Consider the following 72,089-nt stretch of genomic DNA (forward strand, 5'->3'; position numbering starts at 1 on the left):
AGACCACCACATTATTAATAGTTTTTGCAAAGCAGTTACTCACTTCCTGTGGAACACTAGTGTTCAGAGCAACACAGTTTGGTGAACTACACTCTAAAGAGCAGTTTGGGGCCTTAGCACTCTTATAGGGATCATATCTTCTTCTGTAGGCGATGGAATTACGGTCCCTTCAATGGTTTTCATTTGACAGCCTCTGACTTGTTTCTTTTTGGACGCAAATTACAGTATTGCCTATGAACACACACAGAAATAAAAGTGAAGATATTATCTGTACAGTTAGAGGGAGTGGCAGGAATGGGTTGAGCTGTGAGTGCTCCATACTCTTCAAAATTTTCATTTAATGAAACATCAAAAACAATTTTACAATTAATTTCCACAATTTTAAAAATGGCGCATTAAAAATGTTCAAAAGCAGATAACAAACCCCCAATTATACCCACAAAATGTTGAAACAACTTGAATAATAAAATTACAGAAGGCTGTCCACCAAATTAAGTATAATAGACAAATATTTTAAAATGCATAAAAGACTCAAAATACAATGTTGCATCTAAGCCAGATCACCACATACAATCTTGGTATAATGATGAAAATTTTACATGAAAGCTTGCTCTAAATAATGGCACACAAATCTGCTCTTGCCAATATGACAGTTATAACTTACCGGCAAATATCACCACACATAACCAATATCGAAGCAATTTGGAAATGTGAAAAATTACCAAACACTTTCACAAATTCTCAAAATAATTTGGACTATGCACTCAGAACAGATTTATGGCGACAACATTAACCACAAAAGGCAAGGCTTCAAACAAAATCACTGCAAGAGGAAGCCAGATTGAGACACAAGCTCTCGAGCAGAAAATGTGCCACAGTTTGTTTCGATTATAAGCGATCACATCACCAGGCAACAGGTACAATGTAGACTAAATTTCTTTTATTTCTGACTATGATCACAAATTTTACCTCCTTGGACTTCCAGTTCATTCAGTGATGATTTTCCTCAGATCTGCAGCAAAACATGGGAAATAACACAAATACAACTAGTGGATTGTCTGCATCTTAAAACAATAAAACATGTCGTAATGAAAGATTACTGCCATACATGTGAAAAATATGTACTTTAAATATGATGGGGCATAACTGTTTTAAAACATGTTGTAATACAGGGTGATTATAAATGAATATTGGGGTTTTAACACTTTATAATATTTATTACATTAAACTTATAGTTATAAATGATATGTCAAATGAAAGAGCAACTCAAACAGTTTTACCAAGAACCTTATAAATGTTCAATGTGAGCACTGGCGTAGCGAAGTACATGATTGGTTGAACTTCACTGTACCCAAGCACTGGAGAGGCCACTAGGGGCCCAATGAAAAAGGCTTGTTTTGCATGGCCTCCATGTTCACCCGACCTAACGCCATGCGATTTTTTCCTTTGGGGCTTCATCAAGGATGGCGTGTATGTGCCTCCACTACCAACAGACCTCCCCAAATTAAGAAACTGAATTGAAGTAGCTGTTGCAACAATCACTGAAGACACACTTATAAATGTTTGGGAAGAACCTGGCTATAGACTTGACGCGTGCTGTGTGACAAATGGTGCTCACTTTGAACATTTATAAGGTTCTTGGTAAAACTGTTTGAGCTGCTCTTTCTTTTTACATATCATTTATAACTGTAAGTTTAATACAATAAATATATAAAGTGTTAAAACCCCAATATTCATTTATAAACACCCTGTATAATGAAGCAGTGGCAGCACCATCAAAAGGTGCTTAGTATGATTGCACCTATTTGAAATGTGGTATGTACTAGGCCACAGTGTTGTTAACAGTGCTACTCTTCATAAGAAATTGCTGTACTGTAGCCACGAAATGTTTGCGTCGTAAGCTCGTTAGATGCCACTAGTGTAGGTGTACACATATTTGTCAATTATATGATTTTATTATACGGTATAAAGAAAAGAATACAACAGGTAAAGTTTGCAGAGGGCTTACCCCATGTGTAAATTATTACAGAGATAAAATTCAATAAATTATAAACATGATTGAAGTAAAATTTAAATTAAAAAAAAATATGCTTAAGCAACAATAATTCTGGCAAAGTCTTGTGGTGAATTTAGATAAAAATATAATGAAATATATCTAAAAACAAAGATGATGTGTCTTATCAAACGAAAGCACTGGCAGGTCGACAGACACACAAACAAACACAAACATACACACAAAATTCAAGCTTTTGCAACCAACGGTTGCTTCGTCAGGAAAGAGGGAAGGAGAGGGAAAGATGAAAGGAAGTGGGTTTTAAGGGAGAGGGTAAGGAGTCATTCCAATCCCGGGAGTGGAAAGACTTACCTTAGGGGAAAAAAAGGATGGGTATACACTCGCACACACACACATATCCATCCACACATATACAGACACAATAACATACACAAGAACAAGCTTTTGGAGCCAACAGGATAATACAAAAATGATAAAATAAATAGGGAAAAAAGCCAAATGGATGAAACAACAGACTGTAGCAAGTAATCGATGCCCATTGCTGACACAGTCACCAGAAATAGTCAGTGGAATTTAACCACCAGAGACCCTCTCATGACTCGTTTTATGTTGTTTAAGGTGCAGACAATTGACTAACTGTATTTGTGTTTTTCCCCATGTTTTACTGCAGATCTGAAGACGGTCGTTGCTGAACAAAACTGGTAGTCTAAGGACTCACTAATTTTGTGATCATAGACAGAAATGGCTAAGCAGGGATGGCTAGAGGACAAATGTAAGGATGTAGAGGCTTGTCTCACTAGGGGTAAGATAGATACTGCCTACAGGAAAATTAAAGAGACCTTTGGAGAGAAGAGAACCACTTGTATGAATATCAAGAGCTCAGATGGCAACCTAGTTCTAAGCAAAGAGGGGAAGGCAGAAAGGTGGAAGGAGTATATAGAGGGTTTATACAAGGGCGATGTACTTGAGGACAATATTATGGAAATGGAAGAGGATGTAGATGAAGATGAAATGGGAGATAAGATACTGCGTGAAGAGTTTGACAGAGCGCTGAAAGACCTGAGTCGAAACAAGGCCCCGGGGGTAGACAACATTCCATTAGAACTACTGATGGCCTTGGGAGAGCCAGTCATGACAAAACTCTACCATCTGGTGAGCAAAATGTATGAGACAGGCGAAATACCCACAGACTTCAAGAAGAATATAATAATTCCAATCCCAAAGAAAGCAGGTGTTGACAGATGTGAAAATTACCGAACTATCAGTTTAATAAGTCACAGCTGCAAAATACTAACGTGAATTCTTTACAGACGAATGGAAAAACTGGTAGAAGCGGACCTCGGGGAAGATCAGTTTGGATTCCGTAGAAATGTTGGAACACGGGAGGCAATACTAACCTTACGACTTATCTTAGAAGAAAGATTAAGAAAAGGCAAACCTACGTTTCTAGCATTTGTAGACTTAGAGAAAGCTTTTGACAACGTTAACTGGAATACTCTCTTTCAAATTCTGAAGGCGGCAGGGGTAAAATACAGGGAGCGAAAGGCTATTTACAATTTGTACAGAAACCAGATGGCAGTTATAAGAGTCGAGGGGCATGAAAGGGAAGCAGTGGTTGGGAAAGGAGTGAGACAGGGTTGTAGCCTCTCCCCGATGTTATTCAATCTGGTATATTGAGCAAGCAGTAAAGGAAACAAAAGAAAAATTCGGAGTAGGTATTAAAATTCATGGAGAAGAAGTAAAAACTTTGGGGTTCGCCGATGACATTGTAATTCTGTCAGAGACAGCAAATGACTTGGAAGAGCAGTTGAACGGAATGGACAGTGTCTTGAAAGGAGGATATAAGATGAACATCAACAAAAGCAAAACGAGGATAATGGAATGTAGTCAAATTAAATCGGGTGATGCTGAGGGGATTAGATTAGGAAATGAGACACTTAAAGTAGTAAAGGAGTTTTGCTATTTAGGGAGTAAAATAACTGATGATGGTCGAAGTAGAGAGGATATAAAATGTAGACTGGCAATGGCAAGGAAATCGTTTCTGAAGAAGAGAAATTTGTTAACATCGAGTATAGATTTAAGTGTCAGGAAGTCGTTTCTGAAAGTATTTGTATGGAGTGTAGCCATGTATGGAAGTGAAACATGGACGATAACCAGTTTGGACAAGAAGAGAATAGAAGCTTTCGAAATGTGGTGCTACAGAAGAATGCTGAAGATAAGGTGGGTAGATCACGTAACTAATGAGGAGGTATTGAATAGGATTGGGGAGAAGAGAAGTTTGTGGCACAACTTGACTAGAAGAAGGGATCGGTTGGTAGGACATGTTTTGAGGCATCAAGGGATCACAAATTTAGCATTGGAGGGCAGCGTGGAGGGTAAAAATCATAGAGGGAGACCAAGAGATGAATACACTAAACAGATTCAGAAGGATGTAGGTTGCAGTAGGTACTGGGAGATGAAGAAGCTTGCACAGGATAGAGTAGCATGGAGAGCTGCATCAAACCAGTCTCAGGACTGAAGACCACAACAACAACAACAGACAGAAATAAAAGAAATTTATTCTACACTCTTTGGATCACTGTTCCATTTGTGACCATGTCACTGCACTGAATAAACAACACACAGTACTGATGAACAGTGATAATTTTATAACAGGACAGCATGCACTCAATAATCATTAGTTGCTCAAGCACTAAGTGGAACTGTATGTACACAGAAATAAATCTGATCTCTAGCACGAGCTCACTACCGATCATATCAGGGAGATAATTAACAGCAACTTGAGCTCAATGTGTCACCCCAAGCTGTGCCTTCCAGGAACAGACAGGGCAGACAGCTCTACAACAAAAAGAGCTGTAGCTCCACTGCTCAGCTAGCACACACTCTCCACTGGCCACTGAGAGTGTACAGTGGCTACCCGCATGTTTCGCCAAACTCGTGCTACTAGATGGTGCTTCCTTATAATTTGTCTGCCATTTCTATGAAATTATAAAAGAGAAAGGAAGCTATGGCAAGAGTGATAAATTTAAAAAATTAACAATTTATTCATAATTTATAATGAAAATAGAAATAACTGATTTACTGCCTGTATCTACAAAATATCCCTTCATCTCCTTACATCCCTCAGAAGTGGAAAACTTAACACAAAAAACAGAGTTCTCAAATCTGAGTTTTCACCCCTTACCACTGACTGTTCGTATGCCCAAATAGTAGGGTGATCCTTGATTACAATTTATTTTTCAACAGAGATTTAAAAAATTAGAATCAGTTGGAGAATACTGATGGATCTTTTCATAATGTTCAAACCCCCATTACTTTTTGAGAAACGCGGTGAATGGACTACATTTTCTTTTATTTACCTATTTTATCTGATATTCTGATTCTACAAATCTCGAAACATATAATGCAAAAGTCTGATGGAATGGTAGAGTTTTTCAACCTCTGTGCGACGTCTCCATTTATCGCTAGAAAATAATAGCAATAAAAAACTAAAAATCGGTTGTTTGAAAAACTGGCTATGTTGAGCAGTTTTAACAGTTGTGCATTAAACTGGAGACGAAAAAAACCCACGTAACTGAAAACCAGTCATTTCAGCGATAACTGCCATCCCTTTTTCACAGGCACGCGTCCGAGTCCATCCGACCTGCTCGGTCAGCGGTGCCTCTGGGTTCCTCGTGAGGTGCCACAACCTCCATCACAGCGGTCTGCGGCTTCCCTGCTCAGCTCTAGATGGTGCTGGTGACACCTCGTGCCTGTTGCCACTGCACTCGTGTTACAGTGCCGGTGCTGCCACCTCATCAGTTGTGGGGCCTTTGAACTCACTGCAAACGGTTATGTCTACAGATAGCACACTACAAAGTCTGTGAGAAAAGTAGTGAGACTGGTATTTTTATCTACCAAAGTTTTCATTTTTTCAAACAACAATATTGTCTCCTTAAAGGTAGATCCCCTCTGCAGCTATACATCAGTGGAGCCACTGTTCCAGTATCGGTAGCTGTGCAGAAAGAGTTCAGCTGGTATGGCCTTTGACATTCGGTCACATTCTTCTGAATGTTCTCTGGAGTCACAAAATGAATCCTTTTAAGACATTCTTCAACTCAGAAAAAAAGTCATAAGGCCTCAGATCAGATGAACAGGAGGGCTGTGGAATAACAAGAACACCTTTTGAGGTCAGAAATTCGATGATGTAAGTGGCCGTGTGACGTGGGGCATTGTAGTGATGCAGCATCCACTTGTCTGCAATGTCTTTTCTCACTCCATTCGGTCTTTTCCAGAGCCTCTCGATGGCAACACTTTTTCAAACACTTGGCTGACAGTTTGTCCTAGACGAACAAATTCTTTATACCCCTACTGTCAAAAAAGCAAATCAGCACTTTTTTGATCTTCAGTTTGCTCATTCGACCTTTTCTGTTCGAAGAGACGTCTCAGTGTGCCACTCCTCACTTTCCTGCTTTGTCTCAGAATTGTACTCAAAAATCCATGTTTCGTCAGCTGTGGTCATTGGCAGTCGTCTCTAGAAGATCAATGCGTATGTTTCTTCGATTGTCCTTCTGCCAGTTGTGAGGTTTCGCAGCATCATTTTAGCACAAACCTTTCCTATGTGCAAGTCTTCGGTCAAAATTTGATGTGTGGTGAAAGTGTTTAAGTTTAACAGGTACCCATCATCCTTATTGTTAAACATTGGTCTGATCTCAAAGGAGCATACACGTGTTGGACATTTTTCATAGGTTTTTGAAGCTGAAGACATCCTCGAGAGAGGTTCACCATCGACATGTTCTCACCCTTTCAAAAATGATTTGTGCCGGCAAACACCCGTGCTCCTGATAAGGAATGTTCCCCGAAGCCTCGTCTCGACTTCTCAAAGGCCGCGCTGGTGGATTCCCCAAGTTTAGTGCAAAACTTGACAGTATGATGTAGCTCTACATTCTGCTGTTCCATTTTTGGAACACATAACAAAAACACAACTCCATTGATGACACTCTCAAAAATCACGTGATGGCTGTAAGGAGCTGAAATTCGGCCTGAGCATCTAGAAGGGATGAACACACCGGACTACATAAGTAGAATAACATAGCGTTGCCACATTGTGTTGCCAGTCTCATTACTTTCCTCACTCACCTCGTATCCCAGCTTTTGGAACCAATACTTTCTTCCTCAGAGGAGAAAGAGGGTTAGAGCGGGAAGGATGAAAATGGAGTGCAATGGGCTCAGAGCCATCTGCAGTGAGGGCAAGGGTAAGCACTGGTCACATCCTGGGGCTTGAGTTTGCTGGCCTCCCTTTCTAACCTTCCCACTGTATCCCTCTACACTTCCTGAGGACATTCCTAAAGGTAGGGTAATGTCTTCACTTTTACTTCAGTGCCTGCCTATCAGCAGTACTGAACATTTCATCTGTTGAAGAAAGTTCTGGTTAGCAATTCTGTCTCATATTTATTAGTTTTCTGTTACAGGGAGAAGACAATGGTCTTAATATGATTTACTAAAAAATTAAAAAATTAATGTAAAATACTTTTTATGCTTAGATTATAATTCTTGGTATCCTGTTTGGCAAGATAATGATTGTCAGTTGTTTTCTACAACCACCTTCAGATTGTTCAAAAAGCAAAAAACAAGTGCACGTGCATTGAAAAACATGATTAACTACAGTCATGCAGTGAAATATATTCATACTTTGGGCCAACAAGGTTATGACAGTATGTAGTTTACAACTTCTTTACCACTTAGCCAGGTCGTAAACCATAATCTCGCAAGATGTTGTCTATGAGTTACATTTGGAATGTCTTGTGAGACAAGTTGGACTTGTGACATTTTGCTTTTAACCTTCAACTTGTGCACATTTTATGCAGATGACTATTTTATAAGCTATGTTGCATTATTCCTTTGTAGGCCAGGCTATGGAACAGCTGACAGTACTTGTACCATTGCATATACTGTTCTCACTAGAATACCTTCTGTGAAATTGCAAATAAAGTTTTACTAATTCTACTGGCAATTTTCTTTCTTTATATCTTCATCTTGCAGGATTATGGTTTAAAACCTGGTTCCCTCACAAAGAACTTTTTAACTACATTCTGTCATAATCTTGTTGGCCCACAATACGGATGCACAATTCCAGTTAATGATGTCCTACAGTGCACATGCACCGCTATTTTACAGTCTGAATGATCTGAGGATGATTGAAGTAAACAACTGAAACTAGTCATCATGATGTAATTGTATAATGAAAATTGTGGTCTAGGCATAAAAAAGTATTTTGCATTAAAATTTTTTTATATTTTAATAAGTTTTCTATAATTTCCTGAAATACATGAATCACTGCAATACAGCACATAGCTTATGCATCTATTCTCATTGTCCAGCGTAAGCTGAAACTAAACAAAAACCATAACCTTCTGCCAGTTTACTGTATCCTACATCTACATCTCTTTCTACACTTTGCAAACCACTGTGAAGAGCATGGCAGAGGGTACATCCCATTGTATCACTTAATAGGGCTTTCTCCCATTTGATACACATTTGGAGTGCAGGAGGAATGATTGTTTAAATGCCTCCGCGTATGCAGTAATTAATCTAATCTCGTCCTCACGATAGCTACAGGAGCAATACATATAGGGTTGTAGTATATTCCTAGAGCCATCATTTAAGGTGAGTTCTTGTAACTTTGATAATAGATTTTCTCAGGATAATTTACATATATTTTCAATAGGCTTCCAGTTCAGTTCCTTCAATGCATCTGTGACGTTCTCCCACAGACCAAACAAATCTGTAACCATTCATGCTGCCCTTCTCTGTATACATTCAATATCTCATGTTAATCCTATTCAGTACAGGTCCCACACACTCAAGCAATATTCTAGAACTGGTCGCACGAGTAATTTGTATGCAATATGCTTTGTAGACTGATTGCACTTCCCAGTATTCTTCCAATAAAGTGAAGTCTACCACCTGCTGAACTGACAACTGAGCCTATTTGATCATTACATTTCATATCCCTACAAAGTGTTACACCCAGGAGTGGTACATGTTGACCAATTCCAGCTGTTACTGACTGACACTATTTTCATACTACACTCTGTTTTCTCATTGTGTGAAGTGAACAATTTTACATTCCTGAATATTTGAAGCAAGTTGCCAATTTCTGCACCATTTTGAAATCGCTTCAAGATCTGACTGAATACTTGAGCAGCTAGTTTCACACAGTACTTCATTATACATAACTGCATCATCTACAAGAAGTCTGACATTAATATTAATGATGTCTGCAAAGTCATTAATATATGACGTGAACAGCAAGGGTCTCAACACACTTCCCTGGGGCACATCTGAAGCTACTTCTTTCTACATCTGTCAATGATTCTCCATCTGAGGTAACATGCTGCAGCCTCCCTACAAAAAAAAGTTTCATTTCCATCACAAATTTCACTTGATTTCCATACAGTTGTACTGTCGGTCATAAATTTAGGTGTGGTATTGAGTCAAATGCTTTTCAGAAACTAATAATACAGAGTCCATCTGGCTATATTGGCACAAGGTTTTCAGTATGCTGTGTTAGAAATGAGAGTTTAACACAATCGATGTTTTCAGAAGCTGTGCTGACCGGCATGCAGCAAGTCATTCTGTTCGAGATAACTCATTAGTTTCAGCTCGGCACATATTGTAAGATTCTACAACAAACTGATGTCAAGAATAATGGACAACAGTTTTATGTATCATTTCTGCTATCCTCCTTGTAGATGGGCGTCATCTGTACTTTCTTGAAGCTACTATGCACATTTTTTTTGTTGAAGGGATCTATGGAAGATTATAGCTGAAATAGGGAATAACTCATGTTAAGTCCCATAGTGCTCAGAGAGGGAATAACTCAGCTGCAAATTCAGTATACAATCTGTTGCGAGTTCCATCATTACCTGGAGCTTTGTTCAGTTTTCACTGTTTTAGCTGTTTCCTGATGCTACATCTACTTTGCTCACCTTTCAATGGTATGAGAATTGATTTGGGCCAATACCCTTGGGTTTTCCTTTGTAAAGGCACATTTGAAAATGAAGTTAAGCATTTCTGATTTGTTTTAGTACCCACAATTTTAGTTCCGGTCTCATTGGTAACTCACTCAACACTAACTTCGGTGCCACTAACAGCCTTCTCATTCAGTATTTCTTTGGATTTAATGGAATGTCCACAAAACTATTTGTGCAAAACAATCAGTATTAAACTGTAAATAATTAGGCTTACTGTCCAAAGTAATCCTCAAATAATTTCTTCTCACTATGTTATTATACAAGGTCATTGAGGAATGTGAAGCAGCAGCTCTGAGGTTGGAAAACTGACAATAGCTGGAAGAGTGATGTTCATTTGATCAGATCATTGTGTCTCATAGGTACTGCCATGAAAGATAACATTTGGGAATGTGGAACGAGTTGAGGTATATGTTAACACAACACTAGCAAATCGTGGACATTTAATGAGTATGCAACACTGACAATACAGTACCACTTAATGGTATTCGAGTCTGTGGCAGATAAATTTAATTGAGTAAATAAAAAAGAAAGTTGTCAGTTTGAAAAAAGCTGTGGTGCCGCCTCAGTTTTGCTAAATGAATGCTATTTATGTCCTACTAGTTAGGCTTAATACTTACTATACTAATTATCATTCTATTTTTTGAAGAGAATACTCCACCTGTTTGCTGAGTTCTGCTCGCAGTACATTGCCACTTGTTATGCTGCTCTATAATGAACAATGTAGCTATCAGAACTGTTAGTTCCTCAACAGATTTCAGATATGTTGCAGAAAGAGTGGATAATGGGGCAAGTTTTTATTTTTTAATTGGTGGAGATTCCCAGTTTCTTGCTTTCTGTTGTCTGGGAGCCTGATGCGTAACTCATCATGATAGAACATAACTCTGTTCTGGTATGAGGACGAGGAGGCAAAGTCAATATGAAAATTATTTTTGTTTCCTGTACTGTGAGTGTGTATAGCACAGTTCAGTTGAAACTGATTTTTATGAGATGTGGCTATAAAATAACGGGACTATTGCTGTAAAATATTTTATTTGAAAAACTTTCATATTTAGTTACCTCACTGTCAATGTACTTCCCTCCTCTATTCCTAGAATCCTCTGTGCAAATTTTCCACTGATGGAAACAGTGCCGCAATTCTTCCTATGTGAACTTGATATCTCTGTTTAAACGACTTCAATTGCCACCGCCTTTTTGTTGGCACAATAAACACTCCCTAATGTCAGTGAGAGGGGGAATAGAAGGAGGAGAGGGGGCGGGGGGCGGGGGTTAAAATGGAAATAGAGAGTGGGAAGGAGGAGATTGACAGAAAGAGGGGGCAGAGTAGGAGGTGGGGGGAAGGAGGAAATGAGCAGGAGGAGGTGGGTGAAAGAGAGAGGGAGGGGTGGAGGAGGAGGAGGAGGAGGAGATAGACAGAGATAGGGGGAAAAGGAGAGTTTCCATAGACATTTAGCAACTGCAAAGCATTGCCAGATTCACTAGTAATATAAACAGGAAACATTGTTTCCAAACATTCAGACAGACGTGGGGTATGTATATTTTTAAACAATAATATACAAATTTTCTGTCAAAACTAACTACAAGAAAGGAAATGCTATGCTCTGAAAATGTGCAGTTTCATTTTCTTTCTCACTCTCAGTGTGACCTACAATAATAGGGCATTAAAACCATCAGACAAACTGTTTCTCCCACGTATATTATGTCTGCTTGTACATAATTTTAAACAAAAATTGTATACACAATAATGTATTGTTTTGTTTCCTTCATCAGAGTTGGTTTCAACATAGAACATGAAAATTGTATTTATGGCTTATCAGCTAATGATTACAATACAGCTGGAGAATCTGAACAGTCCAAAACTTGGTAATCCTATCTGTCTGCAGGCTAAAACTATGCAACAGCTGGAGAGGAGTATCTCATGCCCTGTATACAATGATCCTAGTCAATTTATACATTCATTTCAAGCAGTTTATCAATTTATCCATTCATTTTAAGCAATTTCAGTTCCCAGCCATAGTTTTGTTTGCAATAACAATGTAAATATGGCTCAAGGTCAAAGAGAGGGTGGAAGAAGAGGCATACAGAGAATGTGGGGACACAGGAGATGGATGGGGAGAAGGGGGACAATGTGATATTAATTTCATACTCTTTCCTTTTTATCTGTTTGTACGAAGAACTTTCAAATTATTTTTATCTAACTGTTTTCACACAGATGGAAATACCACAGATGTTAAGTCCCATAGTGCTCAGAGCCATTAGCCACAGATGGAAGGACAAGGCCTTTGCCTCGATAAGGAAAAATTTTAAGTCCCACAAAGTTACATGAAAAAAAAAAGGACGCATAACGAACAAATTATCCGTATGGGACAGAAATTGGTAGGTGTTATCTACATTTAAAGACAAAAAAATGATTAAAGTTTCAGAAAAATTGCACGATTTGTTAAAGAGAAAGATTTTCACAAAGTGAGCAAGTCAATAACACATTGGTTCACCTCTGGCCCTTATGCAAGCAGTTATTCGGCTTGACACTGATTGACAGAGTTACTGTATGTCCTACTGAGGGGCGTCGTGCCAAATTCTGCCCAACTGGCGCATTACATCATCAAATTCCAGAGCTAGTTGGAGGGCCCTGTCCATAATTCTCCTCACGTTCTCAGTTGAGGAGAGATCCGGTGACCTTGCCGGCCAAGGTCGGATGTTGCAAGTACGAAGGCAAGCAGTAGAAACTCTCGCCGTGTATGGGTGGGAATTATCTTGCTGAAATGTTAGCCCAGGAAGGGATGTCACGAAGAGCAACAAAACGGGCCACAGAATCGTCGACGTACCGCAGTGCCAGAAGAATGCCCCGGATGACAGTCAAAGGGGTCCTGCTATGAAACGAAATGGCGCTCCAGACCATCAGACCTCACTGTCGGGCCGTATGTCGGGCGACAATCAGGTTGGTATCCCACTGCGGTGCTGAGCGTACATTTCAGTAAGATAATCCCCGGCTGCACACGGCGAGAGTTTCTACTGCTTGTCTTCATGCTTGCCAAACCCTATCTCGGCCAGCGAGGTCGCCAGATCTCAGCCCAACTGAAAACGTATGGGGCATTGTGGGTACGGCCCTCCAACCAGCTTGGGATTTTGACGATGTAACGCGCCAATTGGGCAGGATTTGGCACAATGTCCATCAGCAGCACATGCAACTACTCTGTCAATCAATGTCAAGCTGCTAGCATAAGGACCAGAGGTGAGCCAACGCGTTACTGACGTGATCAGTTTGTGAAGCTCTTTTTCTTGAATAAATCGTCCAATTTTTCTGAAACTGAAACCATTTTTTGTCTGTACATGTAGATCACATCTACTAATTTCTGTCCCATATGCATATATGTTTCATGGTGCGTCGTTTTTTATTTTTTGGCTGAATGTTTTCACATGGACGTCTCTGGTTCGGAAGGAAACTGAAGCCAGATTCTGTGCCACCAGCCTTTCATTTTCCACTGGATTTAGCACGTAAAATAAGTGGAAGCCACCAATTCGGAGAAAAACGCAATAAAATTCTACGTAACAAACTGAAGAATAAGGTACATTTAATTTGCGCTGTTATCGACATGTGACTGAAATTAAATTCAGTTTATATGAAAATCGGATGAAGAGGGAATTGCGATACTAAAACCCGACTTTGACCTGTGACTATATAGTGAATATGCGACAACGTCGTAAACAACACGCAAGATATTGACAGCAGAGTCATGGAGCAGCACATAAACAGAGACGTCAAGGAATTTTTTCTTTTCTTTTAACACTTCCTCCAAAAGAAAAAATCATGAAATTATTGCTTTGTTTTTATGCCAAGAAAATTGTCAAGACTGCCAGTTGTTATTTCGAATTCATGTTGTAAAACATCCGTAAAAACAGCAATTTCTTTCTTGTTACTGCCGACAATCAGGCCATCATCAACGTAGATTGCCACATAAAGGCTATTTCATTTTGTCTACGATAAAATAGGCATGGGTCTGCATCACTGTTTGAAAAACCAGCTTTAATTACTTGAGGAACATCAAATTCACTATACGAAACAAAATACTGTTTGTTGGGAGTGATATGATTTGTAGCGCCACTGTCGCAATACCATTTATTTGGGAAAACAAAATGTGAAAATGTGTGCGTACGGTCAAGGAACAGTTTACATCCAAATCCGACGAAACAATAAATGGTACAATGCTAGAATGGACAATGTTTTATACGTCCCTGATGCAAGTGCTAATCTGTTCTCTGTGAGAGCCATTGCCTGCAGAGGCTACAGTACTAATTTTAGTTATAATAATGTCTGTGTTCGAAAACAAGTCAGTGGCAATATTTTTATGACAGGTTATGTGAAAAATGGACTTTATGTGTTGAACATGCGTGTTGTTAGAAATGCAAAAATGAATCGTATGAGCTTGATGACTTCATCCGAAACATTGCAAGTGTACCATGAAAGGTTTGGTCATCAGAATAAACAACATGTGAAGAATATTTTAAAAGGAATGAACATTAATGTGGAAGATGCCAAGAGTGAATTTTGTGACGGCTGTGCGGTTGGAAAGATGCATAGGCTGCCATTCAAAGCACGAACAATACGCGCTACCAGTACTGGTGAATTAATCCACGCGGATGTAAATGGACCAATGAGCACGAAATCTTTTGGAGGCAAGCATTATTATGTATGTTTCAAAGACGATTTTAGTAAATTTCGTCGAATTTTCTTTTTAAGACACAAAAGTGAAGTGTGTACTGTGCTTAAGCAGTTTTTAAATGAAGGACGAACTAATGGACATGTTGTCAAACAATTTAGATGTGATGGTGGCAAAGAATTTAACAATAAGAATGTCAGTGAACTGCTTGCAGACAGGGGAATAGAGCTACTGATTCCTCCTCCTTACACTCCTGAACAAAATGGTGTGGCTGAACGGTAAAATAGGACCATTGTTGAAGCTGCCCGGTCAATGCTAAATCCGAGTAAATTACCTAAAGGGTTGTGGGCAGAGGCATGTAACACAGCAGTCTACCTAATAAATCGTACTGGAAAATCTTCAGTTGAAAATAAAACCCCTTATGAACTATGGTTTAATCGACCAGTAGGACGACTTGATCATCTCAGAATTTTTGGTACAGGCTGCTATGTTCACATTAACAAACAATTCCGTTCCAAGTTTGATGATAAGGCAGTTTTTGGACGACTTGTTGGATATGTTAATGACAAAGATGGGTTCAGAGTTTGGATTCCATCTAAAAGAAAAGTGGTGTTGAGTCACCATGTAAAATTTAAGCCAGAAATTGTTTGTGATTTACATAGTGATCATGTTGAATTTGAAGTCCCTCGGGAAGAATTTAATGATCCGAATTCATCTAAAGATGACCAATGTAAATCTCCTAGGCTGTACACTTCAGGAGGAAGCCAAACTCAAGAAAAAATTGGCACTCTCGATTCTAGAGAAAGTCAAGAGTCGAGTGAATCTGAAGAAAATAAAGAATTAACAGAATTTCTAAAAGCAGAAGCTGCTGAATCTTCTAATGAAGAGAAACAGAAGAAATTCTGCAAAGATTTCGAATGGCAGAATGCAATACAATCTCAACTCCTATTGGACGTGAGGACAATAATCAAAACGAAGAAGTTTCGTCATCTGTACCCTACCGTGAAGCAATTGGTTGTCTCATGTACCTTTCAACAGTAACTCGTCCAGACATCACTTTTGCAGTCAATAAAGCTGCTCGAGCTATGGAGAAACCAACCACTGAAGACTGGAATAGAGTAAAGCGCATTTTCCGGTATTTGAAAGGGACCTTAAATTTTGGAATTGTATATAATAAAAAAGAAGAGTTAATGATTTACGCTGATGTAGATTTCGCAGGTGATAACCGGACAAGGCGCTCAACAACTGGAATTCTTGCAAAGTACTCAGGTGGTGCAGTGTCATGGACAAGTCAGTTGCAGAAAGTAGTGGCCACATCCACAACCGAGGCGGAAATAATTGCAACTAGTGAAGGAGCAAAAGAGTTAGTTTGGTTACGTCGTCTGCCATCAGAATTAGTGGAAATGTCGGGGCAGCCTCCAGTTCTTTACATTGACAATGCTAGTGCATTGAAGTTGGCAAAAAATCCAGAATATCATCGACGTTCTAAACATATAGAGGTCCGACATTTCTATGTTCGTGAAAGATATCTGAACGGTGAGATTTTCTTGGAACACATTGATGGACACAATCAGTTGGCAGATATTTTGACGAAACCTCTTGAACGAGTTCGATTTAATTTTCTATGTTCAGAAATTGGCATGCAAGAGACAAAGCAATAATTTCATGATTTTTTCTTTTGGAGGAAGTGTTAAAAGAAAAGAAAAAATTCCTTGACGTCTCTATTTATGTGCTGCTCCATGACTCTGCTGTCAATGTCTTTATTCTTGGCTTGTATGTAAATTCTGTGTATTTTCTTACAGTAAATGTGCTTTTTTTCGTATCCAGGGTGTAATTACAAAGTTAATAAAATGTTTTCTTGCCTTTAAATTATATTTTTCATCAAAAATAAACCAACGATAATATGACAACAAACTACGCTACAAAATGCAGCTCAAACTGCGCACCAAATGACGTCACAGCGGCTATTATGATTACTGTTATGTTGCACCGCAAATTCTTCTTGAACTGAGGATCAATAAGAAGCACCGTGACTAAGGTTGTGGAATAAGAACTGCTATTTTCCAAGACACCATTACGAAGATGGGCGGCATAAATTAGACAGCCGCAGTACTCGCAAATATTCCTACCTTCTTTTCTGTCAGACACCATTCAGTCATTGCTGCGCAATTACGACTTCTTTCTCACTAAATATCCACCACTTCTTTTGGTGTTCCTTCGCTTTTACTGCCCCTTATAGTTTACTATCAATCTTTATGTCGTTATCCGTCAATTACGCACGAATTCGATTATCTCCTTAAGGTTTTAATGTTGGGTATAGCAAGGACTTCACTGACATTGGTTGCGGGATTTTATTCTTGATGACGAATGCTACGAAGTTGTTCCTTGCCTCATTATCTTTTCTGCACTGAAATAATATACGGTTTGTATCTCCCCGAGTAGTATCGTCACAATGACAGGCTGGTGTGTGGTTTATATGTAGTCGCTATAAATGCTCTAGGAATTTCCCACAATTGAGCATTACTTTACGTACGTGGTTATTGCTAGTCGGGCTCCATAAACGTTCTGAAATCGAGGTCGCTTCGGAATTCGTGGTCGTATTTGCGCGTTGCGGGATTTTATTCTTGATGCCGTATGCGAAGAACTTGTTCCTTGTCTCATTATCTTTTCTGCACTGTAATAACATATGATTTGTATCTCCCTGAGTAGTATCATCACAATGACGGGCTGGTGTTTGGTTTAAATGCAGTCGCTATAAATCCTCTAGGAATGTCGCACGATTGAGCATTACTCAATGCGGTTGTTGCTAGTCGGGCTCAATAAACGTTCGGAATTCGTGGTTGTATTTGCGCATAGTCCTGTAATTTGGTCCATTCTTCCTGCCAGGATTCGAATGCCCGTTTTCGAATAAGTTGTCCATATTCTGTATAGGGAAGCTTGCTCGTAGCGTGCTTTGCTAGTTGACCCGCGTTTTTATTGCCTCTGTGTTCGACACGGCAGAGATAAAGGGAGTGAGCGGTCCACGAATATCTGTGGTCTAAGAGCAACGGTGACAGTTGAATACAGAGATTCGGCTTATCCTTTGGCGTATACGTTCCCTGGACTCGGACCGAGTAGAAAAGAACGGGAAAAGAAAGGACGATGTCGGCTACTGGAGCCGTTTGTCTGGTGGTGGCGGTGTGCGCAATGTACGCTACGGCCGAAGAGGTGGACCCCAGCCTGGAGTGGTCGCCGACCCGCGTGCTGCGCGGGGGCGGAGGCCGCAGCGAGCGCGCCGTGCTGGGACTGCTGGCCGGCGGGGGCGTGCCGGACAGCGAGCTGCAGCTGGAGGCGGAGGCGGGGGCGGAGGGGGAGGCGCGCGTCGCCAAGCGGCAGGCGGCCGGCCTGGACTGGCAGCTGCTGGCCGAGGAGGGCGGCGGCGAGGCCAGGACCCGCGTCAAGCGCGCCCAGGTCAGTCGCGGCGTACCTTCTAGATTAGATTAGTTTTTCGTTCCATAGATCGGTGGATGTGGAACATGTCAATTTTTTTATATAAAAAGCTGAAATAACAATACTAATAGTATGAATATATATACAATACATCATTTGTTTCTATTAAAAAGTTCATCAATGGAGTAGGATAGTATGAAATATATATATATATATATATATATATATATATATATATATATATATATATATATATATATAATTTGTTTCTATTAAAAAATTCGTCAATGGAGTAGGCCACTAGTAAGTCTTTTAGGCTCCTTTTAAACTGATCTTTATTTGTTACTAAATTTTTTATGTTTGCTGGCAAATTATTGAAGATGAGGGTTCCTGAGTAGTGGACCTCTTTTTGAACTAAAGTAAGCGCTTTTAAGTCCTTGTGCAGATCATTTTTGTTCCTGGTATTGTATGTATGAACTGAGCTGTTTGTTGGAAAAAGAGATATATTATTTAGGACAAATTTCATTAAGGAGTGAATATACTGAGAGGCAGTAGTTAGTATACCCAGTTCTTTGAAGAGGTTTCTACAGGACGTCCGTGAATTTACTCCACAAATAATACTTATTACACGCTTTTGGACTCTGAAAACTTTTGTTTGACTTGAAGAGCTACCCCAAAATATTATACTATATGACATTACGGAATGAAAGAAGGCAAAGTATGCAAGCTTTTTCATTTTCATGTCGCCTATGTCTGCTAACACTCGAATTGCAAATACAGATTTGTTAAGTCGTTTCTGCAGTTCTGTGGTGTGCTCCTCTCAACTGAATTTATTATCAAGTTGTAATCCCAGGAATTTAAGACTGTCAACCTCTTCTATCTGCTCTTCTTCATACTTTATGCATATGCTGGGTGGAAACCTCTTACAGGCTCTGAATTGCATATAGTGAGTCTTTTCGAAGTTTAATGTCAGTGAGTTGGCTTTAAACCATTTATTAATATCCATGAAAATATCATTATCAGATCTTTCTAGAACTACACTCGACATACTATTTATTGCAATACTTGTGTCATCTGCAAACAAAACGAACTCTGCTTCTGACAATGCAACTGATGAGAGATCATTAATGTACACAAGAAAAAGCAATGGCCCTAAGATGGATCCTTGTGGGACACCCCATGTAATTTCTCCCCATTCTGATGATGACTGATGATTTAATTCACTAGTCCCTTGCACAGACACCCTTTGTTTCCTGTTACCGAGGTATGCCGTGAACCATTTTGCAGCACTGCCCGTGACACCATAGAATTCTAACTATTTAAAAGGATGTTGCGGTTCACACAATCGAATGCCTTTGACAAATCACAGAAAATACCTGCTGCTTGTAACATCGTGTCGTGTCCTGCACTACTCGACAAGTCGTTGGAAGTCCCCTGCAGAAATACTGAGCAGTGCTACCTTTACAGCCGACCATAATTGCGAAAGTGTGCACGCACTGGCTCCTCCATTATGTCTCATAAATGTTCTACGGTATTCATCCTAGGCGGCCTGGGTGATCAAATCGTCCAGAATGTTCTTCAAACCAATCGTGAACAATTGGGGCTGGTGACACGGCACTTTGTCATTCATAATCGTTGTTGGTCTCCAAGTAGCCGAACATTAACATTTCTAGTTAATGACTAGCTCAGCTGGACCAGAGGACCCAGTCCGTACCGTGTAAACACAGCCCACATCATTATGGAGCCACCACCAGCTTGCACAGTGCCTCGTCGACAACTTACATCCGTGCTTTCGTGGTGTCTGCGCCACACTCGAACCCCACCATCAGCTCTCACCGACTGAAATCGGAACTCAGCTGACCAGGCTACGTTTTCCAGTTGTCCTGGCGGCCGACCACTGTGGTCGGAGCCCAGGAGAGGCGCTGCAGGCGGTGTCGTGTTGTTAGCAAAGGCCCTCGCGCCGGTCGCCTGTTGCCGTAGCCCGTTAACCTTCATGTGCTCGCGCTAGAAATAGTCACGCGAGCGCTCGCGCGGGCGGTCGGCAGACCCCCCGAGAGTTTTCATCGATCTCTTGAGGTTTTCCCCTTTTAAAGGTCATATTTCCATAAAATATCGACATAGGATATCTCACACAATATTGCAAACACATTTGTAATCAAAATTATTTATTTAACAAAAAATATACAATGGAATACAAAAAGGAAGCCAAATACCCAAATGAAGTATAAGAACATTTTTTTTTAATTGTAATATTTTGGGACTATATAATGTAATACTTAAGACTAGAATTATTCACTGTCTTAACTCGTCACAAGAAAAGCTAATTTTGCTTTGAAGAAAGAATTTTTGATTGAAAACGTCACAAACATTTCTGTCAGATGAAAAATGCTGATCAGTCTGTATCCATTTCATTTCAGTTTTGAGGCTGACAATTATTGCACGTAACTGTCGTGGTTGAATGTCGTAGAGAGACGTTTCTTCCACATTCACCGCATTCTCGCTTTTATATTCTTTTTTGAGCCATACAAATAACATATTCCTCTCCTTGTAGGGGTTGATACAGCTGGATAAACTACGTCACTCTCTCTGTAATTTTCCAAAAATACTAACAATTCTTTTGGTAAATGCTTCAATTTAGCTCTTTCTTTCAGGTTTTCGCTCATCAGTTCCAAAGATAACGCATGTAAGAATTGTCTTCTCGTTTTTTCTTTCATATTACCTGTGTTGAAATAAAAAATGCGTAATGAATAGCCGGCCGCGGTGGTCTCGCGGTTAAGGCGCTCAGTCCGGAACCGCGCGACTGCTACGGTCGCAGGTTCGAATCCTGCCTCGGGCATGGATGTGTGTGATGTCCTTAGGTTAGTTAGGTTTAAGTAGTTCTAAGTTCTAGGGGACTGATGACCACAGAAGTTAAGTCCGATAGTGCTCAGAGCCATTTGAACCATTGAGCGTAACGAATTTATTGCTGCCAAGTCAAGTAAGCGGAAAAATATACATGCAGGCCGCCTTTGTGTTCTTCTTGATGTTGAAATTCTGGAGCACATGCACATTCACTAGAGAATTGGAAGAGTCTATAAAATTTAGGAATTATAGGGGAATTACAAAAAGAAATACTTACATTCCGAAGTAGACGAGTAGAACAAAGTCTCGTAAGCGCTCGCAAGGCGGTAAACTGACCCCCGAACGTGTTCGGACCTATTTCAACTTGTCCTGAGAGGCAGAGAGGTGCGACTTGGACCAACTTTGAGCAGCATCTGTCGGAAAAAGTTGCAACTAGAGAATACATGTCCCTCCCGCCGCCTCGTTACCTTTGAGTAAGTATGGCGCGAAATTGCAAAAAGGCGGTCACTTCACCGCCCGCGCGAGCGCGTGAAGGTTAAAGCTAAATTTTGCCTCACTGTCCTAACAGATACTTTCATCGTACGTCCCACATTCATTTCTGCGGTTATTTCAGCCAGAGTTCCTTGTCTTTTAGCCAATGACAAATCTACGAAATGGAACGTCTTATAGGTCTCCTGGTACCATTCCGCGTTCAAAGTCTGTTAATTCCCGTCGTGGGCGCATAATCGCGTCGCAAACCTTTTCACGTGGATCGGTTCAATACAAATTACCGCACCGCCAGTGCACCTTGTGTACGCGATATTATCGCCATCTGATTACGTGCATTTCGCTACGACATGACTTTTGTCACCTCATTGTATAACACACACGTATTACTGCCTTATTTCTGGTTTATTCATCCATTTAAACAAAACTCTTTGCGGCCATGACCGTGTACGGTTAAATTTTACTTGCGGCATCAGCTGCGTTTTCTGCTGATGCTGGCTTTTTCTACTAGCCAGAATTCGTTCAAAATTATAGGATATACTCACTGGGGTATTGTGCTTATTTTAACACAAGGATTTTCTTAGTTTTTAAATCTCAGAGAAATTAGAGCCTTACGTACATAGAAAAGTGTGGATAGTTTCCTTATGTCCACTTTTTACAAAAATAATTATAATCTTAAAGCCGCGCGGGATTAGCCGAGCGGTCTAAGGCGCTGTAGTCATGGCCTGTGCGGCTGGTCCCGGCGGAGGTTCGAATCCTCCCTCGGGCATGGGTGTGTGTGTTTGTCCTTAGGATAATTTAGGTTAAGTAGTGTGTAAGCTTAGGGACTGATGACATTAGCAGTTAAGTCCCATAAGATTTCACACACATTTTTTTATAATCTTAAAACTGACCAATACTTTTAGAAATCCATTGCTTGAAGTAGTTAGAAATGTAAGTAATTTTTTTTCAAATTTTTATTCCCAATAGTCTTGATAAAAAGCGCCTGTTACATGACTAAATTTCCCACCCTCTCCGGAGCCCCTTATCGATGCTGTGTGCTGTTGTTGACAGTTCCTTTCCCTTGGCCGTAACCAGTCGGTTGGTAGTACAAAGCAGCCAGTGAGAATTGCTGAATCTAATGATTTGTTTCGCCGCAATATATGAATTGATAACTTTTGTTTTCGACATGGGTAGCACGAGAGAGCCAATTATTGATCTGGCTGTTATGGATTATAAGTTGATTACAGTTTTCGTATTCATTTCTTGTTTGTATGTTTCTAGGCCCGGAATGTGACAAGATTTCTGGGGATGTTGTGTCATATTACAGTATTATAGTTTGGTTGTGAGTAAGCGATGCCAATGAATCTGACAACAGGAAAACTGATTGTGGTGACGGACTGGTCTGTAGCGTGGCCCAGTGTTGGTTCCGAAAACTTTGTCTTGCATTTTACAAAAGTCCCAGTTTCCAAGATTGTGGTTACGCAGATTCCTCAGAGCACAATTTCCATTTTAAGGAACATTCTATTTCATATGACGTTCTTTACAGCATATTCCATTATGCCGCCACATAATTTCTTGTACTCCGTACGACGTTTGTTAAACTCAGTTTTCTCAAAAAAATGGTTCAAATGGCTCTGAGCACTATGGGACTCAACTTCTGAGGTCATTAGTCCCCTAGAACTTAGAACTAGTTAAACCTAACTAACCTAAGGACATCACAAACATCCATGCCCGAGGCAGGATTCGAACCTGCGACCGTAGCGGTCTTGCGGTTCCAGACTGCAGCGCCTTTAACCGCACGGCCACTTCGGCCGGCTCAGTTTTCTCATTTCTGCCGCCACCCTGTCCGATACTTTACAGAGTGGCAGTGTTTCTCTACTGGTCATAGACTGGTCACGCGTCAGCTTCGCGTAACCAGTGCGATGGTACTTTCAGGTAACCAAATAGAGGTGAAATTTAAACAATTCCGTTCTTCGTTATTGTCATTAAAATTTGACGGTATTTTTTTGTTGCGACCTAATGGCATAGCTTCAATTGCTGCGAGTGAAATGAGCTGCAATTAAATTTACGGTCTTGATTGTCACGAATTTTTGATTGTTTCCCCGAGTACGTCACGAATTTCAATGTTGTGTTTAGGTTCGAATGGGGCAGTTTGGATGTAAAGTTGGCGAAGACAACGAATGTGAAAGCCAAAAGACATAGTTGTGGTGGCAGATTGCTATGTAGCATAGCGCAAGGTCTCGGTTAGGTTGACATGTGAAAGTTTGTGAGTTGGTTATGTCATCGAATGTGAAAGCTAAAATACCAGGTTCTGGTGAGAGACTGATCTGTGCCTTAAGCTCGACGCCAATATTATGTTGGAATGTGAGCTGCATTCGCAAAAATTACATTAATAATCTTTGTTGCCGCATATATTTAACTGTTTTTTTTCCAAATATGTCGCGAATTACGAAGTTGTGGCTTCAATTGCTACTAGCGAAACGAGCAACAATTGAATTTATAGTCTTGTCACAAACATTTTACTGTTTTTTTCCCGAATATGTCATGTTTTCTTGCGAATGTGTCGCGAATTACGAGGTTATTGTTAGCACAAGTTCAATTAAATTTATAATCTTGATCGACAAAATATTTGCCTGTATATTTCGTACCTGTTATGATTTTGCCGGCCGGAGTGGCCGAGCGGTTAAAGGCGCTACAGCCTGGAACCGCACGACCACTACGGTCGCAGGTTCGAATCCTGCCTCGGGCATGGATGTGTGTGATGTCCTTAGGTTAGTTAGGTTTAAGTAGTTCTAAGTTCTAGGGGACTTATGACCACAGCAGTTGAGTCCCATAGTGCTCAGAGCCGTTTGAACCATTTGTTATGATTTTGGACGTTGTGACAATATTCTTTCGAAACATGTCGTCTGTCCGCTGCTGTCACCGGCTGCGTAGAACTAAGGTCTCGATCGTACGTATACGACGATAATTTAGGGTCGTGCACGAACACACGATCCACCCTTCTGCTCGGGCGTCTATTGTACGATCTTTTGAAACGCTTACTATTGTTCAGATTTCATCTATTTTACTATTTTATTTTTTATGTTTTTTAAAATTTTTTACAGTTTATTTCACAAATACGAATTTTATCAGGCTACATACCATTCTGCCCAGCTGGAGGATTCCCCAATATCCAGCCGGGGGATTCCCCAATTTTATCACGCAGCAGCTTCATTAGTCAACTTAGATTATTCTCCGAGCTGAATCCCCAGGAATTCACCGTACTGACTGCTTTGCATCCTGCGCAGTGCTCATACGTAAGAGAAAACGATTACAGTTAACTTGTTGGCTCAGGTTATGATAATGAGTGATTTATAAGGTGTTAAGTAGTGCAAAATTTTATCAGTGGGAACAGAGGACAGTGATAGTGGTCCTAGTGCTCCAAAGTAATCTACAGTGGGCATGTTTAATTGTAAGAGACGAAAACAAAAATATAGAAAAATCTTGGAAACTAATCCTGAATTTAAAGTTTCATGTTTACTGATGAATCGAACTCTGAAAGGGTTAAATGTAGAATCCGTAATGTAACTTTAGTGTCTGGATTAGAATGTGTTAAAAAAAAATTCTAAAAGTGAAAACATTCTCAAAAAAGTGAAGGTGGTGCCATCTAAGAGCCATACAATTTTGAGAACATTTGTGAAATGAGCTACAACTGATGCGTCTTTAAATAATCAGGCTCACATTACTGAAAATAAAAATCGGCAGAACTCGTGGCAGAACACATTCATCGTTTTATTGTTGTCGATCAACAGGAGGGCATAGTTAAAAGTTGCTTTCCTGATTCTAAAGCCGCCGACGCTATACATTTGCATTGCACCAAATGTTCCAACATCGTAAAGAATGTGATAGTAGAGACCCATAAGAATGAACTTGCAGAAAAACTGAGACATAAAACATTCAGCGTTTTTACTGATGAGTCAACAGACGCCGTGTGTCGTAGTTAGATATTTTGATAAAGACACAAATAAAATTGAGAGTAAATTTTTCAGTCTTTGTGAAATTTTTAAGCAGGGAAAATATGATAAGGTAAATGAAGGTGCAACAAGTAAACAGTTTATTCTAATTCAATACTTTCATTTTATGAGTGCAATGTTGCTGCAAACAATGTTACATGGTTTGCATCTGATGGTTGTAGTTAGATATTTTGATAAAGACACAAATAAATTTGAGAGTAAATTTTTCAGTCTTTGTGAAATTTTTAAGCAGGAAAAATATGATAAGGTAAATGAAGGTGCAACAAGTAAACAGTTTATTCTAATTCAATACTTTCATTTTATGAGTGCAATGTTGCTGCAAACAATGGTTTGCATCTGATGGTTGTAATTCTATGATGCGGTCAAGGAACTCTGTTGCTACTAGGTAACCTGAAAAACATCAAGGACTAATTATTCTCAAATGTATGTGTCACTCGCTTCACATGTGTGCAGTGAAGCTTGTAAATGTCTTTCCTGACTTTGTGATGACCTAGCTAGGAACATTCACAACCATTTTAAGGCAAGTACAAGGAGAGAGACACAACTGCATGAAGTTCAAGGATTCTAGATACCAAAATTCATAAATTGTTGCATCCATCACAGACAAGATGGCTATCTTTGCGGGCCTTTGTAGTCATAATTTTAGAACAATGAGTTTTGATTTTAAAGAACTAGAGGAGAGGCTGACTGCGGCAGAAGAAACTCACCGATCACTCAGTGACAATTTTTTAAAAAATATTTTATTAGTTTTGGCCGACATTTTACCGAAATTCACAGATTTAAACAAGTATTTTCAGAGTAGTAAAGTAGTTGTTATTGACTTACATGAACAGATGGTACAAGGAAATGTTGCTTTGCTACATGGGTGGGGCGTATGCTCTAACCAATAAACTGACACTGACCCGTAACAGCAGGGCAAAGTTTCTTCCTGACAGCCAAATGAATTTGGGAATTGAAGATCAATTCAGAAACCAATGAACGGTAAACTCAAAAAGATTTTTTTCGTACCTTTTCAAATTGTTCAGTATGGCCCCCTTGAGATGCACGGTATACTTCAAGCTGTTCCTACACTACAACGATCACGTCTTGAGTTACACCTTCCACAGCTGCTGTTATGTGATGTCTCAGTTCATTCATTGTTGTCGGTAACGGAAGCACAGAAACAGTCTTTTATAAACCCCCACAAATAATAATCACATACAGTCAGGTCAGGTGACCTTGGAGGACAGTAATGTAAGGCTGAATCATTTGGTCCAGTGCGACCGATCCATCGTTCAGTACTCCTTTGATTTAAAAATTCTCGCACTTCCAGACGCCAGCGTGGCGCTGCCCCATCCTGTCGGTAAATGGAGTCGTTCGAATCAGTCTCCAACTGCGGGAAAAGGAAGTTCTCAAGCATATCGAGATATGTGTTTCCTGTAACCGTGTTCTCGGTAAAGAAAAATGAACCATACACCGTTTCCCGTGAAGCTGCACAAAACAGATTACCACTCGTGTTGTACAACTTCATGTGGTTGTTCCGTACCCCATATCCTCACATTATGACGGTTCACCTTTCCATTGAATTGGAATGTTGCTTCGTCACTTAAACACTAACCGTGGAAGAAAACTGTCATCCTCCTTCTGGCCAAGATCGACATCACAGAGCTGCACACGTTGTAGTTTGGCACCTTCACGAAGGGCCTGCAGTAGCTGAATTTTGTATGGTTTCATGTGTAAACGTCGACGCAACACACGCCAGACTGACTTCGGGGGCATGTTAAGCTGTCGAGCTGCACGGCGAACGGATTTCTGCGGACTCCTTGTGAAACTATGGCGGATGCGTTCGACGTTTGTGTCAGACACTCGGGAACGGCCCGGCTGTTTGCCTTTACACAAACAACCTGTTTCCCGGAATTGCTCATGCCATCGTCTAATGCTCTGTGCTGTAGGAGGATCTACACCGTACCTTGTACGAAAGTCACGCTGAACAGTTATTACTGACCCGCAATGCGCAAAACGTAGCACACAAAACGCTTTCTGTTGTCCCGACACCATTTTTACTAGAACTGAAGTGGGCGCTCACTGACGCTGCCTAGCGGGAGCCAAGTAAAACTCGAGAGTTTGCTCTTTTCAACAGTACGTTGTTCGCGCACATATCTCAAATAACACAATAGTTATGATTTTTTAAAAATCGGATGGTTCTTTTTGATAGACGGTGTATAATCAATGGGATGTGAAATACTTTTATCGCAAATGTAGGGATATCATGCAGGTGGGATGTCCAGAACTGAAATGATGATGATTTATTGCCACTGCTTGCAGTTTTGACGCCTAAAAGTACTCTTTCAAACAAAGAAAGAGAAAAGCTCCCTGTCTTATACCTGTTATGTCAAAAGTAGAGATGATAATAAGCATCTACAACAAATCTATGATGACTGGAAGAAACTTCCTATCGAAAAAATAGACGAAAATGTTAAGAACTTTTCAAAAGTGGACGTATTTTGGGGGATCGTACTCAAAATAAGAACTTTATTTGGCGAGAGAGAGTTCCCAGCCCCACCGGAATTCGCACTATCGTGTTTATCCATTACATATTCGACTGCGAAGGAGTTTTTAGTATGATGAATCTTATAAAAGTGAAAAATAGGAGTAGGTTCGCTGCTTCCACATTGAATGAAAGTTTACTTGCTAGCCAGTGTGTGAGGAGCAGAAAAAAAAATCCTGCTGAAAACATGCTCAGTAGCATGAAGAAAACGCACTTATATTCACGGCCATCCACTTTCAGTTTTTCTGTTCCTAACCCTTCACAGGAGGGAGAAGATGATGTGATGATGCATTCCATTTTTAGGTCTTCTTCCAAGGTAAGCATTTGAGTTGTTTCTCTGCATAATTTTATGAACCATATTATTTAATTGTTGTAAATTCTTTCCTAATTAAAAATTTAAAAATCAATCGCATTAATACGTGGAGAAGTAAGCGTGAAATAATCGGACGCGCCTATTTTTTATGTGGTACCACTATAAAGCCCCGTCCGAGGCCGGTCACGACCTCTTCCCAATACACTGCAACAATCATAATAGCGCTGTAATTCCGTTTTTCTTGACGGTAAGCACGTAAAGTGAGAAAACTTCAGAAAAGGATTAAAATTATGCTTAAATTTGTTGGCCGTCGCCAAGTTTCAAATGGTTCAAATGGCTCTGAGCACTATGGGACTTAACTACTGTGGTTATCAGTCCCCTAGAACTTAGAACTACTTAAACCTAACTAACCTAAGGACATCACACATATCCATGCCCGAGGCAGGATTCGAACCTGCGACCGTAGCAGTCGCGCGGTTCCGGACTGCGCGCCTAGAACCGCTAGACCACCGCGGCCGGCGTCGCCAAGTGCTTTCATTATGAAATATTGGATGATTATAGATTAGGTAATTTGCGCTGACTTTTAAGCAGAAGCGCAGTTTTGACGCATCTCATTATTTTTGACCTCTCATCTCCTGAACTATTTGCTGTACGGTGATAATATGTTGCAGGTGTATCCGGTGATATACGTACATACTATATGCAAAATGTGTTGCGAATGGCATTAGAAGTGATAAATGAAAAAACATCACGGCTGATTCTGAAGTTTCGCTGCACGCGCAGTGCAAGCAGATGGTAGTTTTTGATACGTCTAAGTGTCTGTCACTCCTACCCCCCTCCCCTCCCCTCCCCTCCCCCCCAGAAGTATCTGCAACAGTGATATAATTTAGCACGTGCACTCAGCAATATATGCACATACTGTCTGCAAAGTGTGTTGGCGTGTTAAGAATAGCATCAATAGCAACGAAGTAAAAAATTACAACATCTTGGCAGATGCTGAAGTTTGACCACCTGAACAGCGAACATGTACTTGTAGTAATCGATAAACTTTTCCTTCCATCATTTTGTGGGGGCTGTCGGCGAGAAAAGATTTCGTAAAGGTTTGAAGCTGTACGTGAAGTTCGTTGGAAGTCTGTAATTGTATCATTTTCGAGTAACAGAGGAACAAAGTTGGAATATTTTAGCGCCGTCGGCTTCAAGGCAAATACTTTGTTTGTAGTGGTAATATTCATTTTATCGTGTTAAACTTTGGTTACTCTTAATGAGTAGATTATGACAGCGTGTTAAATTCTTAAATTCGGTCAATAATTACGCGAAATATTGAATATGAACTTTTTGTTGCCCATGGAAGCCGTTAGATCGGACACCCAAAATCGGATTTTAGATTGTAGATGTGTAGATTCCCTTAACGAAACGTATGGTAATTTTGATGCAGTTATGCGATCCAGTAACGCTGAAAGGTTGCCCTTCATACCTCACGGCGTGCGCTAATAACATTGCTGCGCGGAACACGTGAGTATGCCACTGAACCTGGTGTTGCAATAGTTCTGGCCCTGAATTTTGGATAAGAAATCGAACTACTTTTAGTAGAGTTCGAGGACCTAGAGGAATTTGCAGTACTAGCCGTCTGTTTCGACCAGTAAAATAAAGTAGTATGGAACGGATGGCTGGAAGATCCTGAAGGACAGATTCAGCTGCCTATTTGGAAAGGTTTTCCCTACCCTTCGCGCCCGCAGGTACCTTTCGAAGTGAAGTATAATCTGTATTAGTAAGAGGAGCCGTTAAGTGTAGCTGACGGTGATGTGAGTGTGTGAATTGTAGTATCATGTCCGTGTTTGAGATGACGGGAAGAGGGAGGGTTTTGAAACCCGTTATCGTCACAGCCGGCTCTTCGCGAATAGCACCGAGGGGCCGCCGAGCTTCTAAGTTCCCATCCGACAAACCGGATCACCATCAACCGAATCAGACACCCTCACTTCGTGAGAAGCTACCGAGAGGTTTGGAATTTAGCCCAGGATTTCGGCGCAAAGACTGGCGATCACCAACTTTACGCCACCAGCTCTGCTCGCCTTGCCGGCCAAATACAAACGTGGGAACATAAATAGTGGCAACTATTTATTCACAACCGAAAGAGTTACTTGTTTGGACCTGTTACGCCGGCCGAGGTGGCCAAGCGGTTCTAGGCGCTTCAGTCTGGAACCGCGCCACCGCTACGGTCGCAGGTTCGAATCCTGCCTCGGTCATGGATGTATGTGATGTCCTTAGGTTAGTTAGGTTCAAGTAGTTCTAAGTTCTAGGGGACTGATGACCTCAGATGTTAAGTCCCATAGTGCTCAGAGCCATTTGAACCATTTTTGCACCTGTTACTGTCCTTCAAAGTAGTCACCAGCGTTATGTAGAACCCGTTGCCAGCGATGTGGAGGGCGTAGTATACCGTTGGCAGAGCCTGTTCCGTTGATAGTGCGAATGGAGCGGTCTACTGCCTGTCGAATCTTCAAATGACTCTAAGCATTATGGGACTTAACATCTGAGGTCATCAGTCCCCTAGACTTAGAACTACACTACTGGCCATTAAAATTGCTACACCAAGAAGAAATGCAGATGATAAACGGGCATTCATTGGAAAAAATATATTATACTAGAACTGACATGTGATTACATTTTCACGCAATTTGGGTGCATAGATCCTGAAAAATCAGTACCCAGAACGACCATCTCTGGCCGTAATAATGGCCTTGATACGCCTGGGCATTGAGTCAAACAGAGCTTGGATGGCTGTTCAGGTACAGTTGCCCATGCAGCTTCAACACGATACCACAGTTCATCAAGAGTAGTGACTGGCGTATTGTGACGAGCCAGTTGCTCGGCCACCATTGACCAGACGTTTTGAATTGGAGAGAGATCTGGAGAATGTGCCGGCCAGGGCAGCAGTCGAACATTTTCTGTATCCAGCACCTGCAACATGGGGTCGTGCATTATCCTGCTGAAATTTAGGGTTTCGCTGGGATCGCATGAAGGGTAGAGCCACGGGTCGTAACACATCTGAAATGTAACGTCCACTATTCAAAGTGCCGTCAACGCGATCAAGAGGTGACCGAGACGTGTAACCAATGGCACCCCATACCATCACGCCGGGTGATACGCCAGTATGTCGATGACCAATACACGCTTCCAATGTGCGTTCACCGCGAAGCCGCCACACACGGATGCGACCATCATGATGCTGTAAACAGAAAAAAAGGACGTTTTGCCATTCGTGCACCCAGGTTCGTCGATGAGTACACCATCGCAGGCGCTCCTGTCAGTGATGCAGCGTCAGTGGTAACCGCAGCCCTGGTCTCCGAGCTGATAGTCCATGCTGCTGCAAACGTCGTCGAACTGTTCGTGCAGATGGTTGTTGTGTTACAAACGTCCCCACTTGCTGACTCAGGGATCGACACGTGGCTGCACGAACCGTTACAGCCATGCGGATAAGATGCTTGTCATCTCGACTGCTAGTGATACGAGGCCGTTGGGATCCAGCACGGCGCTCCGTATTACCCTCCTGAACCCCCCGATTCCATATTCTGCTAACAGTCATTGGATCTCGACCAACGCGAACAGCAATAACGCGACACGAGAAACCGCAATCGCAATAGGCTACAATCCGACCTTTATCAAAGTCGAAAACGTGATGGTACGCATTTCTCCTCCTTACACAATGGATCACAACAACGTTTCACCAGGCAACGCCGCTCAACTGCTGTTTGTGTATGAGAAATCGGTTCGAGACTTTCCTCATCTCAGCACGTTGTACGTGTCGCCACAGGCGCCAACCTTGTGTGAATGCTCTGAAAAGCTAACCATTTGCATATCACAGCATCTTCTTCCTGTCGGTTAAATTTCGCATCTGTAGCACGTCATCTTCTTGGTGTAGCAATTTTAATGGCCAGTAGTGCACTTAAGTCTAACTAACCTAAGCGCATCACACACAGCCATGCCCGAGGCAGAATTCGAACCTGCGATCGTAGCGGCAGCGTGGTTGCGGACTGAAGCGTCTAGAACCGCTCGGCCACAACGGCCGGCTCTGTCGAATCTCTGGAACAGTTCTGAAGCGAATGCCACGAAGTGGTTCCTTCATCTTCGGAATCAAATCAGAGTCACAAAGACTTAAGTCGTATTACTGTTCGTTTTTGGAGCATCACCTGCAACCAGCTTTGCGAAAGAAGCGGCGACACTTTCTGCGCAACCCACCCATCATTTTGCACGGCAATGCTCGGGCGCGTACAGCGCAAGCTGTGACTGCTTTGTTCGGTCGATGGGACTGGGAAGTACTGCACCATCCACCAAACTCCCCGGAGTTAAATCCTTGCGACTTTGATTTGTTCCGAATATGAAGGAACCAATTCGTTGCATTCGCTTCAGAACTTCCAGAGATTCGACAGGCAGTAGACCGCTCCATTCGCGCCATCAACAGAACAGGCTCTGCTAACGGTATACTACGCCTTCCACATCGCTGGCAACGTGTTCTACACAACGCTGGCGACTACTTTGATGGACAGGAACAGGTGCAAACATGTAACTCTTTTGTTTCGGTTGTGAATAAATAGTGGCCACTATTTAAGTTCCAACCCTCGTAGAAACTTTTTGATAAAAGCATATTTGTCCTGTCAGCTAGACTGTTGTATGCTTATGCCCTACCGGGTTTGATTATTACAATAGTCTGTACTGTTGCTGGTTACTGTGACATCTTGGTGCGTATTTTAAGGTGCATTTTGCTAAAAGTGCAGCCTTTCCTTTGCGTGCTGCACATAATGAAGATGAGAACTGAACACGGTGAATCGTCAATCGAGTATGAATAGACAGTCACGTTCGTAATTCTGCATACTTCGTAAATGAAATAGGCTGCTACTTTGTTTCACTCGCAACAATTTGAGCTGAGCTATCGGGTCTCGCCTTAACCAGCATCAGGAGATCGCGACGCATCGAAACGTGTAGGATATGACTGTAAACATGTGTGCTGCTCGTTTCACTTGCAAGAGCTTTAGCTGTGCCCTCAGGTCCCGTCCTAACCGCAACTGGGAAAATTCGAAATATCTGGAAAACACACCGAATCTCATTGGCTACCGTGTACTGTCACCCGGTTGGCTACCAATTCGTCCAGCGATAAGGAGTTGCAGAGCGCATTTCAGCTATACAGCTAAAGCCTGTTTTGCGATACTATCTTCGATTTATTTGCAGTAAGTATGATATCTTTATTTCCAACTGTACGTCACTGTTCATATGCTTTTTATATGTTTATTTGTTAGCCGTTCAGCATGTTTACCATGCAGTTCGCTTCGTCAAAATACACTTTACATATTCATATAAGTATAGTTGTTACTAACTTTTACACTATACATTGTGCATATATATATATAATATATATATACTCATTTTTAGTAGTTAGTAATTTTTACATTTGGGTTGTGTGTCTGACAACTTAGAGTACGGTATATCAAGCATGCAGTTGTTTCTAGAGCTGTGCAAATGTAAATTGACTCTCTGTATAAATTGTTGTATATTTTCTTTTACGTATATTAAGCAGTTATACATATAGAGGCTTGGGAGGGTCATTATGTTTAATAGACTGAAGTTCTCCTTACAGGTTTCTATAGGACCCAATCCTTGTATACATCTAATTGCCTGTTTTTTTCCATTTCAATACACAGTTTGTGCCTTTTGAATTACCCCATAACAGAATCCCATATTGTATCTGTGACTGAAAAGATGCACAGTAGCAGACCATCAACAAACTTTTACTGACAGAATATCTTAGTTTTGTACAGGAGGAATACCACGCGTGTAAGTTTGCCTGTGAGAGAACTTAAATGATCATATCATGAGAGTCTTTAGTCTATTTTTAGTCCCAATAGTTTGATACTGTGGTTTTCTTCTTTTCGTACCTTCAGATTAAAATAAATTTCCTTCGTTTCCATTACCGCTGTAGAATTCTTTTTGTAATACCTTTACTCGATTCGTATTCTTTCTGATGAATGTGTCCCTTAAGAATCTGTGAATGCGGAAGTCTTCTTCTCCCGAGGAAGTAAGTTTCGTAACCAAAACTGACTGTTTTATTTATTTTTCAGAATATGGCTAAGGACGTGATGTGTTAGTCGCCGTGTTCTTTACGTCGCCTGACGCTTGTTGACTCCGTCACTGGTCAAAACGTGCCGTCTGACATCGGAAGGTGTCACTAGTATCGTAATTTTCATCTCATCCGAATTTGCGATACCCTGCTAAATGTCGGCTTCGACCAATGACGTGATGGTATTTCCTGCTCTGACATTATTTCCTGATGCACATTTTGAACTGTGTTGCCCCATACTCTACAGCGTTGTTCATTTTCATGTTTTCGCTGGTTCTTTTCAATTTTTTAAGCTCAGGTATGAATCAGAGAAACATTGTGCTCTGCCTAAAAAATTCTGCTGTAGTTTCTATTTTGTCGGTAATTTTAACATTTCGTCGAGTTGTTACACATTGCTGTTGCGAAATACGAAGTCAGCTGCAAGTCCCGATGGCGCACCTCATTTTGCCTCGTTTTTTGGGATGCCGGAAGTGTCGGCTGTGGCATCCTGCGAAAGCATGTCACTGTCCTGAATTCGGTTGAGGAGATTGATTACGTGAGGGGTTTTCTTCAAAATTTGTATCCCCTCCCACCACTTGCTGAGATGTGGTCCGAACCACCCTCCCCCTTTCACCCATATGTGAGATTTATCCCGTCACCGGGTGAAAATACGTAAAAATGAATTTTTTAAAATTTGTTTTAAGCATTGATTGACACACTTTAATAAAACCATGTTGTATTTACAAAGTGCATTAAACAGTCTCTTTTAGCATCTGATTAAAAACACTTTATTTTAAGATGCCAACCCTGAATAGTATTCGGCCGAAAAACACAGATGGAGGCGGACAAACATACTCTGTGGCAAATAGCGTTGGACCTTTAGAAGGATCCCTAAAACACTGACCATATATATATATATATATATATATTTATATATATCGCAGAACCTTTACTTGCCTTTGTAGATGAAATACAACATTGTTTGTACCTTCCTTTCTTCCGTATGATTGCGTGGCTTTTCAGTCTCTTGATTTATGTGATCACAAAGATAATTCTTGGTGAACTTCAGCTTAGCTTCCTGCCACTAACGGTTCACTTCTTGCTCGCACACGTGTTTCGACTTGTCGCGCTGTAACAGTTTTGATACAAATTTGTGTGGAACACGGTGAGACCGTCTTGCTGAGTATCACGACTGACTCGCTGGCGGCCTTGCCGCGCAGCAGGGAAGTCGCCAGGCGACATCTGGCGCAGCGCGTGTCTCAGGCCGGAGAACCCTCTGTGCCCACTCGTGTACCCTCACTTCGAAGAGGCCATACAGACAGATGAGCACTTCAATGATGTCTGCGCTCAGGATTAATTATACAAAACGTCATCCGTTATTTTGTAGGGCGGGCAACCACAGCCAAACATCGACATTTTTTCTAAGAAAATTCCGCACTGCCTGTATGAATGAGTTTAGTCTGCGCGAGCCAGTCAGTCAGGCCGTGTTCTTCTGCCGCGCGGCTCCTCTCAGCTTGCACGGTCATTGCCGCTCCCATCATTTAAAAAAAAATTAAATTTTAACTGCTGATTTCACCATATGACGGTACATTGGACATGAATGGTGGGGAGTGGCTACGGGGCAATGTTCAACGTTAGTATGTTATAAATAGCGTATACTGCCTGAGGATGTACCGATAAGTGGTGCGAAACCGGTCGCAGATTTAATAAAAATCATTCATACAGCCAGTGCGGAACTTTCTTTGAAAAAAATTTATCCGTTATACTAATGTATGGTCTCTGAATTAAGAAGTTGACTTGGGATTTTCATTTCCCCTTCTCCCCTTTAAATGATATTTGGTGAGATTTTGCCAGACACCTCTCAAATCCCACCGTTTTGAGCTGACGTAATTAATTGGGAACTACAAGGTGATGGACAAAAATATTGCTCAAATTCAGGATTTTTTTCCTGCATACTGGAATGTAGTGGACAAATGGTGTTTGCTGCAACGAATAAAACATACATTGACGTTTTTATTGCTATTTTTTTTATTGAAAAATATTGATATTTTCACTGTGTAACTGGTATTTTCCCGAAGCAGCTCTGAAAGGTGTTAGGTCGACGGTTGTTAAAACTACGGTTGTGGTTATCTGAAACATGCAATTAACACATCACCCTGAACCTTACAGCTGTAATTTCAGTTCATCGCAAGGACTTGGAAAAAAATACCCCACAATTATAGATATTTGAAAAAACTCGCCATTTTTGGACCTCCCTTCTTTGACCGAAAAAATATCAACATAAAAAAATTGGCTTCATGGGAGAGCAAAAATCATTGAAGCTGGATGAAAATTGTAGCGTATATGACGACAACCATGCCGAAAAACGTGGTTTTGACAGAAACGCGTTTAAAATTTGACAAGCATTTATCATATAAAAAACGAACTAAGGTTGAAACTTTTAGGATATCATCGATGCGTGGTCCAGAACAACTATCGCCCCGGCTAATGGATGGTCGCTTTGTGCTACTTTGACCTGATAAGGCCACATTTTCGTCCTCAAAGCTCTTTTCATCGCTGATCGCATCGCCGCTATCTTCTCTTATCTTCACAGCATCGGCGCATTTCGTCACCGATTTTGACTTAGAGGGCATTTGCGACGTGCATTAATGCAGTATGGCCTACATTGAATAGACATACGGCCAAGTCTGAAGAAGACAGTTTCACTTCGGCTGGGTGTTATTTTTGGAGCGTATCTCCAGTTTTGAAAAAAACCGCCCGAACAACGCTCCAGGAAATCAGGTTTAGTCAAATACAGTAGTTATAAATAGGGGTGATGGTATCGGTAACGACTTGTGGCAATGGTGTTTTGTGTTTATAACTTTCCAATTCACCGTTTGCTTTAGCCCACAGAATCGTTACTTTTTGGAGTTCGAGCATAATATTTTGGGGAATAATTCTTCAATGTATTATACATTCGAATTCCACAATAAAAAAATTTCGTCACACTGTCTTCCCCCTTAGTGGACATCCTCTTAGACATGCGCACTAGCTTCTTGGAAAGGTGTAATAACATATTGTAGCAATTGTTTACATTTACGGCCTACTCTTGAAATTTACAAACATAATTTGTACGAGCGTTAACAGGTTGGTATGTTCTACTTGAGCTAAATAGTTAAATTTCAGTATGGGTTGCTAGCTTCATTTATTTATCCCAAAAATGTTTTTCTTTTCAGTTAGTTCCGGGTAACGTTGTCTCCACGCCAGTAGTAGAGTTTTGTTTTTTCTGTTCTGACGGGTACAGTTACAGTTTTGATTGTGATACATAAGCTCTGCGTACGATGACGATCCGGAACGTTATGACCACCTCCTTAACAGCATGTCGGTTCACCTTCGAGACGGAATACAGCAGCGACTCTGCTTCACATGGATTCGACAGGCCCTCGGTAGGCTTCTCGGGCTCTGTGGCTCCAGACGGCTGCGCTCGGGTCCCGCAGTTCCCGTAGGGTTAGAGCCGGTGGCTTGTGGCCGAGCACGTGCCACCCGATACCATCCCAGACGTCTTCCAGCGGATTGGCGTCAGGCGACTTTGATCGCCGAGGCGTCAACGTCAGTTCACTACGATGCACCTCAAACCACTGTGGCAGGATTCTGGCCTCGTGACGCGGACAGTTGGCCCGCTGGAAGATGCCGATGTGAAGAAAAAAATGGTTCAAATGGCTCTGAGCACTATGGGACTCAACTGCTGAGGTCATAAGTCCCCTAGAACTTGGAACTACTTAAACCTAACTAACCTAAGGACAACACACACAGCCATGCCCGAGGCAGGATTCGAACCTGCGACCGTAGCGGTTCCAGACTGTAGTGCCAGAACCGCTCGGCCACCAGCGGCCGGCTCCGATGTGAAGAGATGCAGGTGATCCGCAGTAATGCTCACACAGTGCACAGCTGTCGCGGTGCCTTCGATTAACACCACGGGCCCTATGCAAGCCTGCACGCCGCGCGGGATTAGCCGAGCGGTCTACAGCGCTGCAGTCGTGGACTGTGCGGCTGGTCCCGGCGGAGGTTCGAGCCCTCCCTCGGGCATGGGTGTGTGTGTTTGTCCTTAGGATTATTTAGGTTAAGTAGTGTGTAAGCTTAGGGATTGATGACCTTAGCAGTTAAGCTCCGTAAGATTTCACACACATTTGAACATTTTTTTTTGAAGCCTGCACGACTGTCCCCCGTGGCATAGCGTGTAAGCATTATAGCAGGGAAGGCGAATCGTCGACTTAGGTTCAGTGGGAGGTTTTTAGGGAAGTGTGGTGCAGGAGGATCTGCAGCGAATTGACGCATGGTGCAGGGAATGGCAATTGAATCTCAATGTAGACAAGTGTAATGTGCTGCGAATACATAGAAAGATAGATCCCTTATCATTTAGCTACAAAATAGCAGGTCAGCAACTGGAAGCAGTTAATTCCATAAATTATCTGGGAGTAGGGATTAGGAGTGATTTAAAATGGAATGACCATATAAAATTAATCGTCGGTAAAGCAGATGCCAGACAGAGATTCATTGGAAGAATCCTAAGGAAATGCAATCCGAAAACAAAGGAAGTAGGTTACAGTACACTTGTTCGCTCACTGCTTGAATACTACTCACCGGTGTGGGATCCGTACCAGATAGGGTTGATAGAAGAATAGAGAAGATCCAACGGAGAGCAGCGCGCTTCATTACAGGATCATTTGGTAATCGCGAAAGCGTTACGGAGATGATAGATAAACTCCAGTGGAAGACTCTGCAGGAGAGACGCTCAGTAGCTCGGTACGGGCTTTTGTCAAAGTTTCGAGAACATACCTTCACCGAAGAATCAAGCAGTATCTTGCTCCCCCCCTACGTATATCTCACGAAGAGACCATGAGGATAAAATCAGAGAGATTAGAGCCCACACAGAAGCGTACCGACAATCCTTCTTTCCACGAACAATACGGGACTGGAATAGAAGCGAGAACCGATAGAAGTACTCAAGGTACCCTCCGCCACACACCGTCAGGTGGCTTGCGGAGTATGGACGTAGATGTAGATCTGTACAGGAAGCTAGTGCCACCCACTGTTGAGCACTGTTCGAGGGTATGGCATCCGTTCCAGGTCGGATTAAAAGAAAACGTCGAAGCAATACAGGGGTGGGCTGCTGGCTTTGCTACCGGCAGGTTCGATCGACATGCAAGTGTTACGGATACTCTTCGGGAGCTCAGTTGGTAATCGCTGGACTGACGAAGACATTCATTTCGAAGAGCACTACCGAGAAACTTTTAGACAACCGGCATTCGAAGCTGACTGCAGAACGATTCTACCGCCGCGAACGTACATTTCGCGAAGGATCACCAAGAAAGTTAACAGAAATTAGAGCTCGTATGAAGGCATATACATAGTCTTTTTCCCCTCCTCTGTTTGGGAGTAGCCGGCCAGAGTGGCCGAGCTGTACTAGGCGCTACAGTCTGGAACCGCGCGACCGCTACGGTGGCAGGTTCGAATCCTGCCTCGGGTATGGATGTGTGTGATGTCCTTAGGTTAGTTGGGTTTAAGTAGTCTAAGTTCTAGGCGACTGATGACCTCAGAAGTTAAGTCCCAAAGTGCTCAGAGCCATTTGAACCATCTGTTTAAGAGTAGAATAGGAAAGGAAGTGACTAGTACTCTCCGCCACGTACCGTAACGTGGCTTGGGGACTATGGATGTATATGTAGATAATACAGCTCCCGTGCCTACTGCAGCCGTAACTGCAGATGCCGCTGGGTGAAGTCGGAAGTAGGTAGGGGTCGCCTGCTGCCGCGCGTTGGACGGCGCCTTCCAGAAAACTGGCGCCCGCTCCAGCACTGCTCTCTGTCGCCAGGTCTGCCACAACCGCCACCTGTCCCACTTTTCAGAGGAGACGAGCCTCGAGCCTGCAGCCGCCCCGCGACCTTGGGCGGACGTCGAACACCTTGCCGTACACTTGTGGCCTCACTCTCCTTCAGCCGCTTTCCACTGATGCTCACATCTGCAGCACGCCAACAGCTGACCAATTGGTCATTTCCGAGGTGCTCGTTCCCACGCGTTCCCCGTCACTGACGGAAGTAGAAGTAACTCGAGGCCTGCCGCAGGGAACTGCGTTGGCATCCTTGCTTGTTGTGATGTATATTAATAACCTGTCAGATAACATTAATTTCAAACCAAGAGTCTTTTTTATTACAATGAAACTATGTATAATAAAATACTACCTGAAAAAGCTGCACAAATTTTCAGTCAGGTCTTAGATTTCGAAGGGCAACTTGTCTCAGATGTTCAGAATCGTAAAATTGTGCACGTCACACAACGAAAAAGCTTTGTATCCTCATTACAATATGATTTAATCATATTAGCAACCAGTCGACTCATACAAATACCTGATAAAACACTTTGTGCGGATATGGAATGGAACGGTCACCTAAGTTCAGTCGCAGGTAAAGCGGGCGGCTGAGTTCATTTTATTGGCAGGATAACAGGGAACTTGATAGATCTAGAAAGGAGATTGCTTGCAAAACACTCGTGAGACTCATCATAGAATATTGCTCAATTGTGTGGCACCTGTGCCAAGTAGGACTGCAAAGGAGACTGTTTACGAACACTTCTTTTTCCCGTCTTAAAACAGTGCTCATTTTTTGTGGAAACCCTAATTAAATGAGGAATCTAAGAGTGTAACACAGTCCCCTACGTACCATATCCATAGGGACCAGAAAGACAAGTTCAGCATAATTACACGTCGCACAGAGTCATTTAAGCAGTCATCGGTCCTGCACTTCGTACACGAAATCTAAATCTATGGTGCAATGAGAAGTACCCTCTGCCATACACTGGAGAGTGGCTTGTAGATTATGAATGCAGACGTAGACGTATCCGAGCTGCTATCGGTGCTTTTTCGCTCAGTGCACTGACTGTCGGTTACCAGAAACCTTACGCTTCCGCCTCTCCTTCCCTTGCCTCTAACGAAAACACCGCAAGTGCCGTAACCCGAGCTCAGTAGACCCAAAATATGCGAACACGTCTCTCGGCTTATCCGTAGATACTCGGCCGTTTCTGAGGAAACGACTGTCAGAGATTCCGACGTAATTTAGATGCATTTTAGCGCAGCCCCGTTTCCGACACCCAGTTACTGTTTTTGTCTAATTTGTTTATTTTTTTCGGTTATGTCCATAGCAAGTTACTACACGATTATTTCGTATCAAGTTAGGGGATGCAAGGGCGTTATATTAATCGTAAAATTACATCTGGGTTTGACAATAAGTCTAATTCATATTATATTATACAGGGCGTTCAAAAAGAAAAGTCTAGAATACTTTGAGAGGAGGTAGTACTCATCGAAACAAGAAAAACAAGTCCAGTAAACATGGATGCGGAAATGCATACTTTCTGCCATAAACGCGTGTTTACAGGAGGTGTTCAACGAGGCGTCCATTCATAACAATACACACCTTTCCTCTCCGGCACAAGGAATGACGAACCTTTTGAAGTATACCCGCTTATTGTGCCAGCTGGCACACATCGAAGACGCGACCCTGTAGTGTCCACACATTGTTGACTGTCGTGGCGTAGACCAATTCCTTAAAGTTTCCCCATAACCAAATGTCTAGGGGACTGAGGTCTGAGGAACGAGCAGGCTTGATGACATCAACTTTCATCTGGCATCCCTAGGCAAGGAGGTTTGACGGTAATCTTTCAATATTTGTATTTGTTGCTGCAGTGGCACAGCCTCCAGCTAGGTAGGAGATACATTAATGAGAAAGTCCAGATAATGGGTCCCAGTTAAACCTTGTGGTAGTAGTATGGCCCTATTAATCTGTTGTCAAGTACGCTCGATTGAGAATCGGTTTTGGTGCCGTCTTTCCTGAATTGCTTGCGCATTTACACCTGCTCGTACACGCTGGTTATGGAAATTCACAACACCATCTCTCGTGAACCTGCCTCATCAGTAAATACAATGTTGGATGTAAACAGTGGATCTGCGGCACACTTCTGCAACAGCCGTTGACAGAACCGCCGCCTGCCGTGACGATCCTGTGGCCTAAGGGCCTGAACGAGGTGTGGATGATATGGGTACAGCAATCGTTACTGACGTACCCCCAGATACGAGAGTGAGGGACGCCTTCTGCTGCTGCCGATCGTCGCACACTGGTCCCAGGGGTTTCTTCATCGAACGTAGGAGGCGCTCCTCCGTGTCAGGCGGGGCCTCCCACTGTCAGTCTAGCGAGGTGCGAGGGCACCTCTCAGACGCTGGAAAAGTCTGCCAAACAGTTGGTCAGAGGGCACTCTGCGCTGTGGACATTTTTTCAGCGTAGGGGGCATCGGCTCACAGGCTACCTCCATTTGCTAAACCATAGCACAATATCAAATCCGCCATTTCACTGGTCGAGTAGTAGACTTCCATTTCTAAAAGTTGTAGAAGAGAGAAAATGTAAATGTACTGCACCATTTGTACGTACAAACATCAATAACAGTAAACACTTAAGTAAATCCGCGTGTGGAAGATGGTAAAACACTATGATACATACCAAGGGCTGACAGCACTGTACAATAAGAGTCATAGACACGACGAAAACTAACGTAGCATCGAACCGCACAACTGACTGCATGCCACCTAATGGTAGGTAGAGAACCGTGAGTATGACAGCACAATACCCTGCCTACACATTTGGCGGAGCACCAACGCAAGCGTCGCGCAGCCCCTCCATAAACACGTGTCTATCTCGGAAAGTATGCGTTTCCCGGACCCATCTTTATTGGACTTATTTTTCTTGTTTCGATGAGTACGGCCACCTCTCAAAGTATCTGACTTTTTTTGAACACTTTTTTTTTGAACACCCTGTATGATACGTGTGTGTACGGTATTTTCAGGAGATGCGACATTTTTGAAATTCTTATATTCTTGTATTTCCTTCTTGTATCAGTTGCCATATTTTGTTCTTATGTCTGCTCTCGAGGAAGATTTGGTGCATTCCCTTTATGATACCGTTTGTGAAAACATTCGAAACAGAAGTTTCAACAGCACGAGCACTGCGCCAAGGGTGTTTGCCACAGAGACATTTCTTCGTATGGATGTGACGTGGGAAAGAAACGTCGTTAACATTGCTGAAGATTTCACGCGTTGGCAATAATTTCGCGGCAAACCACGCATAACGGACAACTTTTCCGAAAAGTGACGCTTCCTATTGATTAAGAATCAAGACACAATAGAGAAATTTCACCGAAAACAATATGACATAAATTTTCCATTCACTCCCCCCCCCCCTTTTTTTTTTAAATTCATTGATCAGACATACAGTCACTTAACGAATAAGAACAACGTTATTTGAGTATGCACTGGAAAACATTCGCATAGTAATCTTTTAAGGACTGGGTAGATAAATGAAATAAACAATAAAATAAAATAACATAAAAATGCAGTAATCGGGTTTCGAACTCGGGATGCAAAAGTGAAAATCTCCGCCGCTAGCCACTTTGCGACTAGCTGGGCTGAGCTTATCGCGCGCTAAAAGGCATTGGAATTCGTCGGAAACTTTGATGACGGTCGTTTCCTCAGAAACGGTCGAGTATCTACGGATAAACCGAGACACTAGTTCGGTTATCTTGACCCCTCTTCCTCTGAGTGAAGTTTCTGAGAAATCGGGTTACGGCACCTCACGTGTTCTCCTCGTAAATTGTGAAGATAAGAACGTATTGCTGCACCAGGATTTGAGGCCACTGCTTCCGCGCTGGTGTGCATTAGCAACCTCGGCCCAGTTTTGACGCTGCGGACACGCTGGGAGCAGTCATTTCGATAATACTGCTAAAAGCCGGTGTTTATTGTTTTTGCAGTTGGTGCTGAACTCGGAAGAGGATGCAGGCGACATCGAGGCGATGCAGGAGGAGTCGGCGAACGAGGGCGGCTTCGACGTCAGTGTCGGTGGCGACGGCGCGGAGGAGGGGCAGGCGGAGTGGCTGGAGCGGCGCGGCGTCCCTGCCAGGTGGGCGGCTGTCCAGCGCTCCAGACGTACTGGAACATCAGCCACGGGGTAGCAGGGGGGCGCGAGTCACCTGCGAACGTAGAGGACGTGTAGGGCGCACTGCCCTAAAAGAGGACTGCAGCGAGTCTTCGACTCACTGTTAACACTGTGCATGCAATGCCCCTTTTTTATTTGAACTTAACAACTCTCTATTGCAATATGCTGACATGCATGTGAAGGGTCAGACAAAAGTCCCTTAGCAGTTGAAAATGCAATTCACAGATTTATTTATTTAGTTCGTAAGGCTCACATGTAGTGTAAAATATACATTAGTATATGTATATAACAATAATACAGAAAGACAAAACTAAGTAAATGTCAATATCTAAGTTTTTTAAGCTGCATAAGAGCTGTATCGTCAGCTTTCATGAGGTCGCTGCAACTCCCCTGTTAGGAACGCAAGGGGTATTCATCCCTAATGTGCTTGACTGTCTGGTTCGGAGCTCCACAGTCACAAACCGGAGATGGTGAAGCACACCATTTGTAAAGTGAATCTCGCGCGCCGACCGATCCCAGTGCGAGCTCTGTCCAGTTAGACCCACAGCTTCCTGTTGAGTTCTGTGCCAGCAGTATCAACAGTTATACTTTCGGAACCACTCACGCTTTGCAGGATTTTCAATAAGTTGGCGCTTCTGACCAAACAGGTGTCTCACCTCGATATTTCTGGCATCTAGCTGTTCTACTTGGTTTCTTAAACGGAATCTACTTCGTCGTAGGGGTAATTCCAGATTCTCCTGTAGCTTGCAGTATTCTCTAAGCGAGGTCTCACTTCTGTGGATTCCTTGTTCATATGTGTTCCTCAGCAGAGAAAGTCAAGAAATAGGTGTTGGCTGGATTGTCCCAGTAATTAACTGCGTAGTGTGGTCCAACTGGACGTCGATCAGGTTTGGTGTGGCAGCTGATCAGCCATACCAGGGCGCAGTACTGGCTGCTGACAAGGCCAGGGCAATGGATGACATGCTCCCCATGTCATTTCACAAAATGTGTTAATAATGTTGTTACGAGTTTTTATTTTGGCAGCGGCATTTGCAAAATGTCTTTTACATGAAAGGATGCGGTCAAGGGCGACACCAACGTACATAGGGTACTCGTATGGCGAATGGAATGCGTACTGGAATGCGGTAGACAAATGGGGTTTACTGCAACGAATAAAGCGTACATAGAAGTTTATATTAGTATTTTTTATTCAAAAATGTTAATATCTTCACTGTGTAACTGGGATTTTCCCGAGGCAGCTCTGAAAGGAGGTGGATCGACGGTTGTCGCTGTAACTCCCGTTGTGGTTATCTGAAACATGAAAACAACATATGTCCTTGAGCCTTACATATGTGATTTCACTTCATCATAGGGATTTGCAAACAAAAAAAAATTGGCAAAATTATTGATATTTGAAAAAATGGCCATTTTAACATAAAAAATATCGGCTACGGTGAACTGAAGAGAATTCAATTAGCTTCAACAAAACTTGAAACTTCGGGAAATCATCGATACCTGGTCCATAATGACTGCCGCCCTGGCTAGTGGATGGCATTTCATCGCCGATTTTGATTTGAAGGACATCTGCCAAGTTCACTAACGCAGTGTGGCCTACACTGAATGGACATAAGGCCAAATTTGAAGCAATGTTGACAATTTCGCTTCGGCTGGATGTTATTTTTGGAGCATATCTACAAATGAGACTATTGAAACTTTCGTTCACATTTTGAGTAAAACCACCCAAGCAACGATCCAGCAAATGAGGTTTACTCAAATCGGTATAAATAGGAGTGATGGCGTCGGTAACGACTTGTGGCAATGTCGTTTTGTGTTTATAACTTTCCAGTTCACCGTTTGCTTTAGCGCGCTGCTAACTGGACAAGGATTGCTCGCCATCAGCACGGAAGTGATGTTGAGGATTACCATCCGATGAACTCTTGTAAAGTAGTGTGGCGCAAATAGCATTGTACGTATTCTCAGCAGAGTCGACGTTAACACGAACAGCTTTGCCATATACAAAAATGGTCCAAATGGCTCTAAAGACGATGGGACTCAACATCTGAGGTCATCAGTCCCCTAGAACTACTTAAACCTAACTAAACCTAAGGACATCACACACATCCACGGCCGAGACAGGATTCGAACCTGCGACCGTAGCAGTCGCGCGGTTCCGGACTGAAGCGCCTAGAACCGCTCGGCGACCGCGGCCGGCCTTGCCATATACAGCTGACAGCGTCTGCCAGGTGTCAACATAAGAAAAGTGTAACTCTACTACGTGTTCGAGACACTGATAAACGTTTGTACCATAAGAATCGGTCCTAAACATCTGGTTGACGCAACGAAGGAAGTGTGAGCGCGGAACCCGTTCTCTAACGCCGAGGCAAGCTGTCCACGCTCGGCTTCAAACGTTCACAGAATCGTTACCTTTTGAAGTACGCGCATAATATTTTGGGCAATAATTCTTCAATGTATTTACATTCGAATTCCGTAATAAAAAAAATTCGAGTTTTTTGGACCGTCACCCTGTCGTTCCCCCTTTAGCCAATTCCGATTGCCGGCCGCTGTGGCCGAGCAGTTCTGGGCGCTTGAGTCCGGAACTGCGCGACCGCTACGGTCGCAGGTTCGAATCCTGCCTCGGGCATGGATGTGTGTGATGTCCTTAGGTTAGTTCGGTTTAAGTAGTTCTAAGTTCTAGGGGACTGATGACCTCAGAAGTTAAGTCCCATAGTGCTAAGAGCCATTTGAAGCAATTCCGATCGAAGACGATCGAACCCTGTATGTTGCGGAAACAAGGACTACCGGCGTTAAGTTGTGCAAGTACGTTCGGCCACTGCCTACACAAAAAAATGGCTCTGAGCACTATAGGACTTAACTTCTGAGGTCATTAGTCCCCTAGAACTTAGAACTACTTAAACCTAACTACCCTAAGGACATCGCACACATCCATGCCCGAGACAGGATTCGAACCTGCCACCGTAGCGGTCGCGCGGTTCCAGACGTGCCTACACAGATGGGATACACTTCCCAGACTGACATCGAAGACGAGGACGAAACTTTGACTGACGTGTTTACATAAAAATGGTAAATAAACGTACGACATAAAACATCCTTTCCGTTGTTATTGTTCATTTTTATGTAAGTACTTCTAATGCTAGTTTTTGCAGGTAATGTCTTCCTGTAATTAATTTTCAGCCAGTGAGTGAACATCATTTCGTCGAATAATTCGAACTTAAAACAGCTTTGTCCAATTTCATGAAAAACAATGTATTTTTGTTGCTGTTTTTCCCGTCTTGTGTAAATTATTTACATTGCATTTTGCGTTTGTTGTACGTTGCTACATTACTCGTAATTTTTTTTAAAAAGAGTAACATACGATCAAAAGTTGCAAAATATTAGGTCAATTTTTTCAAGCGTAGCTGAATACATATTTTTGTTTCTTGAAAAGTAAAACTGGACCAAAGTAAATCATTTTATCGTTTGGACCATAGCAGTGTGTACATTCTTAATTTGGCGCAAAAATGAGCCCAATTGGGCGCTTGGTTCAGTTACTATGGTTAAAAATCGAAAATTCGTTTTTTTAAAATTTTTTTTATATAAATGACGGTTTGGGGAGGGTGCAGTAACGGCGTACTTCCGCTGCGGGCTATTGCAAAGATTGTTAGCCTAATCCGTTATTGACATTTTAACTTTTGAAAAATAGTTTTTCCTAAGTAGGCTGGCTATTGCAATATAGACATTCCTTCCAGCGGTAGACCATTACAGAGTTTTGATCTAGAGTCGTAGCTACATTTGGTTCGTTAGCTCTATTCTAGATGAGTATTGGTGTTTACTGGAATGGTGCGAGCACGGTTAGCGTGTAAATCATTTGTATTGTGATCACGTGCCAAGCAGAAATGCAGAGTCTTAAAGTATGACTGTTGTGATTTCAGCGTTCCAGGAGACGAAGGTAAAGAAGAGAAGTGCAGCGGTGATGAAGAGGAGAGGGAAGTGGCGCTGGGTAAAAACGATGCGAAACCGCCGAAGTAGCGAGACACGGCGGGGTTTCCCGGAGCGCCCAGCTGCGGCCGGGGCGTCCCCGCGCTGCTTGCGGCGGCCAGAACTTTTGTTGATGTTGATTAGTTGTTGCAACGCTATTTCTCCCTTTCGATTACAATAAACGAATTAGTGTGCACGTCTAGACGTCACGCATAGATGCACTGCCAACGTTTAAAATTGTGACATGACGAAGGCGGCGTGCAACAGACGTCAGGTTGGTGTTAAATGTACCACGTGCTCTAACACACTAAAGATTTATTTCTGTGCCAAGGCAAAAAGTAAACCTACGTCCTGTACATAACGAAATATCGTACGTCAGGTTCCTCATTTTTGAACGTCGCTTGTTTGTGAGAAGCTAGCGTTGCGCGTCGTGTGAGGAGGGGAATCGTCCGCCGTCGCGGAATTCCAGAGCGGAAGGACGGCGGCGTAGCCACACTGCGGTGCTGTCGCTGCCGCACCACTGTCGTTGGAGTACGGAATCTGTGGGTTCGGGAGAACGGCACTCGACACGGAGCAGGATCTTAACAGCCCCACGTGACTAGCCCCCGAGAGGACGGCCACGTTGTTCACTCGGCCGTGCAGGACGTGCCGGCAGCAGCTCGACTTTGGAAGTGGGTTGGTTCGCGGCGAAACAAACAAGCATCGACACGACCGGCAGCGGCCCCGGCCCAGACAGCAAAGCAGCCAACAGCACAACAAACTGTGTGCCTGGTAAAATTACTGATTTTTGAGTTGATACGTGAACGAGATTAACAGACAAGACATTCATAGTTCTTTACGTTGAAATGAGGTAAAAACGATTAAGAACGCGTAACTGCGATTAATTATACACTACTGGCCATTAAAATTGCTACAACAAGAAGATGACGTGCTACAAACGCGAAATTTAACCGACAGAAAGAAGATGCTGTGATATGCAAATGGTTAGCTTTTCAGAGCATTCACGCAAGGCTGACGCCGGTGGCGACACCTACAACGTGCTGACATGAGGAATGTTTCCCACCGATTTCTCATACACAAGCAGCAGTTGACCGGCGTTGCCTGGTGAAACGTTGTTGTGATGCCTCGTGTAAGGAGGAGAAATGCGTACCATCACGTTTCCGACTTTGATAAAGGTCGGGTTGTAGCCTATCGCGATTGCGGTTTATCGTATCGCGACATTGCTGCTCGCGTTGGTCGAGATCGAATGACTGTTAGCAGAATATAGAATCGGTGGGTTCAGGAGGGTAATACGGAACGCCGTGCTGGATCCCAACGGCCTCGTATCACTAGCAGTCGAGATGACAGGCATCTTATCCGCACGGTTGTATCGGATCGTGCAGCCACGTATCGATCCCTGAGTCAACAAATGGGGACGTTTGCAAGACAACAACCATGTGCACGAACAGTTCGACGACGTTTGCAGCAGCATGGACTATCAGCTCGGAGACCGTGGCTACGGTTACCCTTGACGCTGCATCACAGACAGGAGCGCCTGCGACGGTGTACTCGACGATGAACCTGGGTGCACGAATGGCAAAACGTCATTTTCTCGGATGAATCCAGGTTCTCTTTACAGCATAATGATGGTCGCATCCGTGTTTGGCGACATCGCGGTGAACGCACATTGGAAGCGTGTATTCGTCATCACCATATTGGCGTATCACCCGGCTTGATGGTATGGGGTGCCATTGGTTACACGTCTCGGTCACCTCTTGTTCACATTGACGGCACTCTGAACAGTGGACGTTACATTTCAGATGTGGCTCTAACCTTCATTCGATCCCTGCGAAACCCTACATTTCAGCAGGATAATGCACGACCGCATGTTGCAGGTCGTGTACGGGCATTTCTGGATACAGAAAATGTTCGACTGCTGCCCTGGCCAGCACATGCTCCAGATCTCTCTCCAATTGAAAACGTCTGGTCAATGGTGGTCGAGCTACTGGCTAGTCACAATACGCCAGTCACTACTCTTGATGAACTGTGGTATCGTGTTGAAGCTGCATGGGCAGCTGTACCTGTACACGCCATCCAAGCTCTGTTTGACTCAATGCCCAGGCGTATCAAGGCCGTTATTACGGCCAGAGGTGTTTGTTCTGGGTACTGATTTCTCAGGATTTATGCACCCAAATTGCGTGAAAATGTAATCACATGTCAGTTCTAGTATAATATATTTGTCCAATGAATACCCGTTTATCATCTGCATTTCTTCTTGTTGTAGCAATTTTAATGGCCAGTAGTGTACATCATCACCAGAACATTAGTAAACATAGCTGCTGACGTCTTTGAAAAAATAGGTTGTTTTGTTGCGTGTGAACTGCTAGGGACACCTGGTGCATTTTCAAATGTACACTAGTTCTCTAGTAAAGCATGCACAGATTTCCAAGTAATATTTTTGTTCACAAACACTGAATCACGCACATCGCAGTCGGTTATATTCACACAATTTTCTGGTTCCGGCATAACTTGGAGAACAAATTGAGTGACATGAATTTTTTTAATGGAATTCCTTTTGAATAGACCTCCAGTTTAAAATCATTATCCGTCACGACATGCACTAAGTAATGGCACTGCACACACAGATCTATACACATAGTAACAATATAGTCTTCTTTCACTGTTTTTACCCAGTTCTTCTGTAAAGATATTGAATTAACTTTATCTTTCAGTTCCTGAACGCTGCAGTATCAAAGCCTTTTTAAATCCTCATTATAGCTGGCTGCACCAATCTTGATGCTTTCCTGCAATTCTGCTACCTCCAACGTGCTCAATTTTTTGTTCTGGTCTCTTTGTGGATGGTCCAGCATCTGAAGATAGGCAGGCTGGACACACCTGGAAAATACCTGGCTTGACATTTCATCCAAGCCTATGTTTTGAAAATGGAGCACTTACAGGTTTTTCCGTCTGTGGGAGATGCTTCCCACAAAATGTCGCTAGCTTTGAAATGCGTGCGACATGCCCGAAACCGAGCAGTGAAGTATATTAATCGGTATGCATGTGTAAGCATGCGTACGTAATGTGTCTCATAACGCAATCCATAAAAACGGGACTTCTCCGGTGCTTACACCCCGGGTTCTACTGGTGATAAAAAGGGAGGGTCAAGTGTTTTGGACAGTCCTTGGGCCAGGGACCGTTTGTACAACTAACAGAATGATCGCCTCAGTGTCACTATCCTACAGTTCAGGGTCGAAGTTTGAATACTACACACTTCCTCCTCTTTTGGAAAATGGAGCAAATCTGTTGGTTCTTTCTGCATTTTATGTGGTCTGCGGTGGGTTTGATGGGACTTATGAAGGCACCATTAGTTCACGGGCTGTTCATCGGAAAACTGAAAAAATGTGTTTTATTTCTTACTATATTTTTACTTACAACAGCGGACCAAAACCCAGTCGAGGATTCAGAGACTGGCATGCGCAGCATATGGTTGTAATTTTTACGATCTATTCCTAAGATTCCGTTCTCGACCAAACTTGAAATTTTTTTTGATGTGTTTACTCGTTTCCGCGACACAGAGCTTCGAATTTGCCCTACTTGTAAACGTAAAATGCAGCGTGAGACGAAAACGTTCTTTACGAAGTGAAGTAGCAAGGAGGAATGTTTTTTTGACATAATATCCTGTTTGATGTAAAAAATTAGTCTTGCGTTATCTGAGTTTCACATAAGTAGATGATATAACTTTTACTGACCTATAAATTTGTTTTCATATTGCTCACATGCCCTGCTGCAGCCGGGAAAAGGAAAGAACCAGCGGAAAACTGCTCCTACAGGAGCACAAAAAATTATAAATTTCCCGCCTATTCAAAAGACTGCCTGAAAAGTGGGTAGCAGCTACCTCATTTCACCTTCCTTAGCCTCTTTAAAAATTTTCCCAGAAATTTTGTCGTGTGAACACATTTGTACATTTTTTAACATGCAACTCACCTCAAATTCCCCTAACTGTAACTCGCTTACACCCACTAGTCTATCGCTGTAAGTCGCTCCCACTTGCCCTTTCTCAGTCACTCATTCAACCCAACTCCTGTCATGATCTCTTTTTTCGCCTCCTGATCACTGTCTGCTGTGTCAGAGCCACAGTTCCCTTCGTTCTGCGCCACTACTGCAGTCTCCTCTCCCCTCACTGTCTCCCCCTTGTTGCTCTCTCTCACCGCTACTCTCTCATTCCTTCCTTCCCACTGCTGCTGTCTCTTCTCTCACTATCTCTCTCTTTCTCGTTGTCATTGTCATGTACTCTGTCTCTCATTATCACTGGCTCTCATCCACTTCCACTTTCTCCTTCTCTTTATTGCTCCTCCACTGGCACACTCTCCCTAACTCTTTTCCTAGCAAAGTCCTGCCACTGTCAACAATGTCGCACTACGATTGTGTCCCTCTCTTTCTCTCACACTGCCGTTGTCTTCTTCATTATTTCTATAACACAACCACTGTCTAATATCTTCCAGTATTTATTACTTTTCCTTCTCTTTGCCGTTCCACTCTCTTCTTCTCTCTCAGCTTAAAGACGAACGAATATTGTCAGCGTGCCAAAATTTTTGGGAAATTTTTTAAAGGTGCTGAGAAAGGTAGAATGAGGCAGCTGGTACCCCACTTCTCAGACAGAGTCTTTAAAACAAACCGGAAAAATTCACATTTTTTGTGCTCCAATAGCAGCATTTTTCCGCTGGTGTAGCAATATTTGACGTTTCTTCCTAAAGTGCAGGACCGATTTCAAGCAAACGTGGAACACATTTATTTACTGTCTGCCTGGAAAGAATTTCTGTGGTGGTGAGAACCACCCCCCCCCCCATCAAAGGGATGGAGGTGTGGGTGAATAAGCACATAATATCAAACCTTTACATGACTTTTTTCTCGGTCACGACCACTGCAAAGTGATGAAGGAAAAACAGTTTGTCGCTTACTACATTTTTGCTGTTCATGCAGTAAAACTGCCACCTGAAGCACAATGTGTTAATCTATTACTTCTTTACTGCTAACTGTATTCGTGACACATTTTGCAGACAGTATTCACATATACCACTGAATGTGTCAGAAATATTACTCCATTGTACGACATTACGTCTGCTGCATGAGAGGAAAATAAATCAAACAGACCAGTTCATTCTCACTTTCAGCAGACAGAAAACAAGGTAAGCTTACAGACATTAATGATGTACTCTTCCGTCAATAATTCATTGTATCGTCGCATGGATTTGTTTTCGAAATATAGCAGTTAAAAATACAGAACTTGATCGCTTTAGTATGTAATAGCAGACTGGGGCAATGATGCACTAAAAGAGTAAAGTTGTGCACCTCCGTGAAAAAGAAGCTGGGTGAAGCTGAAATGAAGAAGAAAGTAAGCAGTGAATTAGAAACAACAGACTTGGCTGAAGAATAAGTGTGGGAAAACCGTGCGTGGGTGTCTTACAGAGCAACCAGTAAAGGAGGCACAGAAAAGCAGAAGAGAAGAGGAAACACCAGAGCCACCAGGGTATTGGAGGCTTGCAGCATTTGTAACGACGTGAATTTAGAAGATTACGACAACCAGTTCCAGTGGCGGCTTCTTATGATGTCCTAATGTGCTACAGAGTACTACAAATATCACACTAAAATTACGCGATTTCGCTTCGGATACGAGCCGAAAATCACGCTAAAATTATACCATTACTCTTCAAACGCGGGACAGAAATCGCACTAAAATTAAGTCATTTCTCTCGAAATGCGTGCTCGTGTGCTAATATAAAAGACGAAAACATGTTCAGCAGCGTTCTCTCCGCAATAACTAGAATCCAGTGTGGAGTGCTGGAACGACGGTCACAGCGCTACGATGAACTCACACGTCAGAGATGCGACGCAACTGTCTGGTTTCTGCTCTGCTTGCTCTGTTGTGACGTCATCCCTTCCGGCACTGCAACTGCTGCGTCGCTCACAGCGACAGGTCAATCTGTTTTTCTTTGAAATTGCGTGCAGCGTACTGTGAAAGCAGAGTATGATCACTTTTTTAAAGAGATATTGTCTTGACGTCACTGCGGATGAGCGGTTCAAACCGCAGACTGGTAGCGTGCGGACCTCGTTTCGACGGCTGCTGATAACAATATTTTTCTTTGTATCTTATTCCTCGCAATTTGCCTCTAATTAATTACAAAATTTAAAAACAACAGTTCACTTTACATACGTAACATTAGTATATTCGATTTAGTTACGATTACTGCCATTGTAAGTAAAAAGTCTATGTAGGTAGGCTAGATATGAGAAAATTCAGTATGAAAGTGTTTTCTGTAAGTGATCTACTAAAGAGAGCCTTTCCCTGTACATCTTTGGAGGAGACAATGTAGATGTACTTCAAATGTAAATGTAACAGTGTAGGGGCGTGGAACGAGGTTTACCAATTTGGCTTGAGTAACACTGAAAATTTCGAAATAGTTGCAAAATATTTTGATCAACTTCTTAACTGTCCAGAAACAATCCATAAGCTTGAATACTGAAACACTCGCGAAAATCTAGAAGTAGATTTATCCTCAACTATTAAAAAAATGAAAAAGTTATTAAAACGTTGTAAAACTAGTGGAGGAGACTATTACAACTGAGCTTTTGTACTAGTCTATGCGAGAAACAAAAAAGAATTGAAATCAATCTTTCAGAAAACTTGGAAAACAGAAAAGCTTCCAGGAGAGTGGAACGTGGCCTTGATACATCCACTATATAAAAAAGGTAATAAACAAGATTTTAAAAACAACGGAGGAAATTCTTAGCAGCAAGTTGCATATAACATATTTTCAAGATTATACTAAATAACAGAGTAGAAGCAACACTGCAGTGTAATTCAGGTAAATATCAAGGTGGTTTTAGGAAGGAAATTCAGGTGAATATCAAGGTGGTTTAAGGACAGATCGTGTTATGAACAAATATTCAATCTCAAGTCAATCACTCGCCACAGGTTGCTGGTTTCAAAAGGACAGTATTTTTCTTTGAAACTGAGTGCAGCGTACTGTACGAGTGTAGAGTATGAGGGATTTTTAAATTGCCATTGTCAGGTTTCCATCGTGGGCGATTGATCCAGGCCATAGGCTGGTAGTTCTGAAAACTGGGTTCGATTGCTGTAGATACCAACAGTTTGTTCTCGAGAATGTTAATGTATTGATTATATATTTAAACAGTTCAATTTATTTACATAAAATTAAGAGACTAAATCTAGTTATAATTCTACCATTATAAGTGAACAAACTGTAGCACATTGGTATACTTTTGCACTAACCACTATTGACCAGTTCACTGCTCCGTTGAAATCACTGCCTTGTTTTTCTTTCTTTTTGTTTTTTTGAGTCATCAGTCATCCGACTGGTTTGATGTGGCCCGCCACGGATTCCCCTCCCTGTGCCAAACTCTTCATCTCAGAATAGCACTTGCAACCTACGTCCTCAATTATTTGCTGGATGTATTCCAATCTCTGTCTTCCTCTACAGTTTTTGCCCTCTACGGCTCCTTCTGGCACCCCATGGAAGTCAGTCCCTGATGTCTCTTAACAGATGTCCTATCATCCTGTCCCTTCTCCTTGTCAGTGTTTTCCACATAAGCCTTTCCTCTCCGATTGTGCGCAGAACCTCCTCATTCCTTACTTATCAGTCCACCTAATTTTCAACGTTCGTCTGTAGCACCACGTCTCAAATGCTTCGATCCTCTTCTGTTCCAGTTTTCCCACAGTACATGTTTCACTACCATACAATGTTAAGGCCTATGTTTGATGCTAGTAGACTTCTCTTGGCCAGGATTGCCCTTTTTTCCAGTGATGGTCTGCTTCTGATGTTCTCCTTTTTCATTCCTCATAGGTTATTTTGCTGCCCAGGTAGCAGAATACCTTAGCCTCATCTACTTCGTGACCATCAATCCTGATGTTAAGTTTCTCGCTGTTCTCATTTCTACTACTTCTCGTTACTTTCGTCTTTCTTCGATTCTTAGAATCACTACCTACAATTAGGAAAGAGCCTCATGAAGTGTGTTGCATCCGTGGAAAAGTAGGTACGTCAAAGAATTGTGATGCAGCTGTGTCTGGTGCTCTGGTTGAGATCACGCTGCGTGTTCTGGAGAAGACTCCCCAACACTACATCTGTAGTGACTGCTTATCCAAAAACTGTGCATATCGAAAGCTGTCGAAATGAGAGCGGCTTGCTGCAGCGGTTAGTGATCCCCAGACTACTGGAATAAAAGGAACCATTTGCTCGCTTGAGAGAAGTGTCCAGCTTTCTGCTTCCCAGATTACGTCCGTTTCTGATCGGACTTAGAGAAATGTCCCGGTTCGTCAGACAGAAATTATGGCAACCCTGCCCTCAGCAGCAACGGTATGCGGGCAATGCGTTGTTCAGTGTCGCTAGCTCTCCAAAACAAATTAGCTAAATGTGTCTACAAGAGGAAGACAGAAAAAATCTGAATTAAAGTAAGGTGTATTATGCGCAGTTTCATTTTTACAATTATTGTAGCCTAACAGACTAGAGTGATTTTTATTTCTTTTCGTAATTTGGTATCTTTTGGATATTACAGAAATACAAACAATTGACATAATTTGAATTACATATCCTTGATAATACGAAACAATAGAGATGCATTTTTAGAAGTTCAAAACGGATTAGATGCATCACTCACTATGCATGTTAATTTAAACATTAATTTGTATCCATGAAACCTATATTACTTCATCCAAATCATCTGTGCATTGTAGTGAGACTGACACCTTAGCAAACTGCTTCACTAAAAGAAGATGGCTGTTCCTCTCCTGTTTATTGGAAATGTGAAGTGTACGACGTCTGATTAATCCTACATATATCAAAATCTCCTTTGTTTAGAAGAGATTCCTTCGTTTTTGTGAAGTTCAGATACTTTCCTTATGTCAGCTATGCTAGTTCAATCTAATAACAAACTTTCATGGGATATGACAGGATGTTTTGAAATTTTAGTTCAATGTAAATAATTTTCCTTTAATCGACATGCATTTTAATACCTTCCTACAGCCAAGGAAAAAAACGCCCGAAAACAGCGAAATAATTGTGACAAGAGCCATACTTCCGGACCTCACTCATTTGCCAGCTAGACGGTATTAAGCCAGAGTCAGCGCTGTTGTTGTTGTGGTCTTCAGTCCAGAGACTGGACTGATGCAGCTCTCCATGCTGCTCTATCGTGTGCAAGCTTCTTCATCTCCCAGTACCTACTGCAATCTAAATCCTTCTGAATCTGCTTGGTGTATGCATATCTCGATCTCCCTCTACGATTTCTACCCTCCACGCTGCTCTCTAATACTAAACTGGTGATCCCTTGATGCCTCAGAACATGTCCTACCAACCGATCCCTTCTTCTAGTCAAGTTGTGCCACAAGTTTCTCGTCCCCTCAATTCTATTCAATACCTCCTCATTAGTTATGTGGTCTACCCATGTAATCTTCAGCATTATTCTGTAACACCAGATTGCGAAAGCTTTTGTTCTCTTCTTGTCCAAACTATTTATAGTCCATGTTTCACTTCCATACATGGCTACATTCCATACAAATTCTTTCAGAAACGCCTTCCTGACACTTAAACCTATACTCGATGTTAACAAATTTCCCTTCTTTAGAAACGCTTTTCTTGCCATTGCCAGTTTACATTTTATATCCTCTCTACTTCGACCAGCATCAGCTATTTTGCTCCCCAAATAGCAAAACTCCTTTACTACTTTAAGTGTCTCATTGCCTGATCTAAGTCCCTCAGCATCGCCCGATTTAATTCGATTACATTCTATTATCCTCGTTTTGCTTTTGTTGGTGTTCATCTTATTTCCTTCTTTCAAGACACTGTCCATTCCGTTCAACTGCTCTTCCAGGTCCTTTGCTGTCTCTGACAGAATTACAATGTCATCGGCGAACCTTAAAGTTTTTATTTCTTCTCCATGGATTGTAATTCCTACTCCAAATTTTTCTTTTGTTTCCTTCTCTGCTTGCTCAATGTACAGATTGATTAACATCGGGGAGAGGCTACAACCCTGTCTCACTCCCTTCTCAACCACTGCTTCCCTTTCATGCCCCCTCGACTCTTAAAACTGCCTTCTGGTTTCTGTACAAATTGTAAATAGCCTTTCGCTTCCTGTATTTTACCCCTGCCACCTTCAGAATTGGAAAGAGAGTATTCCAGTCAACATTGTCAAAAGCTTTCTCTAAGTCTACAAATGCTAGAAATGTAGGTTTGCCTTTCCTTTATCTTCTAAGATAAGTCGTAGGGTCAGTATTGCCTCACGTGTTCCAACATTTCTACGGAATCCAAACTGATTTTCCACGAGGTCAGCTTCTACTAGTTTTTCCATTCGTCTGTAAAGAATTCGTGTTAGTATTTTGCAGCAGTGACTTATTAAAATGATAGTTCGGTAATTTTCACATCTGTCAACATCTGCTTTCTTTGGGATCGGAATTATTATATTCTTCTTGAAGTCAGAGGGTATTTCGGCTGTCTCATACATCTTGTTCACGAGATGGTAGTTTTGTCAGGGCTGGCTCTCCGAAGGCTGTCAGTAGTTCCAATGGAATGTTGTCTACTCCCGGGGCCTTGTTTCGACTTAGATCTTTCAGTGCTCTGTCAGACTCTTCACGCAATATCGTATCTCCCGTTTCATTTAGCGCTAAAAAAGCTAATTTGGTAACACTGGCGTTGTTGCCGTCACTAGTCCGGCTGCCGTGTAGACGACGCGGAGGCGAGCAGTAGCACGCCAGCCAGACTTCCGCACTAGTACACAAATTCCCTAAGTTTGACACAGAGCCAAGCAAATGGGTCGCAAGAAACTAATTGGGTGGGTGGTATGTTGTAGACACCTGAAGAAAACGAGAAACAGGATGCAGTGGCTTCGTCAGCTCAGCAGGAGAAGATACTATGTTGGGACATTCGTTGTTGTTTTTAACGACTAGGGAAACGTTGCTGATAAATTTTTCAGCTATTTTAGGGTGAGTATGCAAACCTTTGGCGCTCAGCATGTAAGAATAAAGTTAAAATAGTTCAAACGGCTCTGAGCACTATGCGACTTACCGAGCGAGGTGGCGCAGTGGTTACTACACTGGACTCGCATTCGGGAGGACGACGGTTCAATTCTGCGTCCGGCCATCCAGATTTGGGTTTTCCGTGAATTCCCTAAATCGCTCCAGGCAAATGCCGGGATGGTTCCTTTGAAACGGCACTGCCGACTTCCTTCCACGTCCTTATCTAATCCGATGAGACCGATGATCTCGCTGTTTGGTCTCTTCCCCCCAAACAATCCTATCCACTATGCGACTTAACATCTGAGGTCATCCGTCCCCTAGAACTTAGAATTACTTAAACCTAACTAACCTAAGGACATCACACACATCCATGCCCGAGGCAGGATTCGAACCTGCGACCGTAGCGGTGACGCGGTTCCAGACTGAAGCGCCCAGAACCGCTCGGCCACTGTGGCCGGCATAAGAATAAAGGCCTGAATCCTAAGCCACAATGCATCCTTCAGAGAATGTATCTAACCTACACACATGTTGGCATCCACAATTAGGGAAAAGGGAAATCGAAACATTTTAAATTTTATTGTAATTTTTATTCGTGTCTCAAAGAACTTTAATGTACAAGGTGTTCGGAAATTCCCGTAACAATTTTCTAGGGCTTGTAGAGGGCAGTGAGTACGCAATATTTGGAATAGGAATTTCAGTTCAGGTGTGTGACGCGCCCACGTCTGCTGAGGGAAAGAGAAAAGTCTCACAGTTTTTGTCCCTGTAAGCAGTAGAGTAGACACGATGGCGTGTACTACGTCAGATGGTCACCTGGTATCACTAAACGTCCTGTGCAAAGTTAAATTTAGGACACTCCTGTAGAGAAAGAGGAAGATCTGCTGGCACGAGTTGTGGCTGCTGCACTACAAACTGGAGTGGAGAGTGTGTACCACAACAAGCTTCGTTGATGCAGTGTCTGTAACAGCGTCGGTGGTCACCTAATTGAGCCGCTGTTCTGTACGTACAGTATGCTAGGTACTTTTTTGCTTTGGAGCAATGTGAACACGATATGTTCCAAATGTTAATACAAACAAATCTGCTTAGGTGATAAATGGATGTTTCGTTGTGTTTGCTTTTGAATTGTTACCTAATAATTGTATTGCGTCACGCCTAATCCAATTCCTCGAGCAGAAGCGGACGGGTCGAAAAGCTGATGTGGCGGAACCGGTTTATAGTGTTTCCTGACTTTAATTACTTGTAAATGATATTTCAGGTAGATAAAAAAAATACAAAACCAGTTACCTATTGTCTGCGTAACAATTCGTTTGATTTCAAAAATTATTATCCCGGCTAATATTTGTCACTCTGCTAAAGAAATCTACACTTGACGTTGTGTAGAAATGTTGTCTGTAAAGTCGTGTGAGTGGCACTAAATTGCATATCATTTATCACATTTTACACAACTGTTACTTAAGATGGAAGCACTTTTCTCTAGCAAAAGGGACATTTAGTCACAAAATACTACCGGCGCACAACACTGACTTATGTCTCCTATTAAAGTATCTCATGTAAATCGTCCGAAATAATTAGACTTCATACATCAGCAAATAAGAAATTGATGTGCTGTGAGCACTATTTTTAAAGATTCAATCTGAGTTGAATTTTGTCTTTTAAAGTAGATTCGGGACCACCGGTGCCCATTTATTTCCATTCATTTATATCTAACAACATTTATGTTTGTTAAAATTCTCGAGTCAAAACTGCCGCGGAGATATTTTTGCTAAGATGGCGGCAGACATACGATAATCAATTTATCCATTGTTATTTTCCATTCCTATTATATCAAGGTAATATATTTAGATAAAACTCTTTAAGCCTTTTATCTCTATTCTTTAGCATTTAAAATCATTTTGAATGAGAAATACCGTCATATTTTTTAGACCAGCTACTAGTAAACTCCGCTGTAAGTTACTAGCACTAACGGCTGCGCTCCTAATTGCGAGACTGAAAATTAACACTTAAAAACATTGATTAGATTGGATTACAATTGAAATAAATACAAGCCCACGTCTAGACAATAGCGGCTCTATTTTTCAAATAATAATTAACAATATATAGCTACAGGTTTTCTCTTTACAGACCTCATACGTCTTACGTCCGAACACTTCATCCGTTAGCACAGGAAGAACAACTGAACCATAATTATCACAGATAACAAAAAAGATTATAATTTTCGCTGTCCATGAGTGTAGTTCTCTGATAATAATTTTAATTCACACAGAAATTAAATTATTACAGAAATAATGAAATAATTATCGTAATTTTTACACGATACAGTCCTTTTATAGTAGTATCGATAATATTTGTTGAAGTTTGTTCATTTAGTTCAGTTTAACATCTTGTGGCTAGAACATATTGTCGTGGATATTACACTGAATTGAAACCGTCGTAAAACAGTACGTTTCCCGACATGGGTTGCTGACCTAAACGTTATGTACTCATTCTCCTCTACAAGTCCTAGAAGTTTTTAACGTCGAACACCCTGAATAGTATTATGCATTTGAAAGATGTTTAAGAACCAAATATATATGTCTTAAAATATAATACTGTAGTAAATTCTTAAATACAAATGATGTTTAAGAAGCAGCCTTAAACGTTTAATTTACGAAGTGGATGAGTTAAGTGATGAGCTTTCGGAGTGTTCTGAGACAGCTACGGTGGTGACTACTTTGTGTTGAATGGCGTTCATGGGATGTGCTGGGAAAGTAATCCACACTTCAATCTACTGCCTTTCTTGCGTTTATCAATTTTAGAAACCATGTGTAACACTCTTGAGTTGTAATTTCGCTATTCGATCGTCGTTAAAACAGTCTGTGGACGGAATTAACCTACTGAAAAGTGACGCAGAATGGCACCAGTTACTTCGTGGTAAACTGGGTCTGGTTTTCTTCCTTTCGTTTTAAGTAATGTGTTGATTTCTAAAATGTTTCAACGTGCAACGTCCGTAATGATAGAAACAGGCATACCTTCGTATGAAAGGACGCAAACTACAACAAACGTCAGATAGACAAAATTGTAAACGCTAACAATGCTTCTCAATCAGCCTGTAATATAAGCAGTTTTACAAATTTTTTTTGGAAAAATTAGTGCAGCAATCAACGTAAATCTTCTTGCGCAGTATTCATTGATCCTTGCACAACATTTTCTGACTCTTTAAAAAGAAATACAGTGATCATTAAGTCCCCCACGCGAGGAGTTACAGCTGCTCTGTTCAAAATGAGGTTTGTCCATGAGGCACCTCCTGCAGTCTGTAAATCTTACCTGAAGTAATAATAACAAAAAAAGAAACAATTTTCTAATCTATGGGATATTGCGCACGGAGTAATGGCACAGTTTCGTTTTTTAAATTTGAAAAAATAATAAAATGGCGGACGTTTGAAACAAAGACGTTAGTCAAGTCGTGCTTTTTATCAAGCTTTTTGCAACAACTAAAATAATCTAAAATAAATAAACTAAAATAAAAAAAAATTGCCTGTTACTGCTTGCAGACAGGTCGAGGAGTAACTCAGCCAAATTTCGGGTTTATAAGTCTACCCGCAATCCATTCAGTCACTGCAGTGCAGTGTGAGAGCGGTCTACCGTCCAGGTTGGCGTCTTGAGACGAAAGTGAGATTGAGAGGGACCTTCCTTTTTTACGAAAAATCCTGTATGTAGCAACAGAATTAAGTGACAAGCATTGATAATAGAATTCGTTAATGATTAAGAGAAATTTCGTGCTGTAAGTTTTCGACAAATGTACTGTATATTCTCCACACTCCTAAGCACCGAAACAAACGAGTCAAAGCGTCTACATTTATTTCCTCGAAAAGATAATATTTATAAACATATCAAACAGTATTCCGTCATCTATCAGGATTACATCCGGGATATTCTTAATTCTCGTTCCGCTATTTGGGCTGACAACCTCTCAGCCATTCTCAATGTGAGTCGCTTGCAGGATTTTTAAATTACTTTATACAATACTGTGAAGTAATCACGTGCGAGTACCCCAGTGAACTGTGTGTAAAGTGCGAGTACCCCAGTGAACTGTGTGTAAAGTGATTTAAAAATCTTGTAAGCAACTCACCTTGAGACAAGTTGTAAGGTTGTCAGCCCAACTATATCCAGGATGCGCGCCCGAAATATTCGATCCTAAGGGCAAAATTAAAGAAACAAGCAGAACAATATTTCGAAGCCAGTAAGCCTTTTAACTTTGCCCTTTGTTTAATTTTTTCTTTCTGAGTGCCAAATAACATAGAAAATTATTTTTCTCATAAAGTAGACCTGACATTTTCAGTGCTGAAACAATTTACATTAAAAAAAAAAAAAAAAAAAACGTTTATCCGTTTACATTCTTATTTATGCATAATGTTGTGGACTATATCTTCGTCAGAGTACTGTAAAACGCAAATAAATACCTTTTTACTTCCAAATATTTCATATTTTTTGCGGTAGAGCACTAACATAAAAAAAATACCACGCCCACATGTAAGTAAAATGTAATATATTTGTCTTGCGCCAATATTGGAAGTCGGGACTGCTGGTCTAGCGGTACAATATGTGCCCCACAGCCGAGAGGTCAGCGGATCGAATCTCTGTCAAAGTAGAAATTTTTTTTATCTGCCTGCGAACTACGTAGCCTTTACCTCTCAAAGACATGCAAACCACGCTTAACGATACATAGGTATTATGGCGATAGATTTTATATCATACGCGTTTGAAATTAAAATTAGTTAAAATATTCAGCACCGTATATTACAGTATTCATACAGTTTACAAAGACGGGTATTTTAAGAAATTTAAAAATTCCTGTCGGACGCAACAACCAAATATACAGAAAAAATGACTCTCCTTTTTCCGGACGGACCCCGCCTGACAGCTTTGGAATGGGAAACAAAATCGTGCGTGCTATCGCGTGTCTAAGGCAAGAGTTTGAAGCGGCCAGGGTTACAGATGTTGTGAGGAGGTGGCGGCTGCGTGCTGAGAAAGCTATGCAAGGCCAGTAGCGGCATCTCTTCGACATCCCTGGTACTAACTTGGAACGAACTCGTGCGTCGAAAGTGATGCCATCTTTTGGAGTTCCCGGTACTAGTTGCGACTGCGCAGATATGCCACCTCCTTGCATCTTCTACATCCCTGGCACCACATCGTCTCACGCTAGCTGACGTCGACCGAGGTGGCATGTCGCCCGCCGCCGTTGTGATTCTTCTTAAGAAAATAAACATCTAATCAAAACTGCAACAGACAACTTCTTTACAGAACTCGGTATTTTTCACGTTAATACCGACAGAGGAGGAAGATGTGGCAGATGAGAGGTAAAAATTTTTCTGCTGACGAGGATTTGAACGCAGAACCCCCCCCTCATTGAAGAGCAAACACTCCAGAACTTAGCTAGCTATACATGCACGACTGACTGACGTCAATCAGCCCATGATGTGTATTTAATATTCACTGTACCGCCAAAGAATACGGTAATGCCTCATCTTCGTTGCACTGTACTCCAAACACTCACTTTTTTGTGCAATTCAGGGGGAGGGGGGATTAGTGCAGTTGATGTGGTTTTTCGTAACCCTGATGAGTTAATACTGCGGAGGCGCCGTCCGTGCCTCTTCATTCCCATCTGGCGTTGCTGTGGACATGAACCGTCGTTTTCAGTAAATTACATCTGAACACCACGAATTCTGAACAAATGCGTGAAGTGTTTCAAGATTAGCGCAATAGCACATCGTGCAGTGGATTAACTGTTTTGTTGGTCGAACTAAGCGTCGTACGGTGAGCTGTTTTACAATATATTTCTATCTCTACGTGGTTAACCGTGAATGATGAGGCACGGAAATTAAACATTACGTGCGTTTCAAATATTTAATACAGTATTATTCGCCAGAACAGCTACTTGCTTGTTTGCGTCACGCACGCGCGCACACACACTCCGCTGCTCGACACTCTTCGTTACCGTCGCTCGCCTACGCCACTAGCTGCACGATGTGGCTGGACGCAAGGGAAGCAAGTTTGCAGCCGCGCTGAAGCTCCTTATCAACGTGATGGGGAGTAACCGCGTCCGCAAACGACAGCCTAAGCGTACACACCCCCCGCGACTGGGAGCATGTCTACAAAGTCGCGGAGAAGTGGGTGAAGGAAGAAAGAGCCGCGCTCCGGCAGGCGGAAGACAAGGAGCAACGGCCTACTTCGAAAACCTAAGGAAGTACCCATATTCCAATACAACGAGAGGCCATCAAACCACCTGAGAGGTCGACGGGGGATGGTAAACGACCATATGCACTTATGTCTATTTTATTCATGAATTTGAAAAAGGTACATAATATCAGAGAGCAAAAAACGTTGCGTCAAGCAATGTCCTCAGCATTTTACAAATAACTCGTAGACCATAAGCACTAGGTGCTGCCACCAAGCGACTCCTCCGTGCATCAGAGGCCCTGTTGTGAGGCGCCGTCGGTAGATGTCGGGCGCGGTATACTGCTCCACGTGCTCAACGTACTTAATGCTTACTACTCTTGCCGCGCAATGAAAATCTGTTACAAATAGTGTTTCGTAAAGTATTTTATACGGAGGAGACGTCATCTAAAAGGAACTTTCATTATACATGAGACTGGTCTTATGAAAGCGAAATTCGGAACGCGCCTTTCGCTTGTATTTTGTACGAAAAAGAGGTACTTTGCCACTCCTCTTATTACTTTCAACGGTTGTGTCAGTTTGTGTGGCCGAAAAACACGATGCAATCATCATAAAGTATTAGCATTGATCTGTAGTTTCATAACTTGTGGAAATACGATACATTACAGAGATAATAATGCGTTAAGAAAATAGCAAACGTCAAAACAGTTTTGCCAGCACTGTTAAGAATAGCACGATATTTCAGGAAGGATGATAAATATTCCTCAATTTGAAAAATAGTGAACGCATTCTTTCATTCCATTCAAAAGCTTATCCCTTCCTCATCTTGGAACATAAGACCTCATTTCCCTTATGATTTCGAAACTAATCAGGATGATAACTGTTGTCTTCTGACCACTTTTTCAATAGTTTCTCGTTAAAGAAATCGCTATTATTATTTCCATCCATTGGTAGGAATATGTATTGTCAATAGGGCAATTAGGGCTTTTCATTTACGGACAACTGAGTAGAAAGCTAATGTGCACTCCGTTCCAGACGTGGAACGGGTCCTTCCGGATGACATGAAGAGCGCAGGGTGCAGCCAACTGCAGGTAGTGGCTCACGTCGGTACCAATGATGTGTGTCACTTTGGATCAGAAGAGATTTTCTCTGGCTTCGAGCGGCCAACACAAGTGGTAAGGGCTTGCTTGCGAGATGAAAGCAGAGCTGACCATTTGCAGCATAGTCGACAGGACCGACTGCGGACCTCTGGTACAGAGCCAAGTGGAGGTTCTGAATCAGAAGCTCAGCGATTCTGCGACCGTGTGGGCTGCAGATTCCTCGATTTGCGCCAAAGGATGGTTGGGTTTCGGGTTCCGCAGAAAAGGTCAGAAATCCACTATACGCAGGATGCGGCTATACGGGTAGCAGGGGCTGCGTGCCGTGGACTGGGCGTTTTTTTAGGTTAGAAGGTCTCCCGAAAACACAAAAAGGGCTTCAGTCACAAAGGGTGCAGGCCGAACACAAGGACGTAGATACAGGAACCATTGGTATAACAGTTGTAAATTGTCGTAGCTGTGTTGGGAAAGTACCAGAGCTCCAAACGCTAATAGAAAGCACTGATGCTCAAATCGTTTTAGGCTCTGAAAACTGGCTAAAGAAGAACCTAACGGTATTCAGAAAGGATAGGTTAAACACGGTTGTTGGCGGTGGCGTGTTTGCTGCTGTTAGAAGTAGTTTATCTTGTCGCGAAATTGAAGTAGATGGTTCCGGCGAGTTACTATGGACAGAGATCATTGTTGGCAACCGGAATAAAATAATAATTGGATCTTTTTACCGACCTCCCAATTCAGATGATACAAGTGCTGAAAGGTTCAAAGAAAACTTGAATTTGATTTATAAAACACATCCCCGACTCATACGATTACAGTTGGTGGTCACTTCAATTTACCGTCGATATGTTGGCGAAAATACATGTTTAATTCCGGAGGTACGCATAAAACATCGTCCGAAATTGTGCTAAATGCATTCTCTGAAAATTATTTCGAGTAGTAGGTCATTAGCCCAGGCGAATTATAAACGGTAGTGAAAATACACTTGACCTCTTAGCAACAAATAATCCAGAGTTAATAACGAGCATCAAAACTGATACAGGGATTAGTGAACACAAGGTTGTCGTAGCGAGACTGAATATTGTAAGCCCCAAATCCTCCAAAAATAAGCGAAAAATATACCTATTCAAAAAAGCATATAAAACTTCAGTTGACTCCTTCCTGAGAGACAATCTCCACTCCTTCCAAACTAACAATATAAACGTAGACCAAATGTGGCTTGCATTCTAAGAAACAGTATCGGCAGCAATTGAGACATTTACATCAGATAAATTAACAAGCGACGGAGCTGATTCTCCTTGGTACACAATATGGGTCAGAAACTGTTGCAGAAACAACGAAAAAAATTTGCCAAATTTAAACAGAGACAGAATCTCCAAGATTGGCGATCTTTTACAGAAGCTTGAAATTTAGCGCGGACTTCAATGCGAGATGCTTACAATGGTTCCCACAACGAAACTTTGTCTCGAAACCTGGCAGAAAGTCAGCAGAGGCTCTGGTCGTATGTGAAGTATGCTAGCGGCAAGACACAGTCAATGCCTTCTCTGCGCGATAGCGATGGAGACACTGTCGAAGACAGTGGTGCCAAAGCAGAGTTACTAAACACAGCATTCCGAATTGCCTTCACAAAAGAAGACGAAGTAAATGTTCCAAAATTTGAATCAATAACAGCTGCCAATATGAGTAACGTTGAAGTAGATATCCTCGGAGTAGTGAAGCAATTTAAATCACTTAATAAAAGCAAGTCTTGTGATCCAGACTGTACCAACTAGGTTACTTTCAGAGTATGTTGATGCGTTAGCTCCATAGCTAAGCTCCATACTTAACAATCATATACAACCGTTCGTTCGACGAAAGATCGGTACCCAAAGACTGGAAAGTTGCACAGGTCACACCAATATTCAAGAAAGATAGTAGGAGTAATCCACTAAATCACAGGCCCGTATCATTAATGTCGATATGCAGCAGGATCTTGGAACATATATTGCCTTCGAACATTATGAATTACCTCCAAGAAAACGGTCTATTGACACACTGTCAACACAGGTTTAGAAAACATCGTTCTTGTGAAACACAACTAGTTCTTTACACACACGAAGTGTTTGCTATTGTCAACGGATTTCACATTGATTCCGTATTTATAGATTTGTGAAACGCCTTTGACAATACAGCACACAAATGACTTTTAGTGAAATTGCGTGCTTATGGAATATCTTTTCAGTTGTGTGAGTGGATTCATGATTTCCTGCCACAGGGGTCACAGTTGTAGTAATTGACGGGTAGGCGACGAGTAAAACAGAAGTGATTTCTGGCGTTCTTCAAAGTAGTGTTATAGGCCCTCTGCTTTTCGTTATCTATATAAACGATTTAGATGGTAATCTGAGCAGATGCTTTAGGTTGTTTGCGGACGACGCTGTCGTTCATATACTACTAAAGTCATCAGAAGATCAAAACAAATTGCAAAAGATTTAGAAAAGATATCACTATGGTGCGAAAATTGGCGATTGACCCTAAATAACGAAAAGTGTGAGCTCATCCACATGAGTGCTAAAAGGAATCCGTTAAACTTCGGTTAGACGATAAATCAGTCGCCGGCCGAAGTGGCCTAGCGGTTCTAGGCGCTACAATCTGGAACCGCGCGACCGCTACGGTCGCAGGTTCGAATCCTGCCTCGGGCATGGATGTGTGTGATGTCGTAGGTTAGTTAGGTTTACGTAGCTCTAAGTTCTAGGGGACTGATGACCAAAGAAATTAAGTCCCATAGTGCTCAGAGCCATTTGAACCATTTGATAAATCAGTCAAATCTAAGGGCCGTAAATTCTACTAAATACCTAGAAATTACAATTACGAACAACTTAAATTGGAGGGAATACATAGAACATGTTGTGGGGAAGGCTAACCAAAGACTGCGTTTTATTGGCAGAACATTTAGAAAATGTGACAGATCTACTAAGGAGACTGCCTACACTACGCTTGTCCGTCCTCTCTTAGAAAGCGTGTGGGGTCCTTACCAGATAGGATTGATGGAGTACAGCGAAAAAATTCAAAGAAGGGCAGCACGTTTTGTATTATCGCGAAATAGGAGAGAGAGTGTCACTGAAATGATGTAGGATTTGGGATGGACATCATTAAAACAAAGGTGTTTTTCGTTGCGGAGGAATATTTTCACGAAATTCGAATCAGCAACTTCCTCCTCCGAATCCGATAATATTTTGTTGACGCCGACCTACATAGGGAGAAACGATGACTATGATAAAATAAGGAAAATCAGAGCTCGTACGGAAAACTGTAGGTGTTCGTTTTTACCGCGCGCTATACGAGATGGGAATAATAGAGAATTGTGAAGGTGGTTCGATGAACCCTCTGCCAGGCACTTAAATATGATTTGCAGAGTATCCATGTAGATGTAGATGTAGAACAAAAGAGATACCAAATATACTGTAAATATATTGTTTGACACCTGTAACGATTCTGTTTATCACACTGCCAGCTTACTATGCTATTTGGTAACAAAATAACACGTAACAATAATGTAAACGAAGTTTTTATTGGGCTGCTGTGTTATGTATTGAAATATTGTTCACACTAAAAAAAGTACTCGTATCTGAAACGGAAAATATGGTAGAAATTTTTGGGATAATTTAGTTTCACGGACACTAACAAAAGCGTAATCAGCGTTGTTTATTCGTAGCATTTCTCTTATTTTTCCATGAAAACAGGAGATATGTAATCGTCTTCGTATCACATTCCATAAATCTCAGTTGTTATTAGATTTTTTGTAATGAGCAATAGCTTCTGCAATTATAATTAGTGAATTTACACATCTATTGTTAGTAAGAATATATAAGACCCGCGAGAAATCGTATGGGACGCCCAGTTATGATGTAAGATCTTGATCAGAATTCTGTACACCTGAAACAGTAAATGGCTTTCCACATCTTTCGGGAATCATGGTGCTCTCTGGGCCTTTTTCACTTCAGGAGTTACCTGCAGCGAAGTATCGAAACGAAGAGACTCGTTCATGCTCTGTGCGGCTGGTCCCGGTGGAGGTTGGAGTCCTCCGTCGGGCATGGGTGTGTGTGTGTTTGTCCTTAGGATAGTTTAGGTTAAGTAGTGTGTAAGATTAGGGACTGATGACCTTAGCAGTTAAGTCCCATTAGATTTCACACACATTTGAAGAGACTCGTAAGTTCTGACCAATGTTTATTATTTTGAACACACTGGGTTACACCCCCTCAACTTTAATAACATTAATCTGTGCTACTATTTCCAAAATTAATGTATCGTAAAACGTTTACTTTGAGTTATTTTCTTTTCACAATATTTCTCCCCAGCGAGCCGGCTACACCACAGCTTCCGCCATTTCCTATTTTATCCTAGAAGAAATTCGTGGGTATTGTGATAACGGTGTAGATCGACGTAATTTTTAAATATCTAGAAGCAGAATTGATCGTTTTTACAAATGGTGATCTAAACTCGTTTTTTTTTTCAGCGTTGGTATCTGAATGTTTTTGTTAAAATGATATGAATCTCCGGTGTAAGATAGGAAATAAAATGAAATTAATCTACTGTTGAACGAAATGGTCATATATTCTTTCTCGAACAGATAAATAGTTCAGTAACGTTGACTACATTAAACCCAAAAATTTATGAAATTATTCTTCAGTGCCATTAAATTTGACTACCTATCGACATTTATAGATATCACTGATAGCTAAAACAATTTCACTAGCTTACGTGAAACCGCTCATTATGTAAATATAAACAAACTGAAAAAATAGGTAGTCACGAACAACGAAACACGTGTTTACCAGCTGTCAAGTTGTGTTCTGCACGCCATACAATGGCCGACACCAACTTCCGTCACTTCAAAATTAGTAACATTTATTGCACGGAAAATAACAATGTGACAGTTTTGCAAACTGCAATAAATGATTTGTAGTAAGTGTGGGTATTATTAAAAACTTTATCAGCAAAACCGAAATAAATGATACAGAAAGTATATTAACTATTGGTTGGAGGACTAACGAGGACTAGTGCCAATTAATGAATAACTGTAATATAACGGTAACAGCTTGGCATTTGATTATAAAACAAAATCAATTTTAAATAAAATTTTTACCAGTCGAAACTTCAATAACCGACGCTTCACGATGGTAGTGGAATTACGTACGCACTCTCGTGAAAAATCAAGATGCGTATCGTGCGTCGATCTGAATGAAGAAACCAAATAATTTTATCCGGACTTATACAATGAATTATTACTGTGTATTTTAAAAACGTTGCAGTAATACGCGTCAGTAAATAAAGATCTACATCTACCTCTGCACTTGTACCTCGCTCCCCAGTATGAAGTACATTTCACGGGGTATGTCTCATTGTACTACTTATTAGGGCTTCTTCCCTTTTCGTTCACGTATAGGGCACGGGAAACCCGTTTAAATGGCTCTGGGAGTGCTGTAATTAGGCCTATTCTAATTTTGTACTCATGATACCTGTGTGAGCGATATCTAGGGGGTTGT

General features: G+C 41.8%; 1 long non-coding RNA gene across 1 annotated transcript; it reads left to right on the forward strand.

Annotated features, from left to right (window-relative positions):
* Positions 1–18,069: 18,069 nt before the first annotated feature.
* LOC124719100 lies at positions 18,070–48,397 on the forward strand. The gene is made up of 3 exons (XR_007005984.1): positions 18,070–18,134; positions 44,186–44,334; positions 48,279–48,397. It is a non-coding gene; the product is annotated as an uncharacterized LOC124719100 (long non-coding RNA).
* Positions 48,398–72,089: the final 23,692 nt, after the last annotated feature.

This window comes from Schistocerca piceifrons, chromosome 10, assembly GCF_021461385.2.
Source record: "Schistocerca piceifrons isolate TAMUIC-IGC-003096 chromosome 10, iqSchPice1.1, whole genome shotgun sequence".
Classification (NCBI taxonomy): domain Eukaryota; kingdom Metazoa; phylum Arthropoda; class Insecta; order Orthoptera; family Acrididae; genus Schistocerca; species Schistocerca piceifrons.